Genomic DNA, 72,089 nt, shown 5'->3' with positions numbered 1-72,089 from the left:
CACGGTAAGGCATAAAGTCAAAGATGTTGTCTGAAGTTTTGCCACAGATTTCTCCCTAAGTGACCTGAGCTTAGAGTTAGATAACTGGTTAGAAGGCATAAATTAACCGAGGAGCGCAACACAGAATTATAAAACAAAACCACAGAACGCCAAGAATGTAAGTCATCTCATAATGACAAAAATACCAACCATCTGGCTTTAGAATTTCATTAGAAACTTTACTAAAAATGTATCTCAAATAATATCTCAACTACATTTTATAATGAGGAAATTTGTTTTTTAGTTAGCAATATAATTTGTTAGTATAACTGAAAAGTGAACTCATCAGTTTATTAATTTATATGACAAGTCCCCATTATAATTTACTACATTAAAAAATGACAGAATTTCAGACAGCAGTAATGAGTTTCTCAGATAAAGAAACATTAATCAGTGTTATGTTTATTAATAGACCACCAAGTAGATTTAACATTCAAGACTTCTAATAAACTATGGAAAACAAAGCAAAACAAAATAAATTACGTGTTTATGAAAACAAAAACAAAATATTTCAAAAAGGTTTACATATTTGACACTATACTTATTTTGCTAAGGGATTAATTAAAACTTTATAGAAAACTAAACACTCTGGGTTAGGCAACAGTTATTATAGAATATTTATTATATCATTTTGGCTAAGTAGATTTTTATTCTTAAAACAAATTAATAATTAAAACAACACAAGAGTTTTTCTGCTTTTCTATCTGGTAAGTGGTATCTGTTTTGTTTTTTACATTTGAAACTACATTTTAATGAAAATTTAATAAATATTTATTGAGTTACTACTAGAGCAAGACATTTTGCCAGGTCCTGAGAGAGACAGAAAGATAAATAAGATTTGGTTTATGACCTCTGAGATTTTACCATATTGTTTGTCAGGAATGTAGATTATATAATGTGATGGAACAGAAAATTAGATTGAAAGGTAGGGTGGGGCCAGATTATGACACTTCATCCATATTGTGATTAAGACTTTGGTTTTATCTATATAATCAGGGGCTTCCCTCGTGGCTCAGTGGGTAAAGCATCTGCCTCCTTGCGGGAGACCTGGGTTCGATCCCTGGGTTGGGAAGATCCCCTGGAGAAGGAAATGGCAACCCACTCCAGTACTCTTGCCTGGAAAATCCCATGGACTGAGAAGCCTGGTAGGCTACAGTCCATGGGGTCGCAAAGAGTTGGACACAACTGAGCAACTTCACTTTATACAATCAGGAAGGCTTCCCTGGTGGCTCAGCTGGTATGCTGGAGACCTGGGTTCAATCCCTGGGTTGGGAAGATCCCCTGGAGAAGGGAAAGGCTACCCACTCCAGTTCTCTGGCCTGGAGAATTCCATGGATTATACAGTCCATGGGGTAACAAAGAGTCAGACAGGACTGAGGGACTTTCACTTTCACTTTCACTTTTTCATACTATCAGGAGATTTAGCACCTGACAGACCAAGTCTACTGTTGTTGTTTATTGAACGATAGTTGATTTATAATATTATATTAACTTTAGGTGTACAGCATAGCAATTCAGTATTTTTAGATTATACTCTTGTTTTTATATAGTAGCTTGTATCTTCAGATCTAATAACCCTAACATGCCCTCAACTTCCCTCTCCCCACTGGTGACCACTAATTGTATTTTCTATAATCTGTCTGTTCCTGTTTTGCTATATACATATGTGTTATATTTTAGGTTTCACAGCTAATTGATACCAGTACAGTACTTGTCTTTCACTGTCTGACTTATTTCCACCGAGCATATTTACCAGGTCCATCCACTTTCCAGGTCCATCCATGTTGTTGCAAACAGCAGTATCTCATTCTTATTTATGACTGAATAATATTCCATTATGTATATATTTACCACTTCTTTAATCATTCATCTATTAATAGACATTTGATTTGCTTCCATATCTTGGCTATTGTAAGTGGTGCAGCTACAAACACTGGGGTACATGCATCTTTTTCAAATTAGTGTTTTCATTTTTTCCAGATGTATACCCAGGAGTGGAATTGCTGAGTAGCTCTATTTTTAGTTTTTGAGGAACTTCCATACTGCTCCCCATAGTGGCTGTACCAGTTTACATTCCCATCAATAATACTTCCATCTGGTCAGTAGTGAGATATTGATAAAGTCACTATAAGATACTATCAGAAAATGTCAAAAAGGGTCTGATAGCAACTTTCTTTTAGTGATTTGCAGCCAGTATTTTCTCACTTTCCCTAGGAATTTTCCACATTTCTAGAATTTGTGATCCCTTTATATATTTACTTTATTAATTCCTACTCTTTTCAATCTTCTTCTAGAAGTCAACTAAAACTGAACATATTCAGCACATTTACTGATATCATTACATCCATGATAGATCAGCTCCCCTTTTAAAATTTTAAAGCAACATCTATTTTTCTAACTTGAAGTTACATTTCTATAAATAATTATGCAACAGTATTTATAGTCACCATAGGTGCTAACATAGCTTTCCTTTGGCTAACCATCATTTTCAGTGCTTAGTAAATACACAGTAAATGCACAGTAAACATTTAGAAAATAAAAATATAAAAAATGGCAGCACTTAAAGCCTTAGTATAAATGTATTATATTTTAACACAATTTAGTTTTGCAAAACTATGCTGAAAAATAATCAAATTAATGAGAGATACATGTCTCATTAAGAGAAAAAATAAAACAATGAGGCACAATGTTAACTATGTGATACTTAGATTGCAGATTTCAGAAATAAATTGCATACTGGTGATTAATGTTAAAGTCAACTATGTGTAAAAGCTTGTCAAAAAGAATACTAACAAAATGACTATGTATAAAGTGAAATATAAACTTTAAGAAGCTTATGGCTTGGTATAGAGAAACTACTAAGAAGACAATATTTTATCTGAAAAAAAGGAAATTGCTGAGATAATTTTCATAAACCACAATAATGTAAAAACAATAACAATAATAAAATAATATGCTGTTTATAAAAGTAATTGCCAGATATTGACCTCATATCATAATTTTCAATCATCACAAATTAAATAAGCAAATCTCTTGGTCTCTGCCATGTAGCATTTCTCTCCTCAGATTTAAAATACTCCTTTTAGATTGTTTCTATACAGTAGTAAAAATGGGAACAAATTTTAAAAGATTAACCAAACCAACAAAAATATTTTTTACTCCTGTGAATTGTGAGAGAACATTTCTGTTCCATTTGGATAACATTTGAAAAGAAGATAACATGCCAAAAGAAACTAAAGTAGCAGTAGAGTTTAATCCTGAATCCATATTTTAGAGTAAAAATCTACAAGGAAATATAATAACCTATTACATCTCGGATTTCAGTATATGAAATAACACTTGGGAAGCATCCAAAATATTTTGAGGAGGAAGTAAGGTGAGGAAATGAGAAAACTCATATTTCCTATAATTTGCAATAAAAAACTCTCCTATAAAATGTTTATCATTCAAACAAGATTTTCCCTTTGTTTTTAAATGGACTGAATTGGATAATGTTCAGAGTTCTAAGAAAAGGAGAGGGGAGTTCATTCTTTCCATATCAGGTCCCCTATCAGCATTGGGTGCTAAGAACACTACTTTATATCTTCTAATATAGATTTCTTACAATCAAGAAAACTAATTTGTCAGATTAAAGGTGAATCCTTTCTCTGTGCATATATTATCCGTTTTATAAAACATTAAAGTGCGTTAAGTAAATTTTAATCATAAAATTAACCCCACAAATATTCAATCATCAGTACCTACTATATATAGATCAGTCAAATTATCTATAGGGCTAATTTCATTCATGTGCCCTTCACTCATGAAAACATAATCAGGGATTGAATGTCCTTAAATTTACTATGGAAAGTTTCACATGAAAACTATTCTTTTTAAAACCTTGTTTTGACAGGTGACATAATTTGAATATTAAAGTGATTTTAATGTGATGATGTGACTTTTTAATTGCTTTAAATCACTGCAAAATTATTCCTTGTGGTTAATTTATAATCGGCTACTTTTTGTCTATTTATATTATCATCTGACATCTTGCAGCCTCCAAGAATTTGGCTTACTCTTCTTTTACCATCACTTTTGGGGCCTGGTTTTCACCTCAGTTTTATTTTCTTCCAATTTGTTGACTGTGAAAATACACAAATAACTTTTGTTATTGAAATGAAGACCAACAACCTAGCTCTTTCCTAGGCACCTTTTGTAATTCTAGCTGTAATGTCCTCATGTGGAACCTTCTAGACTTTTTCTTATAAATCATCTACAGCCAATCCTGGCAAGATTAGATACCAGATCAACTTACTGATACTTTTAGTTCCTATGTTTTCATTGGCTTTTCTGTCTCTTCATGAGCCAACCTGAAATATTTCTGTATCAGGCAAGAAAGAAGTACCAAGTCATTCTGAATCCATTTCACTTTGCTCCCAATAATTTGGTTCCTGGCCTTCCAGATAAGGGAGCACTTTCTGCTTTATTTAAAAAATTATTTCCCTGACTTTTTAATTTACTGTAGACTTCTTCCCACCCCTGCCCCCACTGTGGAGGTCTCCTCAGATAACAATATTTTATGAAAATCTCTCTTAATTTGAACCATTTCCTCTAGATTATTCACTGTAGATAAATGACTGATTATATGCAATCTGACAGAGAACAGAGTTCATATAGTAAATTGATCCCTTATTCTCTTTTTCTATAACAACTTTACTAAGATATAATTGACATACTATAAAACTCACCCATTTAAGTTTACAAGTCAATTAAAAAAATGTAGACCTGTTCATTTGTTACCATTAAATTTTAGATTACTTTCAACTACCCAGACCCCTAATCTCCACATCTCCCAGTCGCCCTCCTCCCAGCCATTGCTGTTTGTTGTTCAGTTACTAAGTCATAACTGATTCTTTGGTGACCACATGGAGAACACCAGGCTCCCAGGGCCATGGGATTTCCCAGGCAAGAATACTGGAGTGGGTTGTTATTTCTTTCTCCCAGGGATTTTCCTGATCCAGGGATCAAACCCACATCTCCGAGACTGGCAGGCAGCTTTAGCACTGAATCAACAGGAAAGCCTCTTCCTAGCCACGGACCAATCTATGTCTCTAGAGATTTGCCTATTCTGGACATTTACCTTTTGTTTTTCATGGAACAACCCACCTGAGTGATTTCTCCACAGAGTGTGTCAATCTTTCTACAATCTTTCTACACACACCCGTGGTGTGGATGAACCATGAATTACTCAACCATTTCCTACAGATACAGATGTATCTCATCTCTCCTCTTATGCTGTTATATTACAGAGTTCCACTGAATAGCCTTGTGCAGACATCATTTGGCCTTTTTACTACTGCAAATATGGGAACTATTCTTAGAAGTGAATTGCTGAGTCAAACAGTAAATGCTATCTATTGCCAAATTACACTTGATGGCATCTATACTATTGATATTTTGCATTCCCATCAGCAATGCATGAAAGCACGTTTCCCCACAGCCTTCCCAACAGAATACACTGTAAAACTTGAATTTCTGCCAATCTAGTATGTAAAAAAAGGTTCAGTTCAGTTCAGTCCAGTTCAGTCGCTTAGTCGTGTCCAAGTATTTGCACTCCCATGCACTGAAGCACGCCAGGCCTCCCTGTCCATCACCAACTCCTGGAGTTCACCCAAACCCATGTCCATTGAGTTGGTGATGCCGTCCAGCCATCTCATCCTCTGTCGTCCCCTTCTTCTTCTGCCTTCAATCTTTCCTAGCATCAGGGTCTTCTCAAAAAAAGGTTAACTTGGTGTAATTTTTCTTAGGAGAAATTCACAGAACAAAAACTAACCACTGAAAGCTACCATCACCTCTAACTAGTTTCAAGATATTTTCAGCACCCCAAAAGGAAAAGCTGTACGTATCCAGCAGCCACTCTTTATTCACTCTTTTATCCCCAAACCCCACTCACTGCCCTGACAACCACCAATCTGCTTTCGGTCTCTAGGGATTTGCCTATTCTGGCTATTTCATATATATGGAATTATATAATATGTGACATTTTATGTTTGGCTTTTTCCACATAGATTTCAAGATTTATTCAGAATTGTAGTATGTCAGTACCTCACTCTTTTTTAATGACTAAATAAGAACATATATACCACATTATTTTTTCTCCATTCATCTACTGATGAACAGTTGGGTTGTTTCCATCTTTTGACTGTGGTGGGTAGTGCTACTAGAAAATTCTGGTACAGGTGTCTGTTTCAGTATTTTTTAAATTATTCTGGATCTGTACCCAGGAGTGGAATCATGAGGTCATGCAGAAATCCTGTTTAACTTTTTGAGGAACTGTTAACTGCTTGCCAGTGCTTTACGCTTTCATATTCCCACCAGAAATGCGTGAGGACTCCACCTATTTCACATCCTCACCAACACTTATTTTTCTCCTTCTCCTTTTCCTTTTCCTTCTTCTAATTTCTTTTTCTTTTTTCAATTCTCATTTTTATCCTCACCATCAAAGCCAACCTACTGGGTGTGAAGTAGTATGCTATTTTGGTTTTGATTTACATTTCCATAATGATCAATGATGTTGAGCATCTTTTCATGTGTTTGTTCATTGAATGTTTGTATATCTTCTTTGCAAAATAACTGTTCAAGTCAGTTGTCCTTCTTCTTTTTAAGGTTCTTGGACGTTTATTCCCTTACCCTTAAGAGGATCATTCTCCTCCAGAGACAAAACTCCTGACACACCCTCTTTTGTATTTGTTTCATTTGTCTGTTTGTTGTGGAGTTGTAAGCATTCTTTATATATTTTAGGTGCTAAACCCTTATCAGATATATGACGTGAAAGTAGTTTCTGCTGTTATAAAGACTGACTCTCCTCTGAGTTGATAATGTTCTTTGATACTCAGAGCATTTAGTTTTGATGAAGCCCATATATATATATATATATATATATATATACATACATACACACACACGTATATGTGTATATATATATTTTTTTCTTTTGCTGCTCATTCTTTCAGTGTCATTTCTAGGAATCCACTACTATGAATTCATAGTCAAAAATCATGAAAATTTATACCATTTTTTTCCTAAGATTTTCATACTTTTAGCTCTTCTATTTAGGTCACTGATATATTTTGAGTTGATTTTTACATGAAGTAGAAGGTCAACCTCATTCTACTGCCTATTTATATCCAGTCAGTTGATTTATAATTTATTGAAGAAATTACGTTTAGCCCATTGAATGTTCTTAGCAACTTATTCAACAGGATAGGGCCACAAATGTATGAGTTTATTTTGGGATTCTCAATTCTACCACTTGGGTTAAATTTGCATCATTATGCTAATATCATATTGTTTTATATTGCTTGCTTTGTAGCAAGTTTTGAAATCTGGAATTGTGAGCCTTCCATCTTTGTTGTTCTTTTTCAGTATTATTTTGATAACTTTAGGTACCTTGTAATTCCATATGAATTTCAGAATCTACTTTTTCCATATCTGCAAAATAGGCCATTGTGAATTTTGGTAGGGATTTCACTAATCTGTAGATAACTTCAGGGAATTTTGGCAACTCAACAATATTTTGTCATCAAATCCATGGACACAGATTTTTTTTTCCACTGTATTTCTGTCTTTAGTTTCCTTCAGTATTGTTTTATAGTTTTCAATATATAAGTTTTTCATATATTTGATTAAATTTATTTCTAGATGTTTTATTCTTTTCTATGCTCTTGTAAATAGGATTGCTTTCTTAACGTCCTTTTTTTATTGATCATTTCTGCTATACAGAAACACTATTTTTGTGTATTTGTATGTACCCTGTAACTTTGTTAACTTCATTTATTAATCCCTACAAGTTTTTGGTAGATTCTTTGGGATTTTTCTATACATAGGACAATATCATCTGCAAATCAAGATAGGCCATAAATTTCAGTTGGAGAAGTAACTATCTAAAGAGGCATAATATCCTGCTAAACTGTCAAGTAAGAGCTTGAAGAAAACACAGTTACAAACCTTTAAGAGCTGCTCACACAAAATTTACTTAAAATTTTAAATCTCAGATCACTTTTAAAAATTAAAAAATAATTTTAAATTAAATTTTTTATTAAAATTACAAATAAAAGAATAAAGACTTTTGCTTATCATCTGGTTAGGTAGTTCCTACCAAATCCAGCTATGCCACAGATAGCAAATATAAGCTTAAAGTAAAATGCACACAGAAAGCTTATAAAAACTATCCAAAAGGCAGCAAGATTCTGAAGGGAAGTCAATACTTGGAAGTCATTCCACATTTTTCCAGTGTTAGCTGGAGAGCTGCCTAAAGTCAGTGCATTGTATAAAGGATAAAATCCTAAAACAAAAGCAAAGAAATCAGAGAAAGAATGTAAGGCATTCACAGTTGTGAGAAAACTGAGGTTTTAATTTTTAAAAAGAGAAAAACCTTGATTGGGCACCTCAAATGTTATGTACAAAGTCTTCCCAACCATCTGGGTTACCTCTGAACTACAAATGTACCAAACAAACTCTTGCTGAGAATGAATTATACTTTAGGTTTCCACCTAAGAGAGAGCTTTCAGTTTGGTTAGGGCCAAATTATTGCCTGCTAAGACAAACAAACCAAAATCAACACTTTTCAGAATAAAAAATATGTAAAAGAAAACAGAATTTAGAGTGTTTCTAACATTCAGAGTATACAGAATACAATCCAAAATTACTTGGAATACACAAACCAAGAAACTTTGATCTACCTTTAAGGGAAAAGACAATAAGAGATGACCTACATTAAGATGGCCTTCATGTGATGAAGAAAATCATGATTAGATGGTTTATTCATGATAAAAAGTCTGAAAAATAAAACAGAAGGTAAGTGATAAAGGGCATCTACCAAACCTCACTGATGACATATTTAAAGGTAAAAATGGACAAGTTCCCCCTAAAATCAGGAAGCCTGGAAAGAAATCTGCTTCTCACCACTTTTCTGGAGGTAATAACTGTAAGAAGTAAATAAGAATAAAATGAAGATTATAAGGCAAAAAATAAAACTGTCTCTATTTGCAGATAACAAGAGTCTTTGTAAAGACAATCTTAATAAATAAAGACTATCAAATAAATAAATTTAGCAAGATCATAGGACACATAGAAGCTAAACACAATAATCCATTTTTGTATGCCAGCATCACAATATTAGAAATTATATTTTAATAATCAGAGATAAAAAAAATTCTTAGAAATATAAAACTTCTTGAAAGACCTCTAGAAATGGGCATGTGGGGCTTAATATAATCTGGGTAGAGACTATACATGTTCACTTTCAGTTCAGTTCAGTTCAGTTCAGTCACTCAGTCATGTCCCACTCTTTGCAACCCTATGAATCGCAGCACGCCAGGCTTCCCTGTCCATCACCAACTCCCAGAGTTCACTCAGACTCATGTCCATCGAGTCAGTGATGCCATCCAGACATCTCATCCTCTGTCATCCCCTTCTCCTCCTGCACCCAATCCCTCCCACCATCAGAGTCTTTTCCAATGAGTCAACTCTTCACATGAGGTGGCCAAAGTACTGGAGTTTCAGCTTTAGCATCATTCCATCCAAAGAAATCTCAGGGTTGATCTCCTTCAGAATGGACTGGTTGGATCTCCTTGCAGTCCAAGGGACTCTCAAGAATCTTCTCCAACACCACAGTTCAAAAGCATCAATTCTTCAGCCATCAGCCTTCTTCACAGTCCAACTCTCACATCCATACATGACCACAGGAAAAACCATAGCCTTGACTAGATGGACCTTAGTCGGCAAAGTAATGTCTCTGCTTTTCAATATGCTATCTAGGTTGGTCATAACTTTTCTTCTAAGGAGTAAGCGTCTTTTAATTTCATGGCTGCAATCACCATCTGTAGTGATTTTGGATCTCAAGAAAATAAAGTCTGTTTCTACTGTTTCCCCATCTATTTCCCAGGAAGTGATGGGACTGGATGCCATGATCTTCGTTTTCTGAATGTTGAGCTTTAAGCCAAGTTTTTTACTCTCCACTTTCACTTTCATCAAGAGGCTTTTTAGTTCCTCTTCACTTTCTGCCATAAGGGTGGTGTCATCTGCATATCTGAGGTTATTGATATTTCTCCCGGCAATCTTGATTCCAGCTTGTGTTTCTTTCAGTCTGGCGTTTCTCATGATGTACTCTGCATATACGTTAAATAAGCAGGGTGACAATATACAGCCTTGACGTACTCCTTTTCCTATTTGAATGCAGTCTGTTGTTCCATGCGGCTGTCACTGGGCGCACTAAGCGAGGGCGGCTTTCACCACCGCACTAAGTGCGGCCTAGAGGAGCTACCCCACGTCCGAGGTCAGTGGCAGAAGCCGGGAGGACATGTTCATTTTATCACTACTTAAAAAATCGTACATAGATGTGATACATATATTCCACAGGAAGAATAAAGTGTTTATAGAACCTTCCTAGCATAGGGTAAACTATCATTTCCTCTGGGTAAAATCCCTTTAAGTACTATTCTAAATTAGTATTTCATCAGGATAATAGTATCACCTTAGTAGACTCAAAGCATGTACCTGTATTCAAGCAAAGTTACTTAAAACTATAACTTTCCATATTCAGATAGATTTTTCTCACTTATAAATAAGTCAGCTCATGTCCTTTTCCTGCTCAAAACCCTCTAATGGGTTTATATTCATTTCAGAGTAAAATCTAAATTTAACCATGCTCAACATGATCCACTGCACACCTCCATGATCTGCTCCAGAGCAGCTCTGTTTCTTCTATGTATGTCTCTGCTCATTCCAGTTTTATTGCTGGTCTTTGAAAAATATTTCCACTCATATACTCCTATTTTTTTGAACTGGAAATCTCTTTGCTTAGATTATTAATGTACTTTCAGATGTCTGCTCAAATTTCACTCCCTCAGAGACTCCTACCTGGTCATGTTCTTAAAATGGCACCTTCTCAGTTTCTATTATCTAAACTGCTCCTTTTTTTTTTTCCCCCATTGGAGAAGGAAATGGCAACCCACTCCGGTGCTTTTGCCTGGAAAATCCCATCAATGGAGGAGCCTGGTAGGCTACAGTCCATGGGGTCGCAAAGAGTCAGACACGATTGACAGACTTCACTTTTTTTTCCAATAAAACCTTGATCCTTACAACATTTTATATATATATTTTAAATATATGTATATGAACTCTATATATTTATATGAATATCATATATTTCTATATTATATAGCTATATAATATATATGTATTTTTAATTAGATGCCTCTCCTAATGAACTATAAATTAAGTGCCACTAAATTCTATAAGAACACAAACATGGTTTCATTTGTTGCTATAACTTCAAAGCCTAAGACTACCACCTACATGGTTTACCATCAATAAAGGGTCATGGAAATAATGAAGTAAAGACAGTTTGCATAACTTTGCACAGACTTCCCATTAAGTTTCTTTTATTAAATGTGATTAAATCCATTAATCTCAGATAATGTTAAAGCTCATAAGGTTAATTAACAGTCAACTCTGTGAAAGATCAGTGTTCCTGTGCCTCATGTTGTCATGTTAGCTCAGTTTCAGAGGATCTCCTTCATGACTTGGAAGAGTTTCACCACTATGCAGACTATCACATGCAGATAAAATTGTTTACAATGTATCACTGAAGTTTTACAATGTGTCTTAATAGTAACAAACACCACTTTTCCCAAGGGATATGTAATTTCTTTATGTAAACATTAGGAGTTATTTCTGGCCAGATTCACTAATTCTAAGAATTACACAATGTGCAAGTTAAAAATATTCCCTTTGCTGTTGCTATAGTGTGATTACATGAAATTGCCAATGGTCATCATAATAATATATCCAACTTCATCAATTTTCCTGAGCAATTTTATAATTTAGTTAGCTTTTATTGCATTTCATCACAGTTCTGCATTACTGCATAAATTCCTTAAGGCATTTCACACATTAATAGTTATTTCATCCCAAATTTTAATCTTGAATATCACTTTATTTGGGTCGCTGTGAAAATGGAATCCATCTGTATATTGACATGACTTTGACAGAAAACAAGTGGTTGCCAAACATTCTGTAGAATTACAGTGCCAATTTGGTTTTGGCAAATATTAATGGAAAATAAAGCACTAATGAACTTTTTGCCTAGAATAATATTTGATGTTTATATAGTTTCTCTCATCAAAAGACATCAGACATGCAACAAGTGAAAATCTCGTTAACCTTCAAAAAAAATAATCCCTGTGAGAAAAGTAGAGTTCATTTATTTCTGCTTCAGTTTCATACACTTTCTGTTCTACCTTCCCAGGGACAGACATAAAGCTTTTAAATAATGACACATACAAAAGTGAAAAGGAAGTTGTCCCTTATTCACAGAAAAATTATTTAAACCAGATTTGCTTAAATGTTGGATTCAAATTAAATTTTGATAGGGTTCTTTAGAGTATTTCACACATGAAGACAGATGTTAATGATCACATAATTTTTGAAATATGTTATAAATTGATTAAATCTAATATTGGTTAGGAAGCACTTTGTTACATGGTATATTACAGTTCCTTGACTATGCCTCAGATGATATATTTTCACAAGTGGCAATTTTATTAGTTCATCCACTCATTGCTTTAAAATATTCCTAAATAAAAACTTTGAGTCAAAAATAAATCTTGGAACATGGATTCTTCTGCTCCAACTGCCTCCTGCTGCTAAGTCGCTTCAGTCGTGTTCAACTCTGTGCAACCCCATAGATGGCACTCTACCAGGCTCTCCCGTCCCTGGGATTCTTCAGGCAAGAACACTGGAGTGGGTTGCCATTTCCTTCTCCAGTGCATGAAAGTGAAAATTGATAGGGAAGTCGCTCAGTCATGTCCGACTCTTAGCAACCCCATGGACTGCAGCCTACCAGGCTCCTCCATCCATGGGATTTTCCAGGCAAGAGTACTGGAGTGGGGTGCCATTGCTTTCTCCAAACTGCCTCTTAGTTGGCAGTTATTGACTTTCTCTTCTTTCTACCTCAAGCCAGAACCAGCACTTCTTTCTCCACCCTCCCCTTTCTCCATGCCCCAAATTTCCTCTATATTACAGTGATTCTCTGCATGTAATCCATAGACCAATGGCATTAACTGAGGCACAGGGTATAAGAGCAAAACATCAAGCCCTGCATCAGACCTAGTGCATCAGAATCTCGGGGACAAAAGTCCAACAATCAGTGTTTTGGGCTGTGAATGATGCTGCTATTGTCTGAGAGTCACTATTTTATATATTGTAAGCATGGCCATGAACGTCTTATGCTACAGGCTTACACTCATTTTGCTCAAGATAAATAGTGTATATGGCATTCTCTCTGTTGCAGTGCTTAATATAGCTGTTTTCGTTATTTCTGAGGACTACTCTAAGAATGTAACATTAAATTAGGGTTGACAAAGACAAAAGAAATGAGAAAAGCCCAGAACAACAGATAGGCTTTTTGAGGATGGACAAACTGCAGTAGCCCGTGACATGAAAAGTGTGTTGTATGCAAGTAACTTGAAGTGGACAATAATCATTCAGCTTAGTGGACTCATGGAAAGGATGAGAGAGATGACAGAAAATAGGTATGTAGGAGCCAGATGTGGCTTCTTTCAATTAGAAAAACATGTGAAATTCAGATGTATTATGTGAATTGATAGTTTGTCCCCCTTATTACTTTATTTGAGTCTAGGATATCAATAAATGTGGTAGAGTTTCTTTAAACATTCAAAGTAAAAAGTTTAGATTTTATTGCAAAAAAAGATGAGAAAAGCCTTTAAGGGCGTAAAGCATTGGAGAGACATAATCTACTGGTATCTGTAAAAGATAAACAGGTTTGCTTGTACCATTATGAGTATATTTTTGAAAGGTCTAGTAATGGAGCATGGCATGAAAGGAAAAATAATATAATATTATAATAAAAATTTTATTTTATTATTTTATTTATAATAAAAATAAAATATAAAATACAAAAATAGCTAACACCTCCATCACAACACATAATTACGATTGCTTTTTTCTTTTTTTTGAGATGGGAACATTTCAGTTCTACTCTCAGCAATTTTCAAGTTCACAGCATAATTCTGTTCATTATAAGCACAATGCTGTTCATTAGATCCCCAGAGCATATTTATCTTCTAATTGAAAGTTCGTACCTTAAGTATGTCAAATCAATATATTATACACATTAAGCATACAATATTTCATGCAATTATATCTCAATAAAAATAATAAGAACAAAATTCATTTCATATTCTTAAAACTTGCAAAATGTTTAAAAACTCAAAGAAAAGCATCTACAGTCAGTAATAGGAAGTAAGAATAGCAACACTACATTAGGATAGGGTACTTCACATAGATAGTCCTAGGTTCTGATTGAGTTCAGTGCAGTTCAGTTCAGTTGCTCAGTCAAGTCCAACTCTTTGCGACCCCATGAATTGCAGCACACCAGGCCTCCCTGTCCATCACCAACTCCTGGAGTTCACTCAAACTCATGTCCATCGAGTCATCCTCTGTTGTCCCCTTTTCCTCCTGCTCCCAATACCTCCCAGCATCAGAGTCTTTTCCAATGAGTCAACTCTTCACATGAGGTGGCCAAAGTACTGGAGTTTCAGCTTTAGCATCATTCCTTCCAAAGAAATCCCAGGACTGATCTCCTTTAGAATGGACTGGTTGGATCTCCTTGCAGTCCAAGGGACTCTCAAGAGTCTTCTCCAACACCACAGTTCAAAAGCATCAATTCCTCGGTGCTCAGCTTTCTTCACAGTCCAACTTGCACATCCATACATGACTACTGGAAAAACCATAGCCTTGACGAGATGGACCTTTGTTGGCAAAGTAATGTCTCTGCTTTTCAGTATGCTTTCTAGGTTGGTCATAACTTTCCTTCCAAGGAGTAAGCGTCTTTTAATTTCATGGCTGCAATCACCATCTGCAGTGATTTTTGGAGCACAAAAAATAAAGTCTGACACTGTTTCCACTGTTTCCTCAACTATTTTCCATGAACTGATGGGATCAGAAGCCAGGATTTAGTTTTCTCAATGTTGAGCTTTAAGCCAACTTTTTTTCACTTTCCCCTTTCACTTTCATCAAGAGGCTTTTTATCCTCTTCGATTTCTGTCATAAGGGTAGTGTCATCTGCATATCTGAGGTTATTGAGATTTCTCATGGCAATCTTGATTCCAGCTTGTACTTCTTCCAGCCCAGGGTTTCTCATGATGTACTCTGCATATAAGTTAAATAAGCAGGGTGACAATATAGAGCCTTGACGTACTCCTTTTCCTATTTGGAACCAGGCTGTTGTTCCATGTCCAGTTCTAACTGTTGCTTCCTGACCTGCATACAGATTTCTCAAGAGGCAGGTCAGATGGTCTGGTATTCCCATCTCTTTCAGAATTTTCCACAGTTTTTTGTGACCCACACAGTCAAAGGCTTTGGCATAGTCAATAAAGCAGAATGAGATATTTTTCTGGAACTCTCTTGCTTTTTGATGATTCAACAGATGTTGGCAATTTGATCTCTGGTTCCTCTGCCTTTTCTAAAACCAGCTTGAACATCTTGAACTTCACGGTTCACATATTGCTAAAGCCTGCTTGGAGAATTTTGAGCATTACTTTACTAGCATGTGAGATGAGTGCAATTGTGCAGTAGTTTGAGCATTCTTTGGCATTGCCTTTCTTTGGGATTGGAATGAAAGCTGACCTTTTCCAGTCCTGTGGCCACTGCTGAGTTTTCCATATTTGCTGACATATCGAATGCAGCACATTCATAGCATCATCTTTCAGGATTTGAAACAGCTCAACTGGAATTCCATCACCTCCACTAGCTCTTTCTATGGCCCACTTGACTTCACATTCCAGGATGTTTTGGTTATGAAGATCTTTTATGTACAGTTCTTCTGTATATTCTTGCCACCTCTTCTTAATATCTTCTGCTTCTGCTAGGTCCATCCCATTTCTGTCCTTTATCAAGCCCATCTTTGCATGAAATGTTCCCTTGGTATCTAGTCTTTCCCATTATGTTGTTTTCCTCTATTTCCTTGCACTGATTGCTGAGGAAGGCTTTCTTATCTCTTCTAGCTATTCTTTGGAACTCTGCATTCAGATGCGTATATCTTTCCTTTTCTCCTTTGCTTTCGCCTCTCTTCTTTCACAGCTATTTAAGGCTTCCCCGACAGCCATTTTGCTTTTTTCCATTTCTTCTCCATGCGGATGGTCTTGATCCCCATCTCCTGTACAATGTCACGAACCTCATTCCATCATTCATCAGGCACTCTATCTATCAGATCTAGGCCCTTAAATCTATTTCTCACTTCCACTCTATAATCATAAGGAATTTGATTTAGGTCATACCTGAATGGTCTAGTGGTTTTCCCTACTTTCTTCAATATAAGTCTGAATTTGGCAATAAGGAGTTCATGATCTGAGCCACAGTCAGCTCCCTGTCTTGTTTTTGCTGACTATATAGAGCTTCTCCATCTTTGGCTGCAAAGAATATAATCAATCTGATTTCAGGGTTGACCATATTGTGATATCCATGTGTAGAGTCTTCCCTTGTGTTGTTGGAAGAGGGCGTTTGCTATGACCAGTGTGTTCTCTTGGCAAAACTCTATTAGCTTTTGCCTTGCTTCATTCCGTATTTCAAGACCAAATTTGCCTGTTACTCCAGGTGTTTCTTGACTTCCTACTTTTGCATTCCAGTCCCCTATAATGAAAAGGACATCTTTTTGGGGTGTTAGTTCTAAAAGGTCTTGTAGGTTTTCATAGAACTGTTCAACTTCAACTTCTTCAGTGTTACTGGTTGGGGTATAGACTAGGATTGCCGATTGAGTTTTCCACAGTTATGCTCTGATTGAGTAGCATCATTTATATAATAAGTCTTTCTTAAAGTTACTTAGTTTCAGTGGGCACCAGTATTCTGACCTGTAGTACAGGAGGAAATAACATATTTTTGCAAGTCCTCACTTAACATTAATATAATAGTAAGGCCCACAGCTAACATCATACTCAGTGGTGAAAACCTAAAAGCATTCATTCTAAGCTCAGGAGTAACACAAGGATGCTAACTGTTCACTTTTATTCCAATAATACTGGAAGTCCTAGCCTGAGCATTTTGGCTAGGAAAGTAAATAAAAGGCATCTCAATTGGAAAGGAAAGAGTAAAACTGTCACTATTTGTAGATGACATATTATATACAGAAAACCCAAAAACTCTATAAAAATATAAGAACAATAAATGAATTTAGTAAAGTTTCAGGACATAATAGCAATACGCAGAAATGTTTTTCATTTCCATAAGTCAATAACTAATAGAAATAGAAATAAATAAAATAATCCTATTTACAATTGATCAAAAAGAAGCAAAAACCTGGAATAAATTAACTAAGGATGTGAAAGAGCAGTACAGTGAAAACTTTAAGACATTCATGAAAGGAACTGAAAAACAAACAAATAACTAGAAAGAATTTCCATGTTTATAGACTAAACGAATTAATATTGCTGAATTGTCTATATTACCCAAAGCAATCTACAGTTTCAATGCAGACCTGATCAAAATTCCAGTGGCATTTTTCACAGAAATAGAACAAACAGTCCTAAAATTTGTATGGAATCACAAAAGACTAGGAATAGCCAAAGAAAGCTTGAGAAAGTGCAAAGCTGGAGACATTATGCTCCCTAATTTCAAATGATATTACAAAGGTACGCTAACTAAAACAGTACAGTATTGGCATAAAAACAGACACATAGATCAATAGAACAGAGGAGAGCCCAGAAATAAATCCACATAAATATGTCAATTCACAAAAAAGGAGCTAAAAATACACAATGGGGAGGAGACAATCTCTTCAAGTGTAAGGAAAACTAAACAGCTACATGCAAAAGAAGAAAATTCAACCACTCTCTTATTTCAGAGGCTCCCCTGTTGGCTCAGGTGGTAAAGAGTTCGCCTGCCAATGCAGGAGACACAAGTTTAATCCCTGGGTAAGGAAGATTCCCTGGAGGAAGAGATGGCAACCTGCTCCTGAGAAATCCCATGGAGAGAGGAGCCTGTCAGGCTATAGTCCATGGGGTTGCAAAGAATCATACATGATTTAGCAACTAAACAACAACAACAACATACTATACCATATACAAAATTTAACTTAAAATGTATTAAAGGCTTGAGTGTAAGAACTGAAATCATAAGACATCTAGAAGAAAACATAAGAGGTTAGCTCTTTGACATCAGTCTTGGCAATTTTTTGGATTTTTTTGAACTTGACATCAAAAGCAAAGGCAACAAAAGCAAAAGTAAACAAATGGGACTACATCAAAGTTAAAAAAAAAAAACAAAAACAACAACAAAAAAACACCTCTGTATAGCAAAGAAAACCATCAGCAAAGTAAAAAAGCAACCTAATGAATTTGAGAAAATATCTGCAAATAATATATCTTATAAGGCGTTAATATCCAAAATATATAAATAACATATAACTCAATGGTGAGAACAGTCAATTTGATTTTTCAAAACGCAGAGCATCTTAATACATATTTCTCCAAAGACGAGATACATATGGCCAACATGTGTATGGAAAAATGCTCAGCATCACTAATCAACAAGGAAATACAAATCAAAACCACAGAGATAATCATCTCACGCCTTTTAAGATAGCTGTTATCAAAAACAAATGCTTGAGAGGATGTAGAGAAAAGAAAACACTTGTGAAGTGTTGATGGGAATGTAAATTGGTATAGCCACAATGGAAAACTAAATGAAAGATCCTCAACATGTACAAACTGAAATACCACATGATGCAGCAATTTCACTTTTGGGTATTTACCTGAAGAAAACAAAAACACCAACTCAATAAGATTATGAACCCCCATATTCACTGCAGCATAATTAGCAATATCCAGAATACAGAAATAATCTAAGTGTTCACTGAGGGATGAATGGATAAACATGTGATGTGTGTGTGCATCTGTGTATGTGTGTGTGTCTGTTACCCAGAATGGAATGATGCCATGAAAAATAATAAAATCTTGCCATTTAAAATAACATGGATAGACTTTCAGGGCATTACGGTAAGTAAAATACATTAGACAGAAAAGACGAATACTGAATGATCTCACTTACATGGGGAATCTAAGACAACAAAAGGAGAAACACAAGCTTACAGAGAACAGACAGGTGGTTGACAGAGGTGAGCAGTGAGGAGGGACCAAATATGTGAACGAATTGAAAATGTACAAACTTCCAATTAGAAAATTAATAAATTATAGGGATGTAATATACATTATGGTGACTATTATTAACAATACTCTATTACATATTTGAAAGTTGCTAAAAGAAAGCAGACTCTAAAAGTTCTCATCACAAAAAAAAAAAATTTCCCTAACTATGTAAGCATGGTGACAGATGCTAACTAAAGTGACGAAAGCATCATGATTATTTTGCAGTATATACAAATATCAAATAATTCTATTACAAGCCTGAAACTAATATAATGTTATATGCCAATCTTAACTAAAAAAAATGATATTTCAAGTAAAGATCTTATTAGAGAACCGCTATCTCCAATTTAGCTATTACCATCCTCCATAGGGTCTCAGCACTGCAAATGTATGTGAACAAGTGTGTACATGTACCTTTATTTTCCTATATAATAGCAACAACAAATTAAAAATTCAATAGAAAAACATATAAACAATCTAAGAAGGAAAGCTATCACTTAATAAGAAAATTCAAGCATAAACTGTGAATCTATCAAAGCATTTAAACAGTAGAAGAAAAGACTGCTAGTGCTAGTGTTAGTCACTCAGTCATGTTCAGCTCTTTGTGATCCCATGGGCTGTAGCCCACTAGGCTCCTCTGTCAATGGAATTCTCCAGGTAAGACTACTGAAGTGGGTAGCCATACCCTTCTCCAGGGGATCTTCCCCACCCAGGAACTGAACCTGGGTCTCCTGCATTGCAAGCAGATTGTTTACCGTCTGAGCCACCAGGGAAGCCCAGAAGAAAACTTTCTACTACATATTCTAAGCATGTATCAGTCTCTGAACAGGTTGTCCTTTTTCATATCAAAAATAATTTTTTAATTATTTAAAAAGATTTTGAAATGTAACTTTGTTTATGACCTTGGGATAAAAATGCATTTGGATAGAAACAAAATACAAAAATGAAGGAAAATCAATATTATTATATTAATATTTCAAAATTCCATGAGTCACAGAGATTTCTCAAATGTATTTATATATGGTAAAATTTACTCTTTTTAAAACACAGTTCCAGGTGTATTTACAAGTGATAAAGTCTCATAAACAAACACCACAACTGAGATAGATAAATTACATCAGCTCTCAGATATATCCCCTTATGGTTCCCAGTAGCCAGACCCTTTCCTCTCCTCTACCCTTGACTATCAATATTTGTTCATATAACCTTTTCCAGAATGTCATATAAATAGAATCATCCAATGTAAAGAATTTAGAGTTTTGCTTCTTACACTTAACACATTTGCAATTCAGACACATTGTTCCATGAATCAACAGTTTGTTGCTTTCTATTGCTTAATAAATAAATCCCATTGTAGGGATTTAGCACAATTTCTTTATCCAAACACCATTTAAAGAGCATTTGGGTTGTTTCCAGGTTTGGGGCTATTACAAACGTTCACATACAGGTTTACATGTAAATATCAGTTTTCATTTCTCTTTGGGTCTCCCGCAATAAAGGCGGATTTTTTACCAGCTGAGCTACCAGGGAAGCCCAAGTATACTGGAGTGGGTAGCCTATCCCTTCTCCAGCAGATCTTCCAGACCCAGGAATTGAATTACGGTCTCCTGCATTGCAGGCAAATTCTTTACCAATGAGCTATCAGGGAAGCCTCGTTTCTCTTTAGTAAATATCTTTGTGTGAGATAGCTGGGTCATACAATAAATGATGCTTCACTTTATAAGAAACCACAACACTTCTTCAGAGTGGTTGTACCATTTCACATATAGAAAATGTGTGAGTTCTAACTGCTTCATATCTAGGTTAGACATTCTTAGGTTGTGTGCTTCTTTGTTTTTTAACACAGCCGTTTTAATAGGCATAAAATAGTATCTCATTCATGGCTTTAATTTTGAATCCCAAAATAACTAAAAATAAACATCTTTTTATCTCTATATATTTTGGTTAAGTATTTTCTTAGCATTTTTCTCTATTTTTTAAAAATTTGATTTGTTTTTGTCATTATTGAGTTTTCAGAATTCATTATATAGTCTAGATACAAATCCTTTATCTATTATTTTCAAATATTTTCTCTAGTCTATGTCCATTCTGTTAACTTTGCTTATCAAAGTTGAGATTCAAAATTCTGTTTAATTTATCATTTTCTTTAAATGGGCTAGGCCTTTGGTATTGTACTAACAAATCTTCACCTCATGCAAGGTCACAAATATTTTCCTTCAAACTCTTCTAGTGGTGATGTCAAAAGGAACAACCACTTTGGAAAAGAAGTGAACAGTTTTTTCCTGTCATAAGATCCAGAAATGAGACTCTCAGTTACCTAACAGAAATGAAAGCACATATTCACATGTCCATTAAATGTGAATCAATATACAAATCATTATCTATCCATATGTGGAATAATAGTTACCAATAAAAAGAATTTATTGACATACAACAAATGTTTCTCAATGTAATCATACTGAGAAGAAGCCAGATAAATGGAATTCATAAATTAGTATGTTATTAATGTAATATTCTAGAAAATGCAAATCAATCTATGGTGATCAGAAACAAAGCAATATTTTGTCTGAGGAAGGGGTAGTGTTGGGGAGAGAAAGTAGGTTGAAAAGTGATAGAATAGGTTTTGGAGGTTTTGCATACGTTTATTATCTATATTTGGTGATGAGCCCATGAATGTATACATATGTGAATACTTATCAACCTGTACATTTTAAATATGTTTAGGGTATTTTGTGTCAGTTATGCTTCAGTGACACTTTTAAAATATCCATGCAACTGACATGATAAATCAACAATAGAAAATCCTCAATTAATGGATTACAAATACTTAGATATCTAGACTTTAACATATGGGTAGGAAAATAATTTAGGAAACTACAAAGACATCTGAGAAATTAAGAGACATAACTACAAAACTTCCGCTTTTACATCTATCCTTTATGTTATCATAATCATAATAAATATTTATATGAAATAAATATTTAATTCTTATATCCAGCTTGATTAAAAACAAGATGCTTAGCATAACTTTTAGAAAGTTATAAAATGAGTATTTACTTATAACTATTTGTCCTCAATTTATTCCATGTAGAAAAATTATAATACTTTGCAACTTTCCATGTATATAGCTGTACAAGTTAAGATTTATTTTCTTGTTTCCTCAATCTATGTCTAAAAATACACATTTTGGGAAGAACTGAAGAATGTCTCAGGTGTGTATTTGTACTTGAAAGAATGCCTGAATCTTCAAGCAGATTTTAGTTTGTGGTAAAAAGCAAAATTAGAATGGAATTTGTTTTTTAGTATGATTCCTCTTGAGAAAATATTGTCTGATAAATAATAAGCCATGTTTCATCTCCTGGCAAAAACAAAGATTTATACAAGTTACCTGGGGATATTTGTGATACATCATGTCAAAATTAATATAACTAGAGACTCACCTTTTCCCACAGATCTCTTAGGGATATTCTGTTTCATACTCCTCTGGTTTTCAGTTGTGTAACATCTGAATAAACATCCATATCAAGCTTTAAAATAAGCATGCTTAGTCCATCAGTGTGCCTGTAAATGTACTAAATGCTGGTGCCTATTACCGTTGTTGTCTCCCTAGTAACCAAGTAAACCGATGACTTGCTCAGGGAAAGCAAGTGTCAACTCTTGTCTCAGGAGTCAGAGTGTGGTTTGGATCAGAACCACTCTGAGGGGAAAAAATCTGGACAGAAAGCAGAAGTCCAAGAGCTAAACACTTTGTTTCTCTGTACATCCCTTACATGGTATCAGGGACACTCCCATATATCTTCTCTGTATTACATTCTGTCTGTATTATAAAAATATCCTCTTGTGGACTAAGAATGTTCACTTCTGATGATGATGAACCATTCTTAAGCTTACTCATCAGGGTGTAGATCTTTCTTAGACTCAGCTGGCGGGACGCATCGAGCTGTAATGTTTTCCTCACTTTCCCAGCACTATTAACATACTTGCTAACATGTTAATATCTTTTAGAATATTTCCCTAATTCTCCTTATTCCCAATACCTATTCAGACTTCCAATCATAAAAAAAAAACTTATCCTGTGAGTATCAAATAGATTTTTAATATTTTGATGTTGTTTTCAGAGCAGAAAAAAAATTTTCTGTTTTTCAAATATTATGTTGCCAATGTTATGCCCTTCATTGATTTTATTATTATTGGCCAATGTTTTATAATGCCCATCAATAATTTTCTATGATTATCCATCTTACTCTGGGTCATTTGAGCTGAACAAGTGACAGCATGGGAGTGTGGATGAAGGCAATATTTTCCAAAAATGCATTCATGCCTCAATTTTTAATATATTATTTATTAAGAGTGAGAATCAATTTGAATGACAATATTTAGAGTATAAAATTTTAAACCCTTGGCTTAACTTTCAAAGGAATTTACAGTATTTTTTTTCAAGCTTTGAGTTCCCTTGAGACACTCTCTATGGACTTGTAAGTGGTTGTACATGTTAACTATTGCCTCAGTCATTCTCCATAACAAACTGACACAAAATACAAGTGGGAAATGATCATGTATTTCCCACTCCCACATCTAAGGGTCAACTGCAGAGCCAGTGCTCCATATGTTTTGTTCTAGGTCCAAGGATGGAAGGACAGAGGCTGTCCAAGGCATGGTTTCCTGTGACAATGGCAAACACGCAGGACAGAAAGGGAAATAAATAGCACAAGCACATTGTAAAGTTCTGTTTGGATTGCATCCACTGGCTAAAGGAAGCTACATGGCCATGCTCAAAGTCAAGAGGTGAGGGAGTATCCTCTTCCTATGGAGGGAATGGTATCCAGGAGCTAAGTGGTTGAGTATTTGCTGAAAAATAATCTACCATACCAGGAGAGGACTTGTAAACCCTTTTCAAAAGTTGAAAGTTTAAAGAAGTAAAATAGTAACTAGGCTGGCATTAGTGGTTCAGTGAGAAAGACACACTGATTTATTTTCCCATAAAGATGTAGTTACGTATGGAGATTAGAATCAATTTTTAAATTACATTTTGGGTTAAGTGTATTTGAAAACTGGCCTGAAACCAAACCACCATGAATAGCATTATTTATGTGTTCCAAGTCATAAAAGTTCAACCTATCAACACATTTTAGGGGAAAAATGGTAATATGGGGATGGAGAGCAACACTGCTATACTTTTCCATACTTTCCAGAGAACACCTAGAATTGTATTTTTGATTGAGATGATGGAAGCTTAGAAGAGGATGTGAGTTTAATTAGACATGCATTTCCAGAAGGTCTGCACAGAAACACAGCACACAGCATGCATCATTTTCTGATACATTAACAGGTTACTTTAGAGTAACCATGGACTGTAGCCCACCAGACTCCTAGGTCTATGGGATTTCCCAGAGAAGAATCCTGGAGTGTGTTGCCATTTCCTTCTCCAGGGGATTGTCCCAATTCAGGGACTGAATTTATATCTCCTGCTGTGCAGGTAGTCTGCTCTACAGGTGGATTCTTTACCGACTGAGACACAAGGGAAGCCCTTAGCAAATTTAGCTGCAATGTGCCAAGTCGCTTCAGTCATGTCCAACTCTTTGAGCCCCCACAGGCTGTCGCCCATCAGGCTCCTCCATCCATAGGTTTCTCCAGGCGAGAATACTGGAGAGGGTTGCCATATCCTCCTCCAGGGGATCTTCCTGACCCAGGAATCAAAACTGCATCTCATATCTGCTGCATTGGCAGGTGGGTTCTTTACCACTGGTGCCACCTGGGAAGCCTTTAACAAAATGAACAGTGGCAAATATAACCTTAAAAAATGCTGAAGCAGCATATGCAACCTTATATTGATATTTGCCTATCTCACTTCCTCCTTCTGAGGCATTCAGGTGACTCGATAGCACACTTGTCAAAGAACAGGTAGGTGGTGCTATTAGGAAAACACACAGGCTATGCATATATAACACACACAACATGATAACCTCTAAAATATCTGAGGGTCCTAAACTCCCTTGATATTTAATCAGGCTCTAGAATCTGTATGAACTAATTTATTTCTTAGAAATTCCATTTTTCCATGCTTATTATTAAGACAATAAAATCAATATGATTTTGAATACTCAAAATCTTAGATAAACTAATTAACATGCAATAATCTAAACAATTATTAATTAATAGTGTTAATAATATAATCAACATATTTTATTGAGTTATAAGTGACATATAACATATTAGTCTCAGGTATAGAATATAGTGATCTGAAATTTGTAGAATATTACAAATGACTACTACAATAACTCTAGTTAATATCCATAACATATCTATTTAAATATACAACTAGTCCTTTCAGATTCTCTAACAGAAGTAGGGAGTTTATTCCCCCTATAACAAAAAATCAAGTTAGGTTTATTATTTATTACTTAAATATCTTCAAGCAGATTGCACTAATTCCAATAAAAACATTCCTGACCCAATAAATGTCTAAAATTTTATTCCAACTTTTATCACCAGATTTATTTTGTTATTATTCAACAATGAAATATCACAAAGTAACATTTTATAAACATTCGATGACATATATAAAGGCAGAATTCTATGAAATTTGTCTTGGTATTTGATTCAGGATAAGTTGATTTAAGATAATTTGGCAAAAATTGCTGAAATATTCTGCATTACTTGGTCCATAACACACTTTTATAATTGTAGCAAATTCACAACTATGGAATACAGTAATCAAGACATAAAAATGCATCACTCTTTTTGTGATATCTGATTGATCTATGAACTATACCAGTGGGCACCACATCTCCACCCCACCCTAAGTTCTCTAGTGTCAGCCTGTGGGGATCTCTCATACAAAGCAGTTGTTTTTTATGTGGCTGCCAATCATAACAGTAAGTTGCAAACTAAAATGTACTATCTTGCACATGAAACAAAAATCTGTTGGCCTGCTACAGTTTTATAAATCTAGGTTTAGGAAAATCTTATACTGGTTAATATGGACAAGTTTTCCAGTCACATGTCAACTTGATATCTTCTTGTAAATTAGCAGTTATGGAACATAGGAGACTTGTCTTAAATACAGGCAAAACTGAAAGTATACATGTTTTTCCCCATGTCCCTAACTCTTAGTGGCTGGATCTCAAATGTAGACTCTATCAAGGACCAATTAAGATGATGGAAAACTTTAATCCTGGTTCCAGAAGGTTGGGCCTCTGTTCTGCATCAAGGATCTGTTTTCATTGATATCAGTATATGATATCTGCAAAACCTAAATTCTGCAACTGTTGCTAATTTGTCCTCTGGTTTCGGAGATTTCATCTCTTTTTAGTGGAGACAAGAGGAAATAAATCCTTAGGGGCTGATTCAGGTTTTGCACTCCTCTATAGAAAATAAATCTGGAGAAGGAAATGATAACCCACTCCAGTGTTTTTGCCTTGAGAATCCCAGGGACGGGGGAGCCTGGTGGGCTGCCATCTATGGGGTTGCATAGAGTCGGACACGACTGAAGTGACTTAGCAGCAGCATAGAATCTTTATGTGTCTTTGTATTACATATATACACCCCCCAACACACATGTGTGTATACATATATATGTCTGTCATACACACATACATATATATGTTCTGAGCAGAAGCAGCTCAGACCCTAAACATATATATATGAGATATACATACATACATATATATATATATATATATTTCATATCCCTCCTCACCTCAAAATGCAATTATATTACAGTCATATCATGGGGCTAGTTTATTGTCACCTACTTCCTCACCTCAATATAAGAATGTACATATCAGACAAAAACATATAAGCACATTATAAGACAATCTCTTGGTATACTTCTAATCCATTTGAAAAGTACTTTTGATTTACATACATAGGAATGGAAACAAACTATTTTCTCTATTGATAGAAATGGTAAACTTTCTGATATTTGAAAGACATGCTGTATTACCAAAAATGAATATTATACCATATTTAAATATTTTGGAATTATCTTTCAAATTTAATGCGTCCATTACTCATAGATGGGTAGCATTTATCATGCATGATTACCAAGACGTAAAACCTGGAGAAGGGATGGTACATTTGTTAGGATGAGATTCACCAGATTTATCTAAATTCTCAGAAAATAAAATCTCACATGTCTCAAACAAGACAAAGTTTCTCTGTCATATAAATGAAGTCAGATATCAATCACTAGTTTTGGGCCAATAATCCCAACTCTGTTAAAAAGGATTTCTTAGGTTGATACAAATCCAGTTACATCTTATTGGTAGAACTTTAGTCACCTTGTCATTTATAGTTGCAAGAGAAAAGTGAAAGTCACTTAGTCATGTCTGCTTCTTTGTGACCCCATGGACCATACAGTCCATGGAATTCTCCAGGCCAGAATACTGGAAAGGGTAGCTTTTCCCTTCTCCAGGGGATCTTCCCAATCCAGGGATTGAACCCAGGTCTCCTGCATTGCAGGTGGATTCTTCACCAGCTGAGCCACAAGGGAAGCACAAGAATACTGGAGTGGGTAGCCTATCCCTTCTACAATGGATCTTCCCAACCCAGGAATCGAACTGGGGTCTCCTGCATTGTAGGTGAATTCTTTACCAACTGAGATATCAAGGAAGTCCAGTAACCCAGAAAATGTTGTATTTATTCTGATTACCAAAATAAAAACTTCTGTGAGATGTACTTAAGACACTCCAAAGAATAAAAATATAAAATCTATGAGGGCTCAGCTTTGACAGAATACAAAAATAAAAGCAGACAATAAATAATATAAAAATAATAAAAATACTTTATTGATTATTTAAGTACCTCTGCGGGGCTACCAGGCACAGCAAATTCTAGGCATTGGGATTCCTAAGTGAAAACACACACACGTATACAATCTCTGCCTTCACGGGCCTTATATTTTAGTGGATGAAGACAGCTGTTTTGCTGGTGTGTTTGTTTTATTTTCCAGTACTTCCAAGTGTTGTGCTGTGCTCAGTCACTCAGTGGTGCCCAACTCTTTGTGACCCCATAGACTATAGCTCGCCAGGCTCCTCTGTCCATGGAATTTTCCAGGCAAGAATACTGGAGTGGGCTGCCATTTCCTATTCCAATACTTTCACAGGTAGACCTACTTTACTGAAATTGAGTAATCATCCTGACTTTCTTTTGAGAAGCCTCCTGGTACCTAAGATTCCAGGTGGTTTTGTAATGATAAATTGGTATGCATTTCCAATGCATACCAATAAAGCATTCAACTCCACATTCCTATTGTGTTAATGGTATCATCCTCTTGCTTACACATCTGTGTCTCTACTTTGTAGAGAAACAAGGCACAAATTATTATCTCCACAAACTGATCTATGCCTTCCTTCATCAATAAAAAAACAAATACTAACAACAAAAAACTCCAAGAAACCCAGGATATTTATTTCCTAATTCTTTTTTTACCAATAGATGTGACATTTGCAACATATTATCATCCCCTCCCTCATAATCTATTCTATACTAGATCCTGAGTTTTGTTGTGATGGAATTATCTGTTTAGTTTCAGCCTATGACTGTATTTTCTCTTTTGTGTGTTTATTCAATTTCAGGAATACTTATTAAGCACCAATATAATAAGATTTTTCCACCAATTTTGAACATTTTGTGAATCCATTGTCATCTTGCACTTTTGTCGATGTTCAGCTGTTAAGTCATGTCCAAATCTTTGCAATCCCATGGACTGTAACCCACCAGGCTCCCTTTGTGCATGGGATTTTTCAGCCAAGAATACTGGAGTGGGTTGCCATTTCCTTCTCCAAGCGATCTTTCCAGATCAGAACCTGTGCCTTTTGCTTTGGCAGCTGGATTCCTTACCACTGAGACACCAGAGAAACCTATTTTAAACTTTGATTACATTTAAAAATAGTTACAACTCAGAAAAACAGCTTTATGGCAACATAAAACTAAATATTAAGGGGTTTCAGAGTCAAAGAGCCTACTACAAAGGGGCTGAAGTGTTTGCAAAGATGTTATACCTTTTTTATATCCACCACTTGTTTAAGGCATTTGAAAGAAAACATGTGCCACCTTATATTCTCTGATATGAAATTCTTGTGACAAAATAATTGGTGAACATGATTTTAGCAGAAAAATAGGGGGATAAGGTTTCCCGTCTAAAAATGCAATATAGCTTTTCAAGAGCAAGGAGGATAATTATATATGTTTCTCTCTGCATGTATATATACAGTATAATGCATTGTGTAATGCATTGTGAATATATGCATGACAAAGTAGGTAGAAGAAAGGGTAATATCAGATTTGTATCCATTAACTTGTAGGCATATCCATTATACATTAAGTTGCTGTTGCTATTTTGTTAAGTAAGCTTTAGATTTGTTCATTTAGTATGATTATATTGACGTAAAAACAAAGAGTTAAAATCCAAATATATCTTTGTACATATACACATATATATTGTGGAAACACAGAGAATTCGGTAAAAGTGCGAAAGAAAGGACACATTTCCTAATGCATTAACAATTCAGGGCGCTCTGTGAAAAACATTTAAGTACTGTAATTTATGAACTGCATTTTTCCTCTTTAATGCCCTGTGAAACTAGTAAAAATATAACATTTTCAATTAACATTCAACTGCTTTTTATTTTGGAGAAGGCAATGGCACTTGCAGAGTATGATAGAAAAGCATTCAGAGGCATAACTACTTGAGCTCTGGTATACATTTGGGATTAAATGTTTAAAACATATTTTTCAGATTTTCAATTTAACAAAATATACTCAAAAAATACTCAGGTAGTTCCTTCTGTTTTTCAGTTGTAGCTTGCTGCATTTGGCAATATTTTTAGAGGAATATTAATATGTATAAAATTTAGATTTTTATAAAATAAGTCACCCATTCACCATAAATAATATTATGCCATGCATTTTAAATTCAATTTCAGATATTCAGCTAGCTGTAACTGCCAAGATAATACTACAATCAGGCTTATTTCTGAGTTAGTAATGTGGTCCTTAGTTATAATATGCAACTTGAAAAGGCTGATCCCCAAAATACCAGTCCTCACCAAGTTTTAAATTGCTACTTTAATTGGAGCAGAAAGAATTTACTTTCTGCCAGATATGTTAATATGTGCCTATGAGAAACTCTATTAACTTTCTTCATATTTTAAATGTATTCCAGTGATCACTTATCATCTTGTAGATTCATACCAGGCATCTACCCAGTTGGCCGAGGACTTAATGAAGAACTACTCTCAACAGAAGCTGGCAGTGAGGAGCCACCCTCACTGTTGTGTACACACACACACACACACACACACACACACACACACACACATTCACAATCCCCTCCAAGATGTCCTTACAAGATGTCCTTACTGTATGTAATTCAGCATTTGTAGGACATCTCAACAGCCATCTTGCCTTTCATTTCCACATCTAATACTTGAGTTTCTATGCATATATAATCTCATTTCCACCAAATTCTGCATGAAGATCTGCGTAGTTTTCAAACAAGGAAGTAAACAGTCTTGAGGACTTTCTATGTCTTTCATATCATCCCCTTAATAGTCGCATTTACCCACAATGGACCATCAATGCAACAAGGTTTTTCTCCAGCGTTATGAAGATACCACTGACATAAACCACTGTCAATTTAAAGCGTACAGCTTTAAAATTTCATATATTTATGTGAATGTATTACCGACTTATGTGTGTGTGGTGAGACCGTTTAAGACTTAACTCTCTAATAAACTAAGTCACTTACTCTTGATGGCTCACTAAAATACGGTACAGTATTAACAATAGTCACCATGCTGCACATTACTCATAACTGGAAGTCTGTACCCCTTTGACAACCTTCCCCCCATTTTCCTCTCTTCCTCCATCCCTCCACTGGCAAGCATCAATCCTCTGTTTCTTTAAGTTTTTTACAGTCCACATGTAAGTGAGTTCACATAATATTGTTTTTTGTTTTCTGACGTATTTCGGGTTAAGCCATGCACACGTTTCAGCTTTTCGTTTTGAAACAGCCCTAGTGTTTCACACAGGTCTCAGCCTATCGCTGGCACGGCTATCTGTAGGGCTATCGGTTATCCGGGGAAACACCTAGGGGCCAGCTCCCACACCACGAGTGAGGCCCCCATAGACATTTCCCCTCAGAGCCAACCGTGTGGCTGGAGCAGCCCTTGTGGGTCTCCTTGGGATTACGAACGCACCTCAGCAACAATGGTCAGGGAACTTGGAAAAACAACAGGAAGTTGTATTACTCACATGCCTGCAGGATTCCACTCCACCGGCCAGCTGGGCGAGGTCACAGGTAGACGGAGATCGTGCAGGCTGGCCTGGGGTGCTGCTCCTATTCGGGGCGAGAGGGACGGACCTGTGTGGGTTCAGGGGCCCCTCTTTATTGGTGAACCTCAAACCTAAAAGGCGGAAATAAAGCCCAGGCAGCGGAAAACAAGCTGCAGAACGGTCAGTTAGCTAAGTTTGCGACCGCTAAACCAAAAGAAACTTCAGGGCTGAGGCGACATGAGGCGACTTGGCTGTTTATCCCACCGTGTGGCTGGCAAGGTTTTTTTTGAATCGTTTTCTCTGAGAAACTGAATGTGCGTCACTCACAATTAACAATGCCCTGTCAGGGGCTCACACTACCTAGATTGGCTGCTGCTGCTGCCAAGTCGCTTCAGTGGTGTCCCACTCTGTGCGACCCCAAAGAGGGCAGACTACCAGGCTCCCCCATCTCTGGGATTCTCCAGGCAAGAACATTGGAGTGGGTTGCCATTTCCTTCTCCAATGCATAAAAGTGAAAAGGGAAAGTGAAGCCTCTCAGTCGTGTCCGACTCTTAGCGACCCCATGGACTACAGCCTACCAAGCTCCTCCCATGGGATTTTCCAGGCAAGAGTACTGGAGTGGGTTGCCATTGCCTTCTCCCACCTAGATTGGCTGCAAGTTCCAAATGTAACAAAGAGAGGACTCTTCCCCTTCCCTGAGTTTGCCCGAAAGATAACCTCTGACGGAAATCCGGTCCAAAGTGAAAACCAGCAATCTGGCATTGGTGGGAAGTGGGTGTCTAGCTCTGTGCCATTTGCCTCATATGTGTGTTTTTATCGTCAGCAATTCAGTCAGGATATGGAACTATTTCATCACCACAAAGAACTCCTTCCTAACCCTTTACAGTCACACTCATTGCTCCCCTAATAACCTGAACCAAGGGCAGTCACTAAAATGCTTTCCCTTTGTATAATTTTGTAATTTTAAGGATTAGGTATATTGATGTATGCACACTATTGTAAGTAAACTAGTTAGTGGGAAGCTGCTGTATAAGGGGGGTGGGGCCCAGTCCGGTGCTGCAAGGACCTAGAGGAGTGGGATGGGAGATGGGAGGGCGGCTCAAGAAGGAGGGAATATATGTATACTATACAGCTGATCCAGGTTTTCAGCACAGCAGAAACGAACAGCGTTGTAAAGCCATTATCCTCCAATTAAAAAGAATACATCTGAATCAGTTCTAATGAGGTGGATGAAACTGGAGCCTATTATACAGAGTGAAGTAAGCCAGAAAGAAAAACACCAATACAGTATACTAACACATATATATGGAATTTAGAAAGATGGTAATAATAACCCTGTATGCGAGATAGCAAAAGAGACACAGATGTATAGAACAGATTTTTAGACTCTGTGGGAGAGGGAGAGGGTGGGATGATTTTGGAGAATGGCATTGAAACATGTATACTATTAGGTAAGAAACGAATCGTCAGTCTATGCTCGATACAGGATACAGGATGCTTGGGGCTGGTGCACGGGGATGATCCAGAGAGATGATATGGGGTGGGAGGTGGGAGGGGGGTTCAGGATTGGGAACTCATGTACACCTGTGGCTGATTCATGTCAATGTATGGCAAAACCAATACAGTATTGTAAAGCAAAATAAAGTAAAAATAAAAATTAAAAAAAGAAAAAGAAAAACAAACAAACAAAAAGAATATTATGTAAGTTGAACCAGTCAGCATCCAGTAGTTTAGACGTCCTTGTTTTGTTTGTTTGTTTTACTTGACATAATGTCCTGGAGACCCAATCAATTGTTGTGTTTGTGCTTTTTATTACCAAGTAGTATTTCACGGTATGGTAGTATAGCTGACTTTTGAACAACAGATTTGAACTGGGCTGGTACATTTACATGTGGATTTTTTTTTTTTTTTTCAGTAAGCACTACACAGATCCATGATTGGTTGAACGAGAGCATTCAGAACTGTGGCTTTGTAGGGTAGATTATAAAGTTATAATTTACTGCCTTGGGAGGTGTCAGCACTCCAGTGTATATGTTATCCATGGGTCAACTCTACTATAGTTTAATTATTTACCTATGAAGGGAAATTTTAGCTGTTTGCTGGTTTTGCTTATTTGCTGCTATGAACATTCACACGCAGGTTTTTGTGTGGATATAGCTTTCATTTCTCTAGGTTCAGAAGTACAATATCAGTGTCATAGAATAAATACATGTTTAGTTCTTTTTTTTAAGCAACTGCCAAATTATTTTCCATAGTTCCTGCGATACTTTACATTCACAGCAGCAGTATACGAGTGATCCAACTTTTCTGTATCTTCACTAGTAGTTTGTATTGTCACTTAAAAAAATATATATCAGTTGTTCTAACAGGTAATCTCATCATAGTTGTGATTTGCATTTCACTAGGCTAGTTATGTCAACACCTGTACACGTGCTTATTGCCATCTTTATGTCATCTGCAGTGAAATATCCCTTTGTCTTTGCCTATTTTCTAATTGGATTGTTTGTTTTTAACTGGTGAGTTTACAGAATTCTTTATATATTCCAGATACAGTTCCTTTATCAGAGATGTAGTTTGCAAATATTTTCCCCAAATTTCTAGCTTGTCTTTCCATTTTTCTCATTAAGGTTTTTCACAGAACATAAATGTTTATTTTGATGAAGTTCAAATTACATATATATATTTTTTTTTTTTTTTCTTTTGTGGATCATGCTCTTTGTATCAAGTCTAAGAACTCCTTGTCCAACCTTTGGCTCTGAAGAATTTTCCTCCTTTCTTTGAAAAGTTTTACATTTTACACTTAAGTCTGTGATCCATTTTGAGTTTATTTGAATAAAAGGGGCAAGGTTCAGGGTGAGGTTCACTTACTTGCTTATAGATTTCCAGTTGCTCCAACACCATTTATTTAAAAGGCTATCCTTAATCCATTGAATTGTTTATATTTGCATCTTTGATAAAAATCACTTGGCCCTACTTCTGGGGCTATTTCTGAGTTCTTAATTCTGGTCCATGATCTCTGTATATATCTCTCTACCAAGAGCAGAGAATCTCAATTACTACAGCTATATCATGTGTCCTGAATTCAGATAGAGTGAGTCATCTCACATTATCCTTTTTTTTTGAAATTATTTCAAAATTATTCTTTTGCCTTTACATACAAACTTTAGAAACATTTTACTATAACTAAAAAAGAAAATCTTGCTGAGATTTTGACAGAAATTGATGAGCGTGAAAGTACAGGCTCCTCAAATTCTCTCCCTACATCATAGAAGGGAGGGGTCTTACTGTTCAGTCAGGAGGAAGTCCCTGCTCCCCAGTAGTCTTCCCCTGACACCAGTGCACGTTTGGGCTATGTTATTACAACCTAGCAGAGGTGAGTAAATAGGCTCTCTGCTCAGTCTTTGCTAACAAATTTGTGGGGAGACACGTTTTATTTCTGTGGTGTTTGCCTAGAATAAAGCAGTTATTGTTTAAAAGTTTTCTGTCTTGCTAAGCTCCCTTCCTGGTCTCATGACTATAGAAAGCAGATATACAAGTATTTGTTAGCATGATTTTTAATACTTGTCTGTGCTCATTGGCATTTTAGAGTTGCTACCTTATTCAGACCCAAATCTGAGATATATGAGGCACAAAGGAAACCTGTGATACTTACCACCTTGTCATTCCTTGGATCATTATCCTATAGGTCTTCTTTCCTTTGCATTTCAGCTTCTTCTTATGGTTATCTCATATATAATGATTCAAGCTTTCAGTGTACACAGAGGATACAAATGGAAGAGTACATCTATTCCATCTTCTTGGAAGCCATTGTCATAAGCTTATAATTTAACATCTCTTAGGTGTCCTGTAGGCTTCCCAGGTGGTTCAGGGCTTCCCAGGTGGCTCAGTGGTAAAGAATCTGCTTGCAATGCAGAAGATGTGGGTTTGATCTCTGAGTCCAGAAGATCCCCTGGAGAAGGAAATGGCCACCCACTCCAGTGTTCTTGGCTGGGAAATCCTATGGACAGAAGAGCCTGGTGGGCTACAGCCCATGTGATCACAGAGTCAGACACGAAAGAGCAGTCAAACAACAATAACAAATGTGCCCTATATTGTGCTATACAAGGAAAGTTTAGACCTCAAGGAAATTATTTTCTACTATGGAAAGAACAAATTTCTGTATGTTTTTCTTAAATGATACAAATGAGAAGAAACAGATATGTACACTTGTCTAGAACTCAAGAGAAGGAAAGCTACTCAGCTAAAACCAGAAATTCAGGGTTTACTTCTTATAAAGTATGATGCCTGAGATGAGACTTAAAATATAAGCAAAATTCACCAAATGAATAAAGTAGAAAACAAACAATCCAACAAAAAGTTTGCTTACATGAGAACAAGATAATTTTGCAGAATCTGTAAAAAATCTCTTTAAGAATAGGAGTCTGAAGAAATAGGTGGAGATTAAGTCTTGGAAGTCTTTGAATTATGTCTTAAAGATCGTATATATGTTTTCTTGAAAGCATAGTTGAATCATTGAATTGTTTTATAAAAATTTAGTATAGGCCAAACTTCTTTTAGACAGAATTACCTACAAGTTGGGTAAGGAATAAATATTAATAAAAAGGAGATGATATTAAAGATAAGCTGAACAAGTATGAAATCATTCAAATATCTCTGAATATATATAATAATGATATTAAATATAGAAATGGAAGTAGGGATCAGTTATTAAGAGAAAATAGAAATATTCCATAGGTAAGATTTTCTGTATTGATTATTGATTATTCCTCATCCATTGCTGTAAGAAAGTGTGATATTAAATGTGAAGTTCAGAGGAGAGGACAAGATTTTGAAGGCTTCAATGTAAAACAATTATAAAAATAAAATATTGTAGGGTATACAGAAGTAGAAATACAATGTTTTACACATGAAATTTATAAATCAGTGTTACCCTAAAAAACTGATTATAGTGAAACATACGTTTTAAAGGGAACACAAACCAGGAATCTTAGAATGAGAAGATGGGCTAGGACAGAGAACTGTGAGTGAATAATATCACTGCACATATGTGTGCAGTGTAGACAGAGTCCACATAGAAATACCTGTTGTATTATGAAAGTAGTTTAGAACCCCAGTAGGAAGCTTAAAAAATATGCTTGTTCATTCTGGCAACAAGATACTTTTTGGTGTTCCTGGTATACAGTTTCTAAGTTGTACGTGTGTGTGTGTGTGTCTGTGTCTGTGTGTGTGTGTGTAGCGGGGATTGCTTTACTTTGAGAAAATGATTTTGATTTCATGAAAATTGAATGTTAATGGACAAACAGTCCAATATTTTGAGAATATCATATGCAGAGTTTGCATCTTAATTATTTTAAATCACAGACAATAAATAAGCTTACTTACAGATGGATGTGAATAAACTAGCGGAAAAAGGAGAGAAATAATTCTGAAGAGGGCTGGGGGAAAAGCAATCAGTCTTTAAACTATGTGCCTCACAATGTGTGGCACAGAGAAAGTGCTTTTTAATCCCTTCTTAACTAAATGGAACAAGCTGTCAGCCCTTGAAACTACAGAATATGAAGTATTGATATTTTAGATCAAGTTCCAGTAAATATGTAAGGATGAGGGATGTAGCCAGGAAGTTAAGACTGTCCATACCTAGAAGCCTCAATTTCTTGGATTTCAATGAAAATCTTAGTCATCTCTTAAAAGTAAGAAGCTCAGTCTTGGATGGTAGTCTTGAGGAAACAGGTTACATTTTACAAAAAAAAAAAAAAATGATAGTAGATTAAGAACCAAAAATGATTAAGAATAAGAAAAAACTGATCTGAAAGGCACAGGGTTGCTTAGTCATGTTGCAGAATCAGTTAAAACTGAGAGAGTAGCAATACATAAGTGAAACATTCACAATATAAAATTTCCTTCCTTTGTTCTTATATTTTAACTAATGAAGACAGAAATGTTTGAATAAACTGTTACTAGATTTTATAAAATTAAGTAGTCCTAATTTGTTTTTTGTTTAATTCCATTCTCTCACATGAAAATCTTTTTATGTAAAATTTAACTAACATCCATCACCCATCAAAGTATACTACTTATAGCCACTTAATATTTGTTGAGCAGAAAATGGATCATTGAATGAATGGGATTTTGACTTTGTGAAATGGACACAAGTATCTGTCCAGAAGCACAATGCAGGTTTTTCATAGTGTTAATTTCTTCAAGGACAGTGTAAGCCTCCATTTTATCTATGTCATCCCTTCCTACTATTCATCATGTTCCAGTGTTCAATTATTTTCTTTGGGGTGGCAACTTGCTACTGTAATATTAAATTTATTAGAAAAGGCAAATCTAAGAAGTCATCTCATCCATCAATCTGTTTTCTGATTAGATTACATCTAAAATAATTCTATTTATAAACACCTGCAAAAGTAGAGACTCCACAGCTTCTCTTGACAGCAATTTAAATATTTAATCTTCTTTGAACGTCTTCCTTAGATTTTCTTCAGATGCCACGTGTTCAAAAGGGAGCCCACTTTCTTTTCATCCATGTATGTTTAAAAGATTTGGCCACAATTATTATAATAGTCTTGAGTTTATTCCTGAGAACTGAACCACGAGCAATCCATACGTGATCCCTGACTAACATGGTACATAAATGAATACATTTAAAGCACATGTTGTTTTATTATTGATATTCAATATTTTTATTAACAGACTTGATATTTTAGGATAATTTTAGATATACAAAAGAATTAAGAAGATACTACAGAGAGGTACCTATATACCACCTGTACCCAATTTCTTCTGTTACTAACATCTTACATTAGTACAGAACATGTTACACTAATGAACCATTATTATTAAACTCATGTCCATATTTTATCCAAATTGCCTTAGCTTTTCCAAATTCTCCTTTTCTGTTCCAGGATTACAACCAATTGGCCAGGTACCTCTCCCTGTTCATGGGATTTCCCAGGCAGTGAAATGGAGTGGGTGGCCATTTCCTTTTCCAGAGCATCTTCCTGACACAGGGATTGAGCTTGCAGACTGGTGTCTTCTGCATTACAAGCAGATTCTTTACTGCTGAGCCACCATGGAAGCCCTACGATGAAGATACCACATTGTATTTAACAGTCTTGTGTTCTTAGGCTCCTTTTTTTTTTTTTTTTAATTTTTTATTTTTTTTTTTTAAATTTTAAAATCTTTAATTCTTACATGCGTTCTCAAACATGAACCCCCCTCCCACCTCCCTCCCCACAACATCTCTCTGGGTCATCCCCATGCACCTGCCCCAAGCAAGCTGCACCCTACGTCAGACATGGACTGGCGATTCAATTCTTACATGACAGTATACATGTTATAATTCCCATTCTCCCAAATCATCCCACCCTCTCCCTCTCCCTCTGAGTCCAAAAGTCTGGTATACACATCTGTGTCATTTTTCCTGTCTTGCATACAGGGTCGTCATTGCCATCTTCCTAAATTCCATATATATGTGTTAGTATACTGTATTGGTGTTTTTCTTTCTGGCTTACTTCACTCTGTATAATTGGCTCCAGTTTCATCCATCTCATCAGAACTGATTCAAATGAATTCTTTTTAATGGCTGAGTAATACTCCATTGTGTATATGTACCACAGCTTTCTTATCCATTCATCTGCTGATGGACATCTAGGTTGTTTCCATGTCCTGGGTATTATAAACAGTGCTGCGATGAACATTGGGGTACATGTGTCTCTTTCAATTCTGGTTTCCTCAGTGTGTATGCCCAGAAGTGGGATTGCTGGGTCATAAGGTAGTTCTGTTTGCAATTTTTTAAGGAATCTCCACACTGTTCTCCATAGTGGCTGTACTAGTTTGCATTCCCACCAACAGTGTAGGAGGGTTCCCTTTTCTCCACACCCTCTCCAGCATTTATTGCTTGTAGATTTTTGGATCGCAGCCATTCTGACTTGTGTGAAGTGGTACCTCATTGTGGTTTTAAGGCTGTGAAAAGAGACAAAGAAGGCCACTACATAATGATCAAAGGAACAATCCAAGAAGAAGATATAACAATTATAAATATATATGCCCCCAATATAGGAGCCCCGCAATATGTAAGACAAATGCTAACAAGTATGAAAGGGGAAATCAACAATAACACAATAATAGTGGGAGACTTTAATACCCCACTCACACCTATGGACAGATCAACTAAACAGAAAATTAACAAAGAAACGCAAACTTTAAATGATTCATTAGATCAGTTAGACCTAATTGATATCTATAGGACATTTCACCCCAAAACAATGAATTTCACTTTTTTTTCAAGTGCTCATGGAACCTTCTCCAGGATAGATCACATCCTGGGCCATAAATCTAAACTTGATAAATTCAAAAAAATCGAAATCATTCCAAGCATCTTTTCTGACCATAATGCATTAAGATTAGATCTCAATTACAGGAGAAAAACTATTAAAAATTCCAACATATGGAGGTTGAACAACACACTTCTGAATAACCAACAAATCACAGAAGAAATCAAAAAAGAAATCAAAATATGCATAGAAACGAATGAAAATGAAAACACAACAACCCAAAACCTGTGGGACACTATAAAAGCAGTGCTAAGAGGAAAGTTCATAGCAATACAGGCATACCTCAAGAAACAAGAAAAAAGTCAAATAAATAACCTAACTCTACAACTAAAGCAACTAGAAAAGGAAGAGTTGGAGAACCCCAGAGTTAGTAGAAGGAAAGAAATCTTAAAAATTAGGGCAGAAATAAATGCAAAAGAAACCAAAGAGACCATAGCAAAAATCAACAAAGCCAAAAGCTGGTTCTTTGAAAGGATAAATAAAATTGACAAACCATTAGCCAGACTCATCAAGAAGCAAAGAGAGAAAAATCAAATCAATAAAATTAGAAATGAAAATGGAGAGATCACAACAGACAACACAGAAATACAAAGGATCATAAGAGACTACTATCAGCAGTTGTATGCCAATAAAATGGACAACGTGGAAGAAATGGACAAATTCTTAGAAAAGTACAATTTTCCAAAACTGAACCAGGAAGAAATAGAAAATCTTAACAGACCCATCACAAGCACGGAAATTGAAACGGTAATCAGAAATCTTCCAGCAAACAAAAGCCCAGGTCCAGACGGCTTCACAGCTGAATTCTACCAAAAATTTCGAGAAGAGCTAACACCTATCCTCCTCAAACTCTTCCAGAAAATTGCAGAGGAAGGTAAACTTCCAAACTCATTCTTAGGCTCCTTTTAACTGTGACAGATTCTCAATCTTTCCTTGTTTTTGATGACCTTGATAGTTTTAGGAGAGGCGGTACTAATCATGTATATCATAGAGCCTCTCTATTGAAATATTTCCAGTATTTATTTGACAATTAGACTGAGGTTATATGTTTTGGGGAGGAGGATACAGGGTTGTAGTGTCATGTTCATAACATCATATCAAGGATCCATATTTATCAAAATGATTTATAACAGTTGTTACAGATGTAGGACAGAGATAAAACTTTAGAAAATGACCCTGTTTAGGAAGTCAAGAAACACCTGGAGAAACAGGCAAATTTGGCCTTGGAATGCAGAATGAAGCAGGGCAAAGACTAATACAGTTTTGCCAAGAAAATGCACTGGTCATAGCAAACACCATCTTCCAACAACACAAGAAAAGACTCTACACATGGACATCACTAGATGGTCAACACCGAAATCAGACTGATTATATTCTTTGCAGTCAAAGATGGAGAAGCTCTATGAAGTCAACAAAAACAAGACCAGAAGATGACTGTGCCTCAGATCATGAACTCCTTATTGCCAAATTCAGACTTAAATTGAAGAAAGTAGGGAAAACCGCTAGACCATTCAGGTATGACCTAAACCAAATCCCTTATGATTATACAGTGGAAGTGAGAAATAGATTTAAGGGCCTAGATCTGATAGATAGAGTGCCTGATGAACTATGGAATGAGGTTCATGACATTGTACAGGAGATAGGGATCAAGACCATCCCCATGGAAAAGAAATGTGAAAAAGCAAAATGGCTGTCTGGAGAGGCCTTACAAATAGCTGTGAAAAGAAGAGAAGCAAAAAGCAAAGGAGGAAAGGAAAGATAGAAGCATCTGAATGCAGAGTTCCAAAGAATAGCAAGAAGAGATAAGAAAGCCTTCTTCAGCAATCAATGCAAAGAAATAGTGGAAAAGAATAGAATGGGAAAGACTAGAGATCTCTTCAAGAAAATTAGAGATACCAAGGGAACATTTCATGCAAAGATGGGCTCGATAAAAGATAGAAATGGTCTGGACCTAACAGAAGCAGAAGATATTAATAACAGATGGCAAGAATACATAGAAGAACTGTACAAAAAAGATCTTCACGACCAGGATAATCATGATGGTGTGAACACTCATCTAGAGCTAGACATCCTGGAATGTGAAGTCAAGTGGGCCTTAGAAATCATCACTATGAACAAAGCTAGTGGAGGTGATGGCATTCCAGGTGAGCTATTTCAAATCCTGAAAGATGATGCTGTGAAAGTGCTGCACTCAATATGCCAGAAAATTTGGACAACTCATCAGTGGCCACAGGACTGGAAATGGTCAGTTTTCATTCCAATCCCAAAGAAAGGCAATGCCAAAGAATGCTCAAACTACCACACAATTGCACTCATCTCACATGCTAGTAAAGTAATGCTCAAAATTCTCCAAGCCAGGCTTTAGCAATACATGAACCGTGAACTTCCAGATGTTCAAGATGGTTTTAGAAAAGGCAGAGGAACCAGAGATCAAATTGCGAACATCCTCTGGATCATGGAAAAAGCAAGAGAGTTCCAGAGAAACATATATTTCTGCTTTATTGACTTTGACTGTGTGTATCACAACAAACTGTGGAAAATTCTGAAACAGATGGGAATACCAGACCATCTGACCTGCCTCTTGAGAAATCTGTATGCAGGCCTGGAAGCAACAGTTAGAACTGGACATGGAACAACAGACTGGTTCCAAATAGGAAAAGGAGTACATCAAGGCTGTATATTGTCACCCTGCTTATTTAACTTCTATGACGAGTACATCATGAGAAACGCTGGACTGGAAGAAACACAAGCTGGAATCAAGATTGCCCGGAGAAATATCAATAACCTCAGATATGCAGATAACATGACCCTTATGGCAGAAAGTAAAGATGAACTCAAAAGCCTCTTGATGAAAGTGAAAGAGGAGAGGGAAAAAGTTGGCTTGGGCATCTCGTCCCATCACTTCATGAGAAATAGATGGGGAAATAGTGGAAACAGTGTCAGACGTCATTTTGGGGGGCTCCAAAATCACTGCAGATGGTGACTGCAGCCATGAAATTAAAAGACGCTTACTCCTTGGAAGAAAAGTTATGACCAACCTAGAAAGCATATTGAAAAGCAGAGACATTGCTTTGCCGACTAAGGTCCGTCTCGTCAAGGCTATGGTTTTTCCTGTGGTCATGTATGGATGTGAGAGTTGGACTGTGAAGAAGGCTGAACACCGAAGAATTGATGCTTTTGAACTATGGTGTTGGAGAAGACTCCTTAGAGTCCCTTGGACTGCAAGGAGATCCAACCAGTACATTCTGAAGGAGATCAACCCTGGGATTCCTTTGGAAGGAATGATGATAAAGCTGAAACTCCAGTACTTTGGCCACCTCATGCAAAGAGTTGACTCATTGGAAAAGACTCTGGTGCTGGGAAGTATTGGGGACAGGAGAAGAAGGGGACAACAGAGGATAAGATGGCTGGATGGCATCACTGATTTGATGGACATGTATCTGAGTGAACTCTGGGAGTTGGTGATGGACAGGGAGGCCTGGCGTGCTGCGATTCATGGGGTCGCAAAGAGTCGGGCACGACTGAGTGACTGAACTGAACTGAGCCTATTTAACTTGATAAATTTCTCTGTTCGAAGTTGGCTCTCTGTGAAATTAATATAATAGTAGTAGCTGTCTTCTGATGAGTGTTAGCATGGTATATATTTTCTCCTTTATTGGTAAAATGCCTGTGTCCTTATGCATCGAAAGTGGGCTACTTATCATCAACATATATTTGGATTTTGTTGTTTTGTCTTGTCTACTAGTCTCTGTCTTTCATTTGTGTTTTCATATCACTCACATTTAAAGTAGTTATCTGTACAACTGTTGACCTCTGAAACTCTTCATCTTCTCCTCACCCCAGTAGGACCATACCAAGAAGATACAGAGGTCCCCTTTATGATACTAGGGATCACCCCCATGTGTGGAGTCCTCTTGCTTTGTAAACTCTCAAACCTGAGAAAAAGGCTTTAATGTTAAAAATCATTTTCTCTGTGCAGAAAAAGGTACTTGGCACATCTCTTTATTCTCCTCTACACTGGGTTTGGTGAAGCCTTAAGAGAAACTAGGGACATAAACATCACTATTCCAAGTCAGGTGGGAGAGCTTCCTAAAACTTTTAAAATTAATCAGTGAGAATAAATCTTCAGAATGTCTCTCTATTAATTTAGGGTTTCTGCGATCATTGTTTTACTTGTGGTTAAACAGCCAACTATGCTGGGACCTACTAAACATAATTTTTGTGGCTATACATCTCACATTATCATATAGTATACTTTTTTTCTCAAGTAACTTGGCAGAAATTTGATTTCTAGACTCCCCAACCTGGGCACAAGTACAGACATCCCTTGTAACTATCCACCACATTCTTTTCTTCAGTACTTGATTCAAAGTCTTTCTTCATCTCAGAGTTGAACGTGATGACCATACTTCAATGTCTCAGCCAATCTCACTGCAAAGCAGGTACACAATGTAGTTTAGCAATAAGTGTGAACTTTTCTTACTTTAGATGTTTCTTGCTTCATATATTGTCTAACAAGCTAGGTGGCTTGTTTATAAGAACAAAATCGGTATAACCCTTTCATTACCTTTATATAAAAGTCGTGTACTTAGCTTCCAGAGCAGAATAAAGCATGCTGTCTTTGACCAGTACTGCTATAATAGGAAAAGGAAAACCCAGCAAGGGAAAAACCTATTTTGAAAGGTAAAAGGATGCTTATATATGAGGGAGATGGGATGCTAAATGGAAGTCAAGTATGTATATACTGAAGAATGCTCCTTCCAACAAGGAAGCATTAGATAACCCCAGAAAGGGCAGATTCAGTTTAGTAGTAGAGAGAAGGTAGATTATAATAGACAGAGGAATGAGTATGCTATGAAGCATTTGAGACACTGAATTTAGGATTGTATTTCACCTAAAAGTTTCAGTGTATAAGGATCTTTTAAGTCAGGGCGTAAATATTGAGGCAAAACTTATCTCTCCTGTTTCTTCATTTTTATATGGACTTTAAAACTTTACTTTCTGTCTTGAATGCAACCTACCTCAATCTCTTTTTTTCAGGGTGAGCAGAGTACAATGTATGCAGAAATAATTGAGTTGAATAATGCTTGCTGTGTGAGCTGTAGTCACTGTAATGCTTCATGTATTTCATTCTCAAAGTCTTTTGCTCATCTGCTTTTTTCTTTGAAACTCAATTATATATCTAAATTGAGAGAATCAAAAAATCTTAATACCATCATTTAATGTCAGTTTTATGGTTATAATATTTCTACATAGAGGATTTCTTCTAGGATGTCTAAATGAGTTCTTTCTCTCTCTAGACTTGATTGATAACATAGGAAATAAGAAATAAACCTCATTATATTAAACCTAGAAAAAAAAGCATTTTCATCAGCTAGCTGAATATAGAAGCATAAATATGGAATATTTATTAAAATATATGAAACTGTATTCATAAATAAGCTACTTTGGGATGGTGATCTATTACTCATTCTTCATGATGTAATTTTTTAAAAATCTGAATCATCACCAGTAGGATCATCAGGAGTTATTTCCTCTAAACAGTCTATTGATATGTTTTAAATTTCATATTTTATATTTCCATTGTTATTCAAGTTGATTTCCTAGTATTGTTATTCAAATTGCTCTCAAAAGCATTAGAGTGAGAAAAAGGAAAAATGAAAAAAGTAAACCTGTAATATCTACTTAGCTATACTGAACAAATTATCTATCTATCTATCTATCTATCTATCTATATATATATATATATATAACAGAGTGAAACATTGTTTATTAAACCAAAATTACTCAGTGCCAGTTACAGAGTTTGAGTAAGCTCTGAGAGATGGTGAAGGACTGGGGAGCCTGGCATGCTGCAGTCCTTGGGGTCACAAAGAGTTGGACATGACTGAGCGACTGAAAAACAAACAGGCCATGTCGTTGATGAGCATGAGAACTCAATGTCATCAGAATAAGATTCATTAATTGACTAATAATAGATTTTTAGTTCTTCCTGAAAACTGAGAAATAATGGCAATCAAAGTCTGTTCCATGAAATTTGCACGATTTTGAATTAAAATTCAATCCTTAGAGCAAGTAAATTCTAACTTGTTTGGGGGCTGAATTTGAAGGCTATACAGCAAGTTATCAAGTATAAGTCATCATTCTTAAGTGCATAGTTCTTCTATGATACATTTTGTGGATTTTTATATATTATCAAGGATTTATTTATGATAATCCCTTCATTTGCATGAGTATTAAGATAATTTATTTAAATGCTTAAGTCAATGAAATTCTCCAGTTATTTCATTTTATTTTGATTCTATGCCCAGAGTTTTATCTTTAGGCAAGTATTCTTTTCCAGATGAGGTACTTGTTTTATGAACATAGAGCTAACTGTCCTTGTTGTTATTCTTACTCTTTTAGCACTAATTGTGCAAATGCCACCTGAAGGAATGTTATGATAACTAAAATATAGAACTGAATTAATGTTCTTCAAACATATAATTTAATAGCATGCAAATAATATATATGTATTTTGTTGTTACTTTTTACTTACTATCTTATCAAGCAAAGAAAAAGGTATAAGAATCAAGTCTCTTAAATTTTCAATTTAAGAGATCATAATGAATATACATTGCTTTAATTTAACAACAAAGAAATGTGATAGACAAAATGTTGATTCAGTTCAGTTCAGTCACTCAGTCATGTCCGACTCTTTGTGACCCTATGAATCGCAGCACGCCAGGCCTCCCTGTCCATCACCAACTCCCAGAGTTCACTCAGACTCACGTCCATCGAGTCAGTGACGCCATCCAGCCATCTCATCCTCTGTCATCCCCTTCTCCTCCTGCCCCCAATCCCTCCCAGCATCAGGGTCTTTTCCAATGAGTAAACTCTTTGCATGAGGTGGCCAAACTATTAGAGTTTCAGCTTCAGCATTATTTCCTCCAAAGAAATGCCAGGGCTGATCTCCTTCAGAATGTACTGGTTGGATCTCCTTGCAGTCCAATGACTCTCAGTTTTTAAATTAAAAGTTCAAAACAAAATATCAGTATCTGTATGATTATAAAGGTTACGTTTATTTAATTGATTTCCCCTTTATTTTTCAATTATATTTAACTATATAAGTGTGATTTTCCTACTGTGCTCAGAGTTCAAGTTCACAATTGATCAGAGAATTTCCTGTCTATATTTTTTCCATCAAAATGTACACTTTTCTCAATCATTGGACCAAAGGAAATCCTATTTTCTTTCATTTTCTAAGAGTCACCTAAGTATCTATAGTACTTACCCTTCTTCTTGGTATTCCAGGAAGAGAATAAAGAGTCATGGGAATCATCAGTAATGCTTAAATTGAAAAGCACACATGAACACTTACAAAAATCATATGGGCACAAATATTGTCACAGGTGACCAAAGAATTCTGAGGCAAGTAACAAGTACTTATTGCCATTAAACTGGAAAAAAGAAATAATCAGTTTAATATAATAAACTAATGTCATTTTTCTGTTGTTGCAATGTATATTCTGAAGCTACAAGCAATATCCTACTGCTTATTGAGAAGTTTCTCAAAGGACTATTGTTTAACTAGTTATACAGCCATTTTTGTTGTCCTTTCCAGCCTTAATTTGGGAGAAGGAAACAGCAACCCATTCCAGTATTCTTGCCTGTTCCTCTCTCCCAGGGACAGAGGAGCCTGGTGGACTACGGTCTATGGGGTCATACAGAGTCAGAGATGACTGAAGCTACTTAGCAGTAGCAGCAGCAGCCAGCCTTATATCATGTAGCTTTTGTCTAAGAGCATCCTGAGTTTGTTCAGACTTTCCATACCTCTTGTATATAGGCTGTCCCTGGTATTACTGGTATAATTTATATATATATATATATATATATATTTCTCTTTTTTTTTAACAAGTGCTATGAGATTCCAGAGAGGAGAGATTATTTCTAATGGAAAGAACTTTAAAAGGTATTATAGAAGATGTAATATTTGATCTGAATGCTGAAGAAGTTATTATATTTACTAAATTTTGATGGGAGAAGTTAGAGAAAGAGCATTCTTATTAAAGGTGAGAAAACTGGTCAAGAAATAGTGTAGTGAAAGTCCGGATATAACAGGAAATAGCAGATAGTCCAGTTTGTCTAGATGACAGGATATGTCCAAGGAAAACTTCTAGAGATTTTCAGATATTTATTCAGGCTTCCCTGGTGGTTCAGACAATAAAGAATCTGCCTGCAGTACAGGAGATACGGGTTCAATCCCTGGGTTGGAAAGATCCCCTGCAGAAGGGAACGGCTACCCACTCCAGTATTCTTGCCTGGAGAATTCCATGGAGAGAGGAGCCTGGCAGACTACAGTCCATGGGATTGCAAAGAGTCAGTCTGGGCCACTACCAGGAAAAGGCAGATAGTCCAGTTTGTCTAGATTACATGATATGTTTAAGGGAAATGTCTGGAGGTAAGACATATTTACTGGCCTTTGGTAATTTGTGAAGAAATTAATTTTATTTTTCAGTGATTTATTATTTGTATTTATTTATTTATTTTTATTTTACAATATTGTATTGGTTTTGCCATACATCGACATGAATCCACCACTAGTGTTCACGTGTTCCCCATCCTGAACCCGCCTCCACCTCCTTCCCCATACCATCCCTCTGGGTCATCCCAGTGCACTAGCCCTGAGCATCCTGTATCATGCATTAAACCTGGACTGAGGATTCGTTTCACATATGATAATATACATGTTTCAATGCCACTCTCCCAAATTATTTTTAAGTGATTTAAAGCCTAAAGAAACAAAAGACCTATATACAGAAAACTATAAAACACTGGTGAAAGAAATCAAAGAGGACACAAATACATGGAGAAATAGACTGTCTTCATGGATCTGAAGAATCAATATAGTGAAAATGAATATAATACCCAAAGCAATCTATAGAGTCAATGCAATCCCTATCAAGCTACCAATGGTATTTTTCAGAGAACTAGAACAAATAATTTCACAATTTGTATGGAAATACAAAAAAAAACCTTGAACAGCCAAAGCAATCTTGAGAAAGAAGAATGGAACTGGAGAATCAACCTGCCTGACTTCAGGCTCTACTACAAAGCCACAGTCATCAGGACAGTATGGTACTGGCACAAAGACAGAAATATAAATCAATGGACAAAATAGAAAGCCCAGAGATAAATCCACACACCTATGGACACCTTACCTTTGACAAAAGAGGCAAGAATATACAATGGTTTAAAGACAATCTCTTTAACAAGTGGTGCTGAGAAAACTGGTCAACCACTTGTAAAAGAATGAAACTAGAACACTTTCTAATACCATACACAAAAATAAACTTAAAATGGAGTAACGATCTAAATGTAAGACCAGAACCATTAAACTCCTAGAGGAAAACATAGGCAAAACGCTCTCTGACATAAACCACAGAAGGAGCCTCTATGACCCACCTCCCAGAATATTGGAAATAAAAGCAAAAATAAACAAATGGGACCTAATTAAACTTAAAAGCTTCTGCACAACAAAAGAAACTATAAGCAAGGTGAAAAGACAGCCTTCAGAATGGGAGAAGATAACACCAAATGAAGCAATGGACAAAGAATTAATTTCAGAAATATACAAGCAACTCCTGCAGCTCAATTCCAGAAAAATAAAAGACAATCAAAAAGTGGGCCAAAGAACTAAATAGACATTTCTCCAAAATATAGAAACATAAACCCGCTCTAATTTTACTTTTAATAAGTAAAAGACATATTAACATATTTTGAGGCTAGATTCCATTTTGTAGTCACTAAGGAGTTATGTGGACTCCCCTCATGTCTCAGCTTGTAAAGAACCAGCCTGCAATGCAGTGGAACTGGATTCGATCCCTGGGTTTGGAAGATTTCCTTGAGAAGGGAAAGGTTACCCACTCCAGTATTCTGGCCTGGAGAATTCTATGGCCTGTATAGTCCATGGGGTCACAAAGAGGTAGACACAACGAAGCAACTTTCACTTTTCAGAGAGGTAATATATATTAATCTAAAAGTTTCTTTAACAAAATTTTGTCAAAGCATTTCATAACGTTTTTCCTTATTGCTAAGATATGATATCCTTTGTATTGTGTTTTCAGAAATATTTTTCCCTAAAATCAAATTATGACTTAATGATCATTCTTTTCATATATATATATATATATATATATATATATATATATCTTCTTTACCTCAAGTCCCTAACACATTCTTGTATGTAAGAAAAAAACTACTTTCTCAATAACTGGGGTGAATTGCCCCCAATTTATACAAGATCAAGCATGCAATATTCTAATTTAAAGTACAACTGCTAAAAAACTGCTTTAAACTTTATGATCAATAAGTACCTGCTAACAAGCTAAATAAAGGTCCAAGCCTTGTTTTTGCTGTCTTTTATTTTTCCTCTAAAGAGTCAAGAATTAATTGAGGGAAAGAGAAAGATAGATAAACTGATTATAGAAGACAATCCAAATATGTACCTTTAAAAGGAAAAGACTTTTTTAGCTGGAGAATCTGAGAAAGGAAAATGTTAAGTCTTTTGCTTCGAATAACATATGAGTTAGAAAAAAGAAATAGTAATAACAGTAGCTGTCTAAAAACCTACTCTAGCTTATGTTAGCACACATCAAATTATATATTCTCTCATCTATAGAAAGGAATATTTCTCAAGTTAAACTTATCCATACTTTAGCATTTAATATAGCTACATGAATTACTCTCATTTGTGATAAGAGGAGAGCCTTAATTTTCTTTGTCTACTGTACACTCAGCTCAGTGTCATTCCCTGCACTTTACATACACTCACAGTGTTTGAAATCATCAAGCAGCCAGATACCTATTGTGAAGAATTTAACCTTTTTCTACATTCTATCATCAGAAGTCCATCAGACCCGAGAAAAATAGCATGCCATTAAAAAAAAAAGAAAACCTAAATAGGATGCTCTGCCAAAGGAACTGTATTTCCTATGTTATAATTTATTTTCCCACTGGAGGACATCAAATATTTTGTAAAGTCTGGTTTCAGTTACCTCCCATTTCTTGGGTTAGAATAATATTACATGCAATTATACCATTAGGTTTATTATGAGCATTGTGATGTGATAATATTTGCTAGACTGCTAGGAAAAAAAAAAACAACTACTTTTGACAATCCATTTTAGATTTTGGAAGAGGTTTGTTTATATCAAACAGCAATTTGTATGCCTTATGCCAGAAATTGATGCCATAAAACAGGAGGGACTCTACTTCAAAAGAATACTAGTGTTTTTATTATAAATATTAAATACTCGGTGACAGTTATAAACAAAGATCTTTAAGAATGCTTATGTAGCTCAAAATACATAAATGTAAGAAATGCTTTTGAACATTCTTTCCATGGGCCAGCCTAGAACTATCAATATAAGCATGCTTGAATGTCTGCTTCAGTCATGTCTGACTCTTTGTGAAGATCATGGCATCTGGTTCCATCACTTCATGGGAAATAAATGGGGAAACAGTGGAAACAGTGTCAGACTTTATTTTGGGGGGCTCCAAAATCACTGCAGATGGTGACTGCAGCCATGAAATTAAAAGATGCTTACTCCTTGGAAGAAAAGTTATGACCAATCTAGACAGCATAGTAGAAAGCAGAGACATTACTTTCCCAACAACAGTCCATCTAGTCAAAGCTATGGTTTTTCCAATAGTCATGTATGGATGTGAGAGTTGGACTATAAAGAAAGTTGAGCACCAAAGAATTGATGCTTTTGAACTGTGGTGTTGGAGAAGACTCTTGAGAGTCCCTTGGACTGCAAGAAGATCCAATCAGTCCTTCCTAAAGGAAATCAGTTCTGAACGTTCATTGGAAGGACTGATGTTGAAGCTGAAACTCCAAAACTTTGCCCACTTGATCCGAAGATCTGACTCATTTGAAAAGACCCTGATGCTGGGAAAGATTGAAGGCAGAAGGAGAAGGGGATGATAGAGGATGAGATGGTTGGATGGTTATCATTGACTCAGTGGCCATGAGTTTGATTAAATACCAGGAGTTGGTGATGGACAGGGAGGCCTGGCTTCCTGCATTTATGGGGTCACAAAGAGTTGGACACAACTGAGTGACTGAACTGAACTGAATATTTAGATGCTTATGTAGCACTGTGGTGTATAAATGATTATTTCAAAATCATTATTAAACCAGTAAACTAATAATTTTCTAATAAGGAATATTGTCACATCAAGAAAGCAATGTGTTTATTATTAAGAAGTATATTAACATTTTTGGGACTTCCTTGGTGGCTTAGACAGTAAAGCATCTGTCTACAATGTAGGAGACCTGGGTTTGATCCCTGGGTCGGGAAGATCCCCTGGAGAAGGAAATGGCAATCTACTCCAGTACTATTGCCTGGAAAATCCCATGGACAGAGGAGCCTGGTAGGCTACAGTCCATGGGGTCACAAAGAGTCGGACAAGACTGAGCGACTTTATTTTCCTTACTTTAACATTTTTAGTTCATGAAGTCAATAAAGCTTTTTAATATAGAATAACTATTTTCTTGAATTGGTGGCCTTCAAATTGTCTGTATGTATCATTTGCTGTTCTGATATATAGCAATGAATTCATGTTGGAAATACATAATCATTACAAATATTACTCACCACAATTTCAAAAGAAGCTATTTTGCATTAAATATTTGTAGTACTGCTGACAGATACTAAGCAGTGTGTGTGTGTATGTGTGTGTCTATGCACAGGCTTGGACACAGGATAAGGTAGAAATAGGAAATAATTTTTTGCTAACAAGGAGGGGAGTTATCATAATGTACATGTTCTAAAAAAAAGTTCTTTATTTACAGAAACTCACTTTCCTCATCTGTAGAATAAGGATTCAAAACGGTTTCTTTGTTATAGATGTTTTGTGAAGAATAAATAAAATAATGCATATGACATGTTTGGGCTTCCGAGGTGGTGCTAGTTGCAAAGAATCTGCCGGCCAATGCAGGAGACATGAGAAATGTGAGTTCAATACCTGGGTGGGGAAGATCCCTGGAGAAGAGAATGGCAACCCACTCCAGTATTCTTGCCTGGAGATCCCATGGACAGAGGAGCTGGGCAAGCTACAGTCCATAGGTTCACAGAGAGTCAGACACTGCTGGAGCTACTTAGCACATATGACACATTTAGCACAAAACCTAGTATAATAGGGATACAATTCATAATTTGTCATTTTTATCATTTCCATCTTTATATCTTTGATTAGATTCAGTTCATATATTATGAAAGAGATTCCTTGCCTACCATGTATCTTGAGATATTTTCTTAGTTTGTAGTTTTCCTTCAACATTTATTAGAGTGTTTATTGCTATACAGATATTTTTAGTCTGTATGTGATCAATTCTATTTAGAGGAAAAATTTTTAAGTTTTCCTTTATGACTTCTGTTTTTTTGTCAAAATTAGAGAATTTTCTCATATTCAATTTTATGAAAGTATTTTTTAAATATTTTCCTCTATTTTAAAATTTCAACCTTCAATATTTAATCCACTTAAGATTTATGGATGATGAGTGGTGGGTATATAATTTACTTTTCCAAATAGTGAGTCAATTGGTCCAAGTCACTGAAAGGTTACTTTATACATTCCCATAGATCTGATTTGAAATCTTTATAATATACTAAATTTCTCCCAGTACAAGCTGTCTTCCTGAACTTCCTGTTCTGTTTTGCTGACACCTTCTTTACCTTCATAACCAAGCCATCAAAAATTCCTACCAATTCTGTTTCTAAAATATAACTGGGAGCTTCTCTGGTTGCTCAGTGGTTAAAAAAAAGCCACCTGCCAATGTAGAAGACATGGGTTTGTTCCCTTATCTGGGAGGATCCCATAGACCATGGGGCAGCTGGGCTCATGCACCACAACTATTGAGCCTGTGCTGGAGAGTCTGGGGGATGCAACTACTGAGCCCCACGTGCCGCAACTGCTGAAGCCTGCATACCCTGCAGCCTGTGCTTCACAAGAGAGGCCAACTCAATGACAAGCACATAACACAGCAACTACAGAATAGCCCCTGCTCGCCACAACTAGAGAGTCTGCACAGCAATAAAGACTCAGCACAGCCAAATATAAATAAATAAATATAGCTGGAATTCATTTTGATCCCACTGCCATCACTCTAGTCCGGATAACTTTTTTTTTTTAATTGGCTAAACAGTAGCTTTCTAAACAATGTCCCCCATTCTAGTCTTGCCCCTCCCCATGTGTATTTTCCGCAATGCATACTGCATGGTTTCAAAAAATAAAAAGTCAGATCCCTTGCTTTAGTTGTTTCACTGGTGTACCATTACAAGTATCAGAGTCAAACTCTTTCATACAAGGCCCTAAAGTCTAACCTCAGACTTCCTTCCTCTTTGAATTTATCTGGCAATATAGCTCTCACCCACCAAACTGACTTTTTATGGTTTTTCAGACAGGCTAAAACCTTTTCATTTTCAGCACAGGTTTTGTTCAACTATGGGGATTCGTTCATTAGTCCTTCATTTAACTGTTTCCTAGTTATAATTCTGGTTTCATTTCAGATGCCCTTCCCTAACTCATGCCTTCAAATCTAAATCAACATGCGCTCTGAATACAAATCCTATTGACAGATTTCTCTTAAATATCCAAGACTTTTTTGGTTAATTTTAAAGATACAATTTTCCTTCTTCATAGCTGAATATTCATATTTTATGAGTGTATTGTCTTTCTACTTCACACTTAGAATATTACTTATAATATTTTCAAAGTATCAGCTTATTTCCTGAGTTAATTCTACTTCTGTGAGAAACAGTTTCTCTGTTAACTTGTTCTTTTTTTTAATTTGGTTGGAAATAAATTTTCTTCAGCTGTTATTATGTTATAATCAAAAATTCAGGTTTAGATTAAGAAATAATATTAACAGGAGAGGGTTTCCTCAATATTGACATAGGACAGTTTTTAATTTCCCCAGAACTCCCCAAAGCACTGCAGCTGACCAGGATGGGCAACAGAAGGAATCTTCCTGGTTGAAATAGGTAGGCATGAGTAGGCATCATATAAGCTTCCTTCAAGTGTACAGCTTAATCCTTGGGGTGGTTAACTTGGGGGGTGGGGGTGGCACAAGGCATGGCATGTGAGAACTTAGTTTGCTGACCAGGAATCAAACCCACACCCCCTGCACTGAAAGCATGGAGTCTTAACCACTGGATTGGATAGAAAGTCCCATTGCGATGGTTAATTTTATGTATCAGCTTGACTAGGCTAAAGGATGCCCAAATAGCTGGTAAAACTCTTTCTGAGTATATCTGTGGGGGTGTTTCTGGAAGAGATTAGCATTTGATTCAGTAGACTGAGTTAAAAGAGCCACCCTCATCAGTGTGGAAGCATCATCCAATCCATTAAGCTTCTGAATGGGGGTGGGGGTGGGAAATGAATAGGTGAATTCTGTCCTTCTCTTCTTGAGGTGAGATATTCGTCTTTTCCTGGCAGTGAAACTCCTAGCTCTAGGGCCTTCAGATTCCAGTGCTTACTCTAGCAGTTCCTCTGATTCTTAGGCCTTCAGATTCAAACTGAATTATACAACCAACTTTTCTGGTTTTCTTGCTCACAGATAGCAGATTGTGGGATTTTTCAGTTTCCATAACTATGTATGCCAATTCCTATAATACATCTCATTCATAGGCATACCTTAGAGGTATTATGGGTTCAGTTCCAGACCACTATAATAAAGTCAATATTGCAATAAAGCAAGTCACACAAACTTTTTGGTTTCTCAGAGCACATAAAAGTGATATTTATATTATACTGTAGTCTATTAAGTATGCAGCAATAGCTTTGTGCCTAAAAAAAGCAATTCATATATCTTTATATAAAAAAAAAACACCATTATAAAGTGGTGCCCATAAACTTGCTTGATGCAAGGTTGTGCAGACCTTCAGTATGTTTAAAAAAAAAAAGGGGGGGTGGTGTATCGATGAAGCAGAGTGACATTGACATGATGCACAGTAAAGCAAAGGATGCCTCACAGGCATAGCATTTGGTCATTTTGTATCTCTATGTCACATTTCTTACAATATTTCAAACTTTTTCATTATTATTATGTTTGTTATGGTGATCTGTGATCAGTGATTTTTGATGTTATTATTTTGAAACAATTGCAACTCACTGAAGATTCAGATGAGATAATATTTTTAATTAAAGTATCCTCCCGTAAACAAGGTGGAAGATAGAATTTTTGGCTGAGTTTCAACTATATTGTTTTTCTGACAAGCTAACCCTGAGGCCTGTGCCTGGGCATACTGCTCCACTTTTGAAACTCTGATTGAGTTCTGAATGCCTTTCAATATTCCACCCAGCATGTTCTTAAAATATTGAGAATGTATATCTATAGCTAGAGATACAGTTACAACTGGGGAAAAGGAGATTTGCCTGTAGAGTTGGTTAAACAGTTTCTTCTTTTGTCTCTATTATTTTTGATAAAACTAGTCATAAATAATTATAAAAAAAATGAATGATTTTGGTGGAGGAAAGAGAAATGAACAAGTACCTAGTTTACTCAAATGAAATCATGTAGTACATTTTTTACATTTTTTATTATCTGCTTCACAAATATCCTTAGATTGTATTGTAATTAAAAACTAGATACCAAACCAGGACTTGTGTGTTTGGTATATAGTGCTACTAGACAAAGAGGTCCCTAGACTGATGAAGAGACCCCAAAGGGACTGAAAACAGAAAAAGAAATATATAAAAAGACATGACAATACAGTATTTAAAAGTGAGGCCAAGGGACTTCCCTGGAGGTCCAGTGGTTAATACTCCATGCTTCTACTGAAGTGGGTATGGGTCTGATCCCTAGTCTGGGAACTAAAATCTCATATGTTGAGTCGCCCCCCCCCAAAAAAAAAATGAGGCCAAGCTGGCAAGTTAGAAACCTGTAAGTAACAACTCAATACTGAAACAAGGAAAAAGCTGAACAAACTAAAAAATCAACCTCTTCGTAGATCCATAAGAGAAGAGAGGTCATAAGGCAAACCACTGCTGCTCAAATTAGGCCAACAAGCTAATAGAGAGAACCACAACTGACTAGAGAAGAATCCTAGAAACAAGCTGAAGTCTCACTGGAAAGCAGAGCTGGGGTATCCAAACCTGTAATTGACAGTTATTGACAATAATTGACAAATTGCTGAATTTAACAGTGAGGAAGCACCCAATCCCGGTTTGAAAGTCCAAACTCCAGGAATATTGAATCAGATGCCATCAAGGCTGTAGAGCAGCAGGAACTGCAATTGCTGTTTGGGCAGCAAAAGAGTACAACCACCTTGGAAAATGGTTTAGTTTCTTAGAAAACTAAACATACCTCTTACTGTAGAGTTCAGCAACTGTGCTCCTTGACTTAATTCACTAGCAATTAGGGAAAAGTTGACATTAACATGATTTTGATTGCAAGGATAACATAATTGACACTCATGTTGTCTACTAATTTATTATGTGCACATGTTTTGGGGGAGTAGGGTTTGGTAGGTGCATGTATAAATACTACTACAGATAACAACAATGCCGGTATGTTTTTTATATCAAGTAATAATGTTGAATTTTACCTGATCTCTCTGCTCTTAGAAACAGAAAAGATTAAGAGAGCCCCCACTCCCACCATGCTCTGTGTTCTGGAAAATAGTTTCCTGCAAAGAACTACCCTTCCTGAAAGACTTGAGAGTAGATGTCACACTTGTCTACTTGTGAAAAGGCCAGATACAGACTCAGTATTCCCTTTCTTTGCCTCATAAATGATTATCTGAACTGCTTATCTCCAGTAATCAATTAGAGCCAAATGCTTTCAAACCAAGTTCCAGTTCAGCTCTTCTCTGCCCTTCAGGACCTGATCTTTGACTCGCTGTCCGCCTGAGCCAGCTTACACCACTTCCTGAAAATAGTCCTTAAGGTTAACTGGTCCCTGCCACTATTTCTTTACTCCCACTTCCTCACACTTTTCTTTTTTTCCTAGCATTATTTCCTCTCCATGAAAAACCAAACAAAAACAATAAAAATATTTTTCTAACTCTTGAGCTGTTTGTAGACCTTGTGTCAGAGTATTCTCCTTATTGTAACTGTCCTTTTCTCCCCTTGTAATAATCCTTTGGAATACAACTCTCTACTTACAAAGTTTAAGACTTGCTTGACATTTGACAGGAGGAATTTCTATTTATTGATAAAATGATTCTATTATATTACCTGAAAGTATTGGTTTTTAATGTGAAACCTGAAATTATAAATAATTCTGATATTACTGTCAGATACATTGGTACCTAACTCAAAATGTTCCTTTGGTTTTACAAAATTAATAAATACCTTGAACTTTTGCTTAATAATAGTTGACCACATACAGCAACCAGTTACCTGGGAAATATTTTGTTTGTTTGTTTTTCTTTTTTTCAAATTTATAAGTCACTAACAGCATTTGGCATATACTGGCATGGTGTGATTTTTATGGAATTTTGCTCCTGATAATCAAGATTTCAGGGTTAGAATCACTATATACAAGTTTATTTATCAAATACCTAGTCCTGAAGAAAAAAGAAATTTAAGAATATATCTTATCAAAGAATCATTTTGATTAGCTATGGTTTTGGCTTTTTCCCATTCTTTATATCCACTTAAAGTGAAAGTGAAGTTGCTCAGTTGTGTCCGACTCTTTGTGACCCCATGGACTGCAGCCCACCAGGCTCCTCTGTCCATGGGATTTTCCAGGCAATAGTACTGGAGTGGATTGCCATTTCCTTCCCCAGGGGATCTTCCAGACCCAAGGATCAAACCCGGGTCTTCATCATTGGAGGCAGATGCTTTAACCTCTGAGCCAGTGATAGCTTATTTTATAAACTTAAAAATAATAGCATTGCTTATTAAAAGCCATAGGTTGGAAGAATTTTAATAAACTGAGAATAAGTTCACAACATTTAAGTGGGAAAAATGGTTCCAGTCAGTTGAAAATAGGAAGGTCTATTCTGGTTCTTGGTTATGGACAGGGAAGCCTGGCATGATACAGTTCGTGGGATTGCAAAGAATCGGACACAACTGAGCAACTGAACTGAACTGAGACTGATTCCAGTTGTGCACATGTTTGTGGGTATAGATATAGATCTATATGAAAGAGAAAATTAGCAATAGTTATCTCTATGAAGTAAGACTTTAGATATTATTCACATAGTCTCTGTACTTTTCGATATGTCCCTAATTTTCTTCAACATGTATAATATATATTTAATCTCTATAAAGATCTAAAAGGAAAACTATTTTTATTAATTTTAAAAATAATCTCTAAATTTTTATTTTTATAACAATGATTTCTTTCAAACATTTTTAGGTCATATCATGTAAATTCGATGCAATTTTAAAACTGCAGTGTTTCAAACTATCAATATTATTATCTTGCATAGGACGTGGTAACATGTTAATTTTGGATTCTGGGAGGCTTAGAGCTGAGAAATATCATTAAGAGAGTCTTGTAGGATATTCCACATATATATACTTAATTGATTAATATATTAATATAAATGAATAATGGTATATATGTATGATGTATACATAAACGTTAAGTATAAGACAGAATGATTTTTGTGGAGATACCTGGCAGGAACTTTTCTACATTTGTACTAGCATGTATGAGTGATACATCATGCTTTGTTTGTGGCCCATGTCCACCAGATAAGCTTCCTATCAGGAAAAAAAAAAAAAAAACAGAAATATATGGAAATATATAAGGTTAGAATTTGATCCAGAATCTCTTAAATAAATGTTAGGACCGGGGCAAGACCACACCTCCTCTCTGAGATGATACAAGTGGATGAAGAGAAAACATATGTGTGCTTAGGACAGAGACCTGTGCCTTATTGATGATTAAAAGAACATAGAGAAGAATATTTTCTAGTACATGCTGAAACACTCAAATATCCCTTGGCCAGAGGATGAGATGTGTTTCTTGAAACAGGAAGCTTAAAACAAGAGAGTAGCAGGCTCATAAGTGGAACGGTGCTTCAGTCATTTTTGTGAAAGTAGCTCAGCAGTGGCATGAAGATTGCAGGAAAGATTGGCAGTGACAAGAGGAGCCATGGCCCTGTGACAATGAAAGAAGAGCTATGTGCCAACAGCAATGTCAAGCCAGAACCATGAGGCAGAACTTTAAACAGCTGGTGAAGGCTAGAGGCAAATAAATGTATGTAGATGAACACCAAGGACTGCTGTTAGTGTTCATTGCTGTCAAGGAAAAAATGTAGATTTTGTTTTTCTTTTTTTTAATTTCTTATAAAGGCAAAGATAAATAATAAATTTATGATTTGAAGCTTACTAATTCCAAATGGGTGGTTCAAAATAAAACAGTATTATTGATATTACTATGAAGATGAAGGTTTCCTGCATTCATTAGGAAATTAGAATCAAAGGTTACTTAGGGGAGAAGAAATGGGATGTGGAGATGGGAAGGTTATCAGAGAAATGTTCTGACTAGAAGGAAGAGGGCAGGAGAAGGGGATGACAGAGGGTGGGATGGTTGGATAGCATCACCAACTCAATGGACGTAAATTTGAGCAAACTCTGGGAGACAGTGAAGGACAGGGAAGTCTGGCGTGCTGTCGTTCATGCAGTACCAAAGAGTCAGACACGACCTAGCAACTAAACAACAGACCTTGGTTAATCCAGTACCTTGTGTTGCATCCTGTCCCAGTGAAGATTTTAGCATGTTTGATCTTAATTTTCCTCAACAATGCATGATATGATAGAAGGTAGGAGAGGTCAATTTCCCCTTATTCTTGGAAGAAGAAAAGTTGAGCTTTAATGAGAAAGGAATAGAGTATTTTTGCTCCAAGAAGAAAGATGAGAATATTGTTCTTCCACAACTGATCAAAAAAGGAAACAGTTGTATTGTGACAAATAGGACTGTCTCATACTAGCCAAGAATCCTGGGCCATGAGAAATAGAGAAAAGAACTCAGACCATGTGAAGGGAGAAGGGAACCCTGAGGTATTCCTTAAGTGCAGAGACCAGGACTCAGGAAATCATAAACTGATTATTTTTAGGTGCAGATATAAAAAGCAACCCAGATATTAGTATATCATTAAGGGCAGGGACTGATTGAAATCTTATATGGTGTGAAACTTATACAAATACCAACAGAGAAACTCTTCCAAGAAAAAATAGAAAAATATGAATACACTACTAAAATACAGGTTTATTCAACTAAAAAGAATGCCAATAAATTATGAATGTTTAAAGAACTGACAAATAGCATGATACAATTTCAAAATAATAAAATAGGATTTTATTAACTATCCTATTACATCACTGTAATTTTTTTAGTCTTTATTTTTGTGAAAGCAAAGTCACTCAGTTGTGCCCGACTCTTTGCAACCCTGTGAACTGTAGCCTACCAGGCTCCTCTGTCCATGGGATTCTCCAGGCAAGAGTACTGGAATCGGTTGCCATTTCCTTCTCCACGGGATCTTCTCGACCCAGGGATCAAACCCAGATCTCCCACATTGCAGGCAGATGCTTTAACCTCTGAGCCACCAGGGAAGCTCTTATTTTTTGTGTGAATTATACTATGTACATATATACTTTTTGTTCACTCACTCAGTGGTGTCCAACTCTTTGAGACCCCATGGACTGCAGCACACTAGGCTTCCCTGTCCTTCATCATCTCCTGGAGTATGCTCAAACACATGTCCGTTGAGTCAGTGATGCCATCCAACCATCTTATCCTCTGTCATCTCCTTCTCCTCCTGCCTTCAGTCTTTTCACAGCAACAAGGTCTTTTCCAATGAGTTGGCTGTTCCCATCAGGTGGCTAAATTATTGGAGCTTCAGCTTCAGCATCAATCCTTCCAATGAATATTCAGGGTTGTTTTCAGTTAGGGTTGACTGGCTTTATCTCCTTGCAGTCCATGGGACTCTCAAGAGTCTTCTCCAAAACCATAGCTCAAAAGCAACAATTCTTCAGCACTCAGCCTTCTTTATAGTCCAACTCTCACTTTCATACATGACTGCTTGGAAAACCATAGTTTTGGCAATACAGACATTTGTTGGCAAAGTAATGTCCTGTTTGTCATAGCTTTCTTCCAAGAAGCAAGCACTTTTTAATTTCATGGCTGCAGTTTACCATCTGCAGTGATTTTGGAACCCAGGGAAATAAAATCTGTCACTATTCCCATGGTTTCCCCATCTATATGTCATCAAGTGATGGCACCATATTAGTGTTTTGAATGTTGAGTTTTAAGCCAGCTTTTTTGCTCTCCTCTTTCACCTTCAAGAGGCTCTTTGGTTCCTCTTCGCTTTCTGCCTTGAAGATGGTGTCATCTGCATATCTGAGGTTGCTGATATTTCTTCCAGCAATCTTGATTCCAGCTTGTTTTCATCCAGCCCAGAATTTTGCATGATATACTCTGCATATAAATAAGCAGGATAACAGTATACAGCCTTGTCGTACTCCTTTCCCAATTTGGAACCAGTCTGTTGTTCCATGTCTGGTTTTAACTGTTGCTTCTTGACCTGCATACAGGTTTCCCGGGTGGCAGGTAAGGTGGTCTGTTATTCCCATCTCCTTAAGAATTTTCCAAAGGTTTGTTGTGCTCCACACAGTCAAAGGCTTTAACATAGCGAATGAAACAGAGGTAGTTTGTTTGTTTGTTTTTGTTTTTGGAATTCCCTTGCTTCTTCTATGATTCAGAAGATGTTCCCAATTTGATCTCTGGCTCCTTTGCCTTTTTGAAATCCAGTTTGCACATCTAGAAGTTATCTGTTCACATACTGTTGAAGCCTATCTTGAAGGATTTTGAAAATTACATTACTCGCATGTGAAATTAGTGAAACTGTGCAGTAATTTGACCATCCTTTGGCATTGCCCTTCTTTGGGATTGTAATGAAAATTGACATTTTCCTGTCCTGTAGCCACTGCTGAGTTTTCCATATTTGCTGACATATTGAGTGCAGCACTTATCTGGCTCAATAAGATCTTCTTGTATAGTTTTTCTGTGTATTCTTGCTACTTCTTCTTAATATTTTCTGCCTCTGTTAGGTCCATACTGTTTCGGTACTTTATTGTGCCTGTCTTTGCATGAAATGTTCCCTTGGTGTCTCTAATTTTCTTGAAGATATCTCTAGTTTTTCAGACTCTATTTTCTTCCTCTGTTTCCCCCACCCCCTGCCCTTAGGAAGGGTTTCTTATATCTCCTTACTATTCTTTGGAATTCTGCATTCCAATGGGTATATATTTATTTTTCTCCTTTGCTTTTACTTCTTTTCTCTGCTATTTCTAAGACCTCCTGAGACAACCAATTTGTCTTTTTTACATTTCTGTTTCTTGGGTATGTTTTGACCACCAACTCCTGTACAGCATCATGAACCTCCATCCATAGTTCATCAGGCACTCTATCAGCTCTGATCCCTTGAATCTATTTGTCATGTCCATTGTAAGGGATTTGTTTTAGGTCATACTTAAATGACCTAGTGTTTTTCCCTACTTTCTTCAATTTAAGTCTGATTTTTGCAATAAGGAACTCATAATCTGAACCACAGTTATCTCCTGGTCTTGTTTTTGCTGACTTTGTAGAGCTTCACTCTCCTTGTATAAAATCTATTTCAAAATATAGTTTTCATTTATAATTGAGAAAGAAAAGTTAGTCATCTACAGGATTACCAATAAAAATTTAATTTTTGTAACTGGTAGTTTGAAAAATTCTTCAAAACTTTTGATTAATAACATCATCTATAGTTTTAGAATTATTGTCAAATTTGGAAAACCTCTATTGAGATGTAAGATATTCATGTATTTCAAGTTCATTTTGTGCTCAGTCACTCAGTCATGCCCAACTCTTTGCAGCCCCATGGACTGTAGCCTACTAGGTTACTCTGTCCATGGAAGACTCCAGGCGAAATACTGGAATGGGTTACCAGGGAGTCTTCCCAACTTAGGAATTGAACTGTGTCTCTTGGGTCTCCTTTATAGGCAGGTGGATTCTTTACCAGTATCACCACCTGGGAAGCCCCAAGTTCATCTTGTCATTGACTAATTCTAAGTAGTCTTTAAATTGATAACATTAATTAACCTGATTATTATATATATCTTTTATAGTGGCATATTTTAAATTATACAGATCTTTATGTCAGTATTTCATATCAAATCAGTAAGAGTTTTTATTTTAATGTGTTCATATGATTCTTTCCTTAATATCAATTGGATTATAAAACAAAATTACTTTGCATTTTATTGAATTGATGTAAACTCCTCTTAATTAAGTATTGTTTACCATGTAATCTAAAATATTTTTGTTATGAATTAATTCCTGACATTTATATTAACTTCCTAAGGCTACTGTAACAAATTGCCACAAATATGATGGCTTAAGACAACATAAATTTTGTATCTCACAGTTCTGGAGGCAAAAAGTTTTCAAATTAGAAGAGAATCGATTTTATGCCTCTTCTAGCTTCTGGTGTTGACAGCTTCCTCAGCTTGTAGCCACATTACTCCAGTCTACCTCTGTTCCCATATTACCTCCTCATCTATATCTTTCTTCTAATTTGGTATTTGACTTGTGTAAGAACAGGGACCACATGGATCATATAAAATGATTTTCTTATCTCTAAATACTTAATTCCATATGCAAAGACCCTTTTTCCAAATAAGATAACATTCATAAATTCTAGGGATTAGGATGTACTCATATCTTTTGGAGGTAACCACATATTCGAACTTTTCTTATCTGAAGGCCAGTAATTTTCATGAGTAAACATTTTTGCACTTGTTCAGTCTCATCAGTCTGTTCCCAGGGCATCATAACAGTTGATTTGATTGTTTTATCTGCATTTGCAGTTGCTTTTCAGGGAAATAACTTATAGTCTCTTCACTCTATCATGTCATAAGCAAATCTCTAAACTTTATTTTTCAATTTTCAACTTATTTTGCATTGTTGCTAAAGTTTCTTGATGCTTAAGATAATAAAGTTTTTATTTTGATTAGTTTTTCAAGCACATATATTTAGTAGTCCAGAAATTAGGTGCAATTAGATTTTTGTTTTGTTCAAATGGATAATTTGGTTTAAAATCTATGCAAATGATGAATTATATTTTATATGATGTTTCTTATTTCAAAATCAATTAGGTGCATTGTGTATTATATTCAGCTGCTGAGTCATTATAAAACTAAAATCCATTCATTTTAATCAGCTTTTAAACTATCTACTAGAAATCTATTAATCTATTTATTTACTTATTTGTTTATAGTTATAGCTTTGTCTAAATAGTGTTTATCTGTGACAAGACAACCTTATATGTATTTGTCTCAGTGTTATGTGTCACTAAAATGTGATCTTACTTTGCTGGTTGAATTTAAAGAATACAACTTTTTTGTTACAGTCAAAGTGAAAAGCAAAGAATGTTAAGATTCTAGTGCTATTCTCACATGTACCGGCTACAAACTATGAAATATCAGTGAGAAGATCAAGAAATAATAGGTCAGTAAGCTATCTCTAGGAAAATATACCAGCAAAATTAGGTGTCAGTGATGATTAGATACCTTGGTGGGTATCTTAGAATGGTTTCCCAGTGGAAGTGAAAACAAAAAAAGAGGAAATTCTAAAGGTGGTAGAATCTTTTTATTCACATGTTTATGGAAACACTAGTTTAATATAATTATCATATAAAGGGAAATGTATCCCAGAAATGGTAGAAAACAATTTAAAAAAAACAAAAATCATTTTTTAATAATCATGGGCAAAAGACTGTGGTAAGATCAGAACATAACATGGTGGAGAGTGTGTGGGAATAAGGATGAGGAAGTCTTTGTCTAATTACAGGATATAAAGTTTAATCCTAGGCACCATCAAAATCAGACATCTGTGTCTACACAGATACTGCGCTTCTAAAGAGGAAAAAACATTTTCAAAATTAAGCAAACAAACCAAAAAAAAAAAAAGTATTATGAAAGAGGAATCCCATAGAAAAAATATAAAAACAAGTACCAAAGGAAATGATGAGGAAAACTAATATAGTCAAGGGAAATAGAAAAGTTTTCACAGTAGAAATGGGTTAAAATAGATAGTTTCAATGTTTGCTTAGGTTGTGTTAATGGCATTCAGATATTTTTTCTAATTCATTCTGAGCTTACATTACAAAATTCTTTATTATACCTACAATAAACTTTTCCTAAATTCTATTCATGGTTTATGCCTGAATTCAAATATCACCTCTGTAAAATTTCAATATGTTAGCCTAAAAGAATTTAACCCATCTTCTCTCTCCTTTTCAGCCTTATCTTCCCCCCTCCCTTTTTTTTTGCCACATAAACTTTGTGATTCTGCCTAATTCATTACTTGCTATTCCTCACCTTCTCTGTCATCTTCCCTTTCCATAAGCTATGCCAAATTTATGGAGTTTTCTTCCTCTGCTTCTCCTTGATTCTTTAGTCCTTCAAATACTTTTTAAGACTTGTATTAATTGGTAAGATCTGTTTGGAAAAAAAACAGTCATTGGAGGTTTAGATAGTGAGAGAAATGGGGCTGAGATTCTTTATTAAAAGAAAATGAAAAACTTCAGGGAAGTTTATATATTCTAATTGGAAGAGATACAGTATTCACAGAAATGGATATATAAATATTCAATATAATAAAGCATACTATAATTTTGGTTAGTAAAAAGTGGTATAAAGAAATAAAAGAAAGTAATGGGTGGTAATAGAGCAGAGTAATATGATTGAAAGAAACTCAGACACAGGACAGACCAAGGCTGATCAGCTCATCTTGGTTAAAGAGATAATATTTGAATCAAGGCATTATTTTTAAGTAGGAGCCAGCTGAGCTAAAACTGGTAGTGCATGGGGGAGTAGGAAACATTCCAGACAGAGGTTACAGCAGTTGCAAAGACCCTGACATGGGAACAAAACTGAGCTGTTTCAGTATCAGAAAGAAGATATGTGCTATTAGAACATAATATGGGTGGGGGTGGGGGGAATAGCAGAAAATGAAATCAGACAGATAGGTAGACACCATATCTTCTAAAATGTGTTCAGGATGGTCACAAACTAGATGTAGATGCACAGGAGTTAATTTATTCTCCAACACCATATAAAAAGAAAAACCAAAACTTCATAATTACTTGTTGATATCATATCATCTATTTAGTGCACCCTGCTATCATGTTACAATATGATTATGGATTTTACTGGTCTCTGTGTTATGTTATTCAAGCAGGGTTTCAAGGTATTTAGCAGATGATCTCCTTGAGACTGAGGGCCATATCCTTCATTCATGTATCCTTGAAACACTTAATTTGGTATATTTACATATATCAGTAATTATTTTTACCATGTTAGGTATCCTGGAGATATATATTATACTACTTTTATACTACTTTTAAAATAATTTTTGCTGAATTAACTGGCATGAGTTGTTATTATTTAGCAAGTAGTTTTTCAGTGAAGAGGTTTTAAAATATTATTTGTCATTCTTTGTTTACTTTAAAGAATAGTTGAGCTTCTTATAAATGACCCTGATAAAATAGTATCCAAGGACAAATTAGATTTACAGGAGTATGGGACTTTATCTCATCAAGCTTCATTAGCTTACTTACTTTAGACATTAAAGCAATTTTAGCAAAGTTAGTAAATTCAAATGGAAACCTACACATTGCAACTTCTATAAAGTTAATTGAAAGAAACTCAGAGTAGTCAATATCACAAATGCAATATATCAGATTTGAAGAAATACAGGGAGACTGGATTATTGAATTCCAGGAACTTGCTTACATTTCAGAGATGAAGTAAATCAGTGATGTGGGAAATAAACTATAGCCCTTGTCGTCTTTAGTGTTCAGTGTCTTTGCCCCAGTGCTTAAGATGTAACAATAAGAAAACTGCTATATTCTTGAAAGAAGCTAAATTAGTATTTGAAAGGTTCTACTACAAGGCAAGTAAAGTTGATAGAGCTATATATGAGAGACATTAGGCTAAATGCATTTAATAAACATGGAAAATTTAAGAACAGAGTAATAGTATTTTATTCTAGCCTGGTCATACAGGAGATGACAGAGGGAACATCGACATTCTAGGTATCAGTGAACTAAGATGGATTGCAGTGGATGAATTTAAATGACCATTATATCTACTACTGTGAGCAGGAATCCCTTAGAAGAAATGGAGTAGCCATCATAGTCAACAAAGAGTCCAAAATGCAGTACTTGGATGCAATCTCAAAAACGACAGAATGATCTCTGTTCATTTCCAAGGCAAACCATTCAATATCACAGTAAATGAAGTCTATGCCCCAAGTAGTAACGCTGAAGAAGTTGAAATTGAACAGTTCTATGAAGACCTACAAGACCTTCTAGAACTAACACCCAAAAAAGATATCTTTTTCATTATGAGACTGAAATGCAAAAGTAGGAAATCAAGAAACACCTGGAGAAACAGGCAACTTTGGTCTTAGAGTACAAATGAAGCAAGGCAAAGGCTAATAGAGTTCTGCCAAGAGAATGCACTGGTCATAGCAAATATGCTCTTCTGACAACAAAAGAGAGGACTCTACACATGGACATCACCAGATGGTTGACACCAAAATCAAATTGATTATATTCTTTGCAGCCAAAGATGGAGAAGCTCTATACAGTCAGCAAAAAAAAAAAAAAAAAAAAGACCAGGTGCTGACTGCGGCTCAGATCATGAACACCTTAATGCCAAATTCAGACTGAAATTGAAGAAAGTGGAGAAAACCACTAGACCATTCAGGTATGACCTAAATCAAATCCCTCACGATTATACAGTGGAAATGAGAAATAGATTTAAGGGACTAGATCTGATAGAGTGCCTGATGAACGATGAATGGAGGTTCGTGACATTGTACAGGAGACAGGGATCAAGACCATCCCCAAGAAAAAGAAATGCAAAAAAGAAAAATAGCTATCTGAGGAGGTCTTACAAATAGCTGTGAAATGATGGGAAATGAAAAGCCAATAAGAAAAGGAAAGATGTACCTGTTTGAATGCAGAGTTCACAGAATAACAAGGAAAGATAAGAAAGCCTTCCTCAGTGATCAATACAAAGAAACAGAGGAAAACAATAGAATGGGAAAGACTAGAGATCTCTTTAAGAAAATTAGAGATACCAAGGGAATATTTCATGCAAAGATGGGCTCGATAAAGGACAGAAATGGTACGGACGTAAGAGAGGCAGAAGATATTAAGAAGTGGTGGCAAGAATACATAGAAGAACTGTAAAAAAAAGAACTTCACAACCCAGATAATCACGATGGTGTGATCACTCACCTAAAGACAGACATCTGGGAGTGTGAAGTCAAGTGGGCCTTAGGAAGCATCACTACGAACAAAGCTAGTGGAGGTGATGAAATTTCAGTTGACCTCTTTCAAATCCTGAAAGATGATGCTGTGAAAGTGCTGAATTCAATATGCTAGTAAATTTGGAAAACTCAGCAGTGCCCACAGGACTGGAAAAACTCAGTTTTCATTCCAATCCCAAAGAAAGGCAATGCCAAAGAATGATCAAACTACAGCACAATTGCACTCATCTCACACACTAGTAAAGTAATGCTTAAAATTCTCCAAGCCAGGTGTCAGCAATACGTGAACAATAAACTTCTAGATGTTCAAGCTGGTTTTAGAAAAGGCAGAGGAACCAGAGATCAAATTGCTAACATCCGCTGGATCATTACAAATTCAAGAGAGTTCTTGAAAAACATCTACTTCTGCTCTATTGACTATGCCAAAGTCTTTGACTGTTTGGATCACAACAAACTGTAGAAACTTCTTTAAGATATGGGCATACCAGATCACCTGACCTGCCTCTTGAGAAACCTATATGCATGTCAAGAAGCAACAGTTAGAACTGGACATGGAAAAACAGACTGGTTCCACATCAGGAAAGGAGTATGTCAAGGCTGCATGTTGTCACCCTGCTTATTTATCTATATGCAGAGTACATCATGAGAAACGCTGGGCTGGATGAAGCACAAGCTGAAATCAAAATTGCTGCGAGCATTATCAATAACCTGATATATGCAAAAGACACCACCCTTATGGCAGAAAGGGAAGAAGAAATAAAGAGCCTCTTGATGAAAGTGAAAGAGGAGAGTGAAAAAGTTGGCTTAAAGCTCAACATTCAGAAAACTTAGATCATGGCATCCAGTCCCATCACTTCATGGTAGATAGATGGAGAAACAGTGGAAACAGTGGCAGACTTTATTTTTCTGGGCTCCAAAATCACTGCAGACAGTGATTGCAGCCATGAAATTAAAAGACGCTTACTCCTTGGAAAGAAAGTTATGACCAACCTAGATTGCATATTCAAAAGCAGAGACATTACTTTGCCAAGAAAGGTCCGTCTCATCAAGGCTATGGTTTTTCCTGTGGTCATGTATGGATGTGAGAGTTGGACTATGAAGAAAGCTGAACACCGAAGAATTGATACTTTTGAACCATGGTGTTGGAGAAGACTCTTGAGAGTCCCTTGTACTGCAAGGAGATAGAACCAGTCCATCCTGAGGGAGATCAGTCCTGGGTGTTCATCGGAAGAACTGATGCTGAGGCCAAAACTCTAATACTTTGGCCAGCAGATGTGAAGAGCTGACTCATTTGAAAAGACCCTGATGGTGGGAAAGATTGAGGGCAGGAAGAGAAGGGGATGACAGAGAATGAGATGGTTGGATGGTTCATCAACTCAATGAATATGGGTTTGGGTGGACTCCGGGAATTGTTGGTGGACAGGGAGGCCTGGTGTGCGCAGTTCATGGGGTCACAAAGAGTCGGACATGACTAAGCGACTGAACTGAACTGAAACATGATTAACATATACAAAGTCTCTAAGTGTGTATATCAACTATGTGGGCTTCAGTGTGCAGTGTGTTATTCCCTGGTGGTTCATAAAACTTTGCTCTTTGTTTCATTGTGAACAATGTGAAATATATCACCTTTAATAAATTGAGCTCTTTAGGTAACCTTGACCCTTTCTTGTGTTAAACAGAAAATTGTTTCTGCACAATAACATGTAGATTCTCAAAAGAATACAAAAGGAAAACAATTCCTATCTTTAGTTTTGTTGGTATGCTCTCTCTCAGAGTATCTTAATTTTAGACCACCATCAGTCACCAAGGAAACTTACAGCTTTAGTAAGGATTTTTAAAACAAAACCAAGGAATTGTGAATGGCAAGTATATATTTCTATATGTTTCTTTTGCAGTAAATGAAGTAAATAACATTCCTCTCTAAATTATAAAAATCTGCCAGAGTCGATTGTTCTAAGGAAACATGTCTTTGTTTCTAAATATTTACTTTTGAAAAGTCCTGTGTAGTCAAGCTGTTTCTTCTTATTTACCAGTTTACTTTTTACTTTTTTTTAAACCTGAACATATAAGCATAATTTTACAATTATGGAATTGGAAAAATGTTGTGTTTGAGTGTCTTTTGTCTTATTGTGAGAGTTCCTGACCCTCTTGATGAAAGCTGTGCACCCTTCCTTCAGAATAATACACTAAGGCTCCCATCCACAAACTTCTGTATACAGTTTCAAAAGGTTTAGGAACTTTGATTTTGTTCATTTCATTGTCTGATATACAAAAAACAAAAAACAAACAAACAAAAAAACTATGATCCAAAAGCTCTTAAGAAAAGATTTTTCACGACATCACTTGATAGTTGAAGGAGTGTGTAATTTCCTCTGTTCTGTCTCATCACAACAAAAATTTGAAACAACGGACCAGCATTATAGCTCTTGGACAGACCAGTTTCACAGCTCTCAGTTTTAGCTCCATGTTACAGCTCAAAGTTTTTTAGAAAATAAAGGAAAATACATCAGCGAGGCATGAGGGCATGACGACCCAAAAGACATGGAGAGGAGAGAGCGAAAGAGACCTCTGGCCTTTCGGCTCCTCTTTTTATGTTTTTTCTCCTCCCACTGGGCCTGCCCTGTGTAAACTGGGCTAGCCAGGAGTGCTGTTTGTTCTACCTGCGGTCCTCACTCCAGTCCTCGGACCTTCCTTTGTTCTATTTTCATGGACTTTTCCCTCCCTTGTCTTTTAGCCACTGCCATTCTGGACTCATTTTTCCTATTCTAACTACCTGACAGTAATGCATTCCAAATTGTTTAAAAACTTTCCTAACCAGTACCATGTATCAGGAGAGATCACATAAGTCACAGCAGACAAAACCCAATTGCCCTTCTTTCACTGGTCTTGGGTTAACTTGAACAG

The sequence above is a fragment of the Capra hircus genome, chromosome 5, assembly GCF_001704415.2.
Source record: "Capra hircus breed San Clemente chromosome 5, ASM170441v1, whole genome shotgun sequence".
Lineage (NCBI taxonomy): Eukaryota > Metazoa > Chordata > Mammalia > Artiodactyla > Bovidae > Capra > Capra hircus.
This window is presented reverse-complemented; position numbering follows the sequence as displayed.